The sequence below is a fragment of the Oenanthe melanoleuca genome, chromosome Z (assembly GCF_029582105.1).
Source record: "Oenanthe melanoleuca isolate GR-GAL-2019-014 chromosome Z, OMel1.0, whole genome shotgun sequence".
NCBI classification, from domain to species: domain Eukaryota; kingdom Metazoa; phylum Chordata; class Aves; order Passeriformes; family Muscicapidae; genus Oenanthe; species Oenanthe melanoleuca.
Genome location: NC_079362.1, coordinates 916,125 through 988,213, shown reverse-complemented (window position 1 = coordinate 988,213; position 72,089 = coordinate 916,125). Strand labels below are relative to the sequence as shown.

At 37.2% G+C, this 72,089-nt stretch overlaps 2 protein-coding genes across 3 annotated transcripts in view; one reads left to right on the top strand and one right to left on the bottom strand.

The window, feature by feature from the left end:
- Positions 1-5,234, top strand: part of RGMB (repulsive guidance molecule BMP co-receptor b) — a 14,212-nt gene extending 8,978 nt beyond the window's left edge. Inside the window, exons 3-4 of the mRNA XM_056513002.1 lie at positions 1,723-2,387; positions 2,919-5,234. Coding sequence (XP_056368977.1) covers positions 1,723-2,387; positions 2,919-3,063 — 810 coding nt within the window. The 3' untranslated portion in view covers positions 3,064-5,234. The remainder of the gene's footprint in view (positions 1-1,722; positions 2,388-2,918) is intronic.
- A 10,692-nt stretch (positions 5,235-15,926) lies between these two features.
- Positions 15,927-70,699, bottom strand: CHD1 (chromodomain helicase DNA binding protein 1). Of its 2 annotated transcripts, none has more exons than XM_056512996.1 (37): positions 70,685-70,699; positions 68,178-68,388; positions 51,529-51,733; positions 50,477-50,581; positions 49,061-49,128; positions 47,698-47,847; positions 47,122-47,396; positions 44,758-44,983; positions 43,854-43,954; positions 43,423-43,601; positions 42,245-42,372; positions 41,448-41,664; positions 40,755-40,844; positions 39,672-39,862; positions 38,382-38,570; positions 37,903-38,065; positions 37,328-37,480; positions 36,785-36,856; positions 34,945-35,094; positions 34,240-34,388; positions 33,904-34,000; positions 33,715-33,810; positions 32,592-32,768; positions 32,264-32,424; positions 30,866-30,907; positions 30,022-30,152; positions 29,499-29,637; positions 28,632-28,782; positions 27,510-27,632; positions 27,002-27,139; positions 24,668-24,931; positions 24,132-24,272; positions 21,205-21,383; positions 19,297-19,393; positions 19,019-19,076; positions 17,901-18,111; positions 15,927-17,690 (listed from the first exon to the last, which is right to left on the bottom strand). In XM_056512996.1, exons 2-37 carry the CDS (start codon positions 68,228-68,230, stop codon positions 17,327-17,329), a joined length of 5,433 nt encoding a protein of 1,810 aa, XP_056368971.1. In that variant the 5' UTR covers positions 68,231-68,388; positions 70,685-70,699; the 3' UTR covers positions 15,927-17,326. The 2 variants fall into 2 exon arrangements, with proteins under 2 accessions (XP_056368971.1, XP_056368970.1); XM_056512995.1 differs by lacking the exon at positions 70,685-70,699 and adding an exon at positions 70,169-70,513.
- Between the last annotated feature and the right edge of the window lie 1,390 nt (positions 70,700-72,089).

The following is a 72,089-nucleotide window of genomic DNA, read 5'->3' as shown; positions in this document are numbered from 1 at the left end:
GTCTGTTTCATCCAAAGTGTGTTATGCAAAATAAAACGTCTCTTACTGCATTATGGCCTGGATTATATACCGAAATAACAATCACTTGAGAGATCTCAAGTTTCTCTTCTGTAGGTTGCTGAGCTTGCTTTACAAAGCTGTGAGGTTATCTGTACAGCAACAGGGACATTTGTGCATTTTCTGGATTTTGGGCATTTCAGCTCAGCTGTGGTTTGCAGACTTCACTTTACCAAATTACTTGACTACAGATGGTCTCAAGCTATATAGCTGATAATATCTCATGCCGTATAAGTAATTAATGCAAGAAAAAACAAAAAAACTTTGGAGAAATCAAGTCAGCAATAGTGAGAACTAGTTGACTAGAAGTCAAAATAGAAAGTAGTATCTGTGTTGTGAGACAAACTCTGACAAAACATCAACAACCTGAGATGAGCCAAATATTGAAAATAAATGTTGTGTTGTTTAGGGTATGTCTCCAAGAAATTGTTGCAGTGGGAGGAAGGTGGTGGGAAGACTTGAGTATTATACAAATGGTGTAAAGAGGTGAGGCTGATGACAAAGGCAGAGGTTTTATTCAAATTGTAACTGGCTCTTGATTTAACCTCTCCCTCTTACTGTAAAATAGAGAGACAGAAATAAATGTTGTGTAAAATATAATGGATAACAAACTAATATGTGAGGTTGCTGTGGAACAGATTCTAAGTTTAGCCTTAGTTTAAAAATCTTTTCTGATATGTTTTGAAGTAATGTCAGGCTCTTAGCAGACTACCTAAATCTATACTGTAACTCATTTGATACAGTCAATCAGTGATGAAAATAATAATTAAAATACCTATTTTTGGTGCAGAGTGTCTTTTGACCTTTTCAAGAAGTCATTCCCCTGTAGTCATTCTTCCTTTAAAAGAAGTAGCATGTGTGTTTGTAATATTTAAATGTGAATTCTCATTCAGATTTTTGTTTGAGGAAAAGCTGGTAGACACTCCGAACTTGGTCTGCCATATAACCTAGTTATTCCCTTCAAGTAAGACTGGAGGACTTGCTTTTTCTTTTGTTGTGCCTTACTGCAATAGGTAGAAAGGTTTAAAAGGCTAGTTGTAATCTTTAAAAAAATTAAATTAATTGCTTTATGCTAGTGATTTTGATGTTGAAAGTCACTCACTCTTCAAAGGCACATCTTTAGGTATCTTTCAGTCTTGTTTCTCTGTGGGCACATTTTCTATCACAGTGGACTCGAAGTGTCAAATCTCCCAGTTGCTAGGACTAATGTATCCAGGATACCTAAATTATTATTTGACTGTTCCTTCTTGGTCCTGATTATACCTTTCCCTGATTTTGCATGGTCTCGTTCTGGTTTTGCCGTAGTTGCCAGCATTGTGGGAATTACTCAGTCCTTATGCTTCTCTGTCATTGCAGGATGCATTCCAAAGTATTAAGAAACTGCCAGGCAGGAGGTAGTTGTGATGCCTAAGGAAATATTGAGTGTTTTCCTTTTCTGACCTTGTGGCTACTGCTGTGTGCTAATAGTTTTGCTTCCAGACCCACATAAGAACAAATTTAACATTTGCCATCTGGTAAAATGCTGCTTTAAGCACATGTTCAGGCTGTCACCTGAAGGTGACAGGTAGTGGGCAATTCCAGTTATATTCAGCTACAAAATGGAAAAGGGATTGAGATAATGATTTCTTTCCCTAACTTTGTTGTTTCTTCCCCCCTCCCCCACAGATAACTATTATCTTCAAATCGTACCAAGACTGTACAGATCAGAAAGTATATCAGGCAATGACCGATGACTTGCCTGCAGCTTTTGTTGATGGCACAACAAGTGGAGGAGATGGCAACACCAGGAGCTTGCACATTGTGGAGAAGGTCAGCGGCAAATACATCGAGATGCATGCCAGGTACATCGGGACCACGGTGTTCGTCCGGCAGCTCGGGCGCTACCTGACGCTGGCCATCAGCATGCCCCAGGAGCTGGCCATGGCCTACGGGGAGAGCCAGGACCTGCAGCTGTGCGTGCAAGGCTGCCCTTCCAGCGAGCGCATTGATCAGAGTGGCCACTTGCCTTTGCCTGTCGTGGGAAAGCTGCTTCCCTGGGGTGCTGTGTCTCATCCCCCGTTAGGGTACACACTGGAAACAGCCACCACCAAATGCCACGAGAAGATCCGCGTGAAGGACATTTATTTTTACTCGTGTGTATTCGATCTGCTCACCACTGGCGATGCCAACTTCACAGCTGCTGCTCACAGTGCCTTGCAGGATGTGGAGGCACTGCACCCCAGCAAAGAGCACTGGCATATCTTTCCCAGGAGTGGAGCTGGTGGTGTGGGCAGGGATGGCAAGTTCTTTGTCAGTCTTGGACTTCTGTGCTTGATCCTTGTTGCATATTTGTACGATTTTTTTTTTTAGACTGTAACAAAATTTTGAAATATATATTGTCATAATATATTGAGTAAAGATAAATATATATGTATATACCATGTATATGAAGGGATGTTTTTGTCTTGGAGCATCCACCAGATTGGATGTTAACTGTTTTCATGTATGTCTGGTTCAGTATTCTATGTATCTGTTTGTTTTACAGTTGTTGAAAAGTTTTATAACGTCTCTGCATTGGGACCTGATAAAAAGCACTTTATTTTTTACATATTAAATATATAAGTATGTATCTGAGTAACTGTGTATTACACATGAAATACTCAGTGGTTTGTCTAAGTACTACTTGGTTTAACACTTTTTTTTTTACTGAATTAACTTGTGGGTTTTCCCAAGAGACCTTTAGTTAATGTCAAACGTGTATATTTTGAAGCTAGTGAATGGTCTCTGGAGAGAGTGGAGAGCGCTTAAACTTAGAGGGAACACCTTTTTTTTTTTTTCCTCTTTCTTTTTCTTTTTTTTTTTTGTCTTTCTTTCATTCACAGGCCCTCCAGTTATCTGTGTCATAGAAGGCTACATATTTATATTTTTTCATGCTTGGAAACCCAACAATGTACCAGTCTTTGCAAAATGTTTTCTGTGTGGTTCATCAATATACCAGTAAGTATTTGCGTGTATGTAAAAGAGTGACTGTACAGTATGTAAATATCTTAAATTATTATGATAGAAGAATAGTTGCCCCCCCTCCCGCTGAGGAAAATCAGTAAGGTGGGACGCACAGAAATTGGGGATGTAGACCACGTACTTGGCAGGTAATCTATAAATAAATTCTCAGTTTGTCTCCTAGCCAAATAGGATGGATAGGATATTGGTTAGGAATGTGCTGAATACAGTTGTTATACTTCTTGCAGATGCTTGTTTCCTTCTGCTGTATAAGATGTGTAAATTTATAACCAGCAGCTGCAAACCAGGCCAGTTTATTGAAAGAGATGAGGAAACTAAGATAAGGAACTATTCCCTCAGGATGCCAGTTGTACAGTTCCTTTGTAGTGTTTGCAAAAATACTTGCAAGAACTTTAACACAGGGATCTGTATTACTGCTGCATCCCTCCTGAGAGGCATTATAAAAATCCTCAAGTTACTGGAGAACTCTCAGACCAGAAGAACCCTGGAACAGAAAATTACTTTCTTCAAAACTGAAGAAGAGGTGGTGAAATCTGAATAAATGATACAGAAGAGTCCACAAGATTACAGAAACTTAGTGTAAGGAGATTATCTGCTAAGTATATATGGAGTATTTCAGCTGCAAGGCTGTTCACGCAGCATGAGGTAAATTGAAAGTGCCAAAACTTAAAAGAGGTTATGTCAGATACGTATGAAGAAATACACCTAATAAACCCAATCACAACTGTGAGTATTGCTTCACTAAGCTTGTATTATGGATACAAGTTCAGGTGTGTGAGAAATAATCTTATCTGGAAGATGTATCAGTGAAATGAGTTGTGGAAATTTCTGTAGGTGCAAAAGGAGCTTTAAATATATATATATATATATATATATATATATATATATATATATATGTTTACTGTACACAGAAGGCTGCTGTCATACTTGTAGCAGCTTACTCACAGGTGCCAGTAACACCACAAGCTTTGCAGACAGCTGTGTAATGTGACCATCAGTATTTTAAAACAACAGCCAGTCAGCCATTACTGATGCTATCTGTTGGCTGGCCTTTGTCTTAAGCTACCCTTGGATATTAGTGGCTTACTCAGGAGGGTTTTTTAAGTATCTTCTAGAGCACTCCTAACCATATGCTAACAGAGCTTCTAATAACAGATGGTGATAGTTCCTTGGTAGTTGTGGAATCTCATCACTTCCTTAGTAAGCATGTTGCAGGACTGCAGAGACTGTGTGCCTAATCCTTTATTTTGTGTGTACAGGAGGCTCCTAAACAGGGATATTAGAAAAAGAAATAATAGGCTCAGTTGCATGTCAAACCAAAAATTCTTTTTTTTTTTTTCTTCCTGGAAAACCTATCTGGAAGAAAAATCTGTATTGAGTATCTGTTAAGTGCAACACATCCAAAGAGTACAATTTTTTTGTTCTTGTGGTCCAGTTACAGACCTTCAATATTGCATTTCCTTTCATACTGCTGCTGTGCTGCCAGAAAATAAATCACCAATTATTTATGTTCTTCTACTTTAGCATTATAACTACCATGCATTTGTTTTATGAGTTTTGAGGCTGTGCAAGTGTCTGTTTACTTATATATGCTCCAAAATGAAGCAAGAAATTCTGCAAGCTTTGTACTGCCTAATGAGTTTCATTAGTGGACATGTTTTGAAAAAAAGCCTGGGAGTCTCATGGCTTTCTTCTCTTCTGAGAAGAGACACACAGCACAGTTTAAAATCTTGCATTTGTTTTCTTCCTGTAAGAACAGCTGTGGTCTTTCACACTGAAATGTTCATGCTGTTTAATGATACAAATTCTTTTCTGTCTTTCCTTGTTCCAGCTAGAAGACTGCTAGCTATACAATGTCCAAATAGGACTAGTGACAATTCCCTTTTTTTAGCAGGTATTCTGTGTTTTTTACAAGATAAGCATTCTCTGTATTGTGCTGCTGCTTTTTTTCAACTGTATTCAAGACAAACAGGCATTGTGGGGATCAGTGTTGTCCGTTAGATTTTCAGTTCTCATTAATTACCTTTTTATGGAGAGTAAAATAGCCACAGGTCAAGTACAAGTGTGCAAGTAAGTTTGTGGTGCTGATGTTAGACAGTTGCATCTGATCTGATTCAGAATTCTTTATGTTTGTAACTAAAGTTTGTTGACATTAAAAGCTGCTATTAGTAAATTAATTGTGAACTGTGAGATTGATTGCAGTCTTTTTGCAAGGGTGTATACCAGAACTCCTTAACTAGATATAAAAATATATGTCATATGGGGTGTGCCAATAATTTTTTTATAGGAATTATTTTATGGCAGTTTAAAAGCTTAATTTCCACTTCTGTCTACACTGTAACAATAGAAGAATAGTCCTTTATGAACACAAAAGATGTACTTGATTTCGCATGTGCTGAGGGCTGGATCTACATAAGTTTTGTATGGCTAGTTCATGTGTGAAGTATCTAAATCCAAAACTGAGACACACAGTTAAAGCCCTTTCAGCTTGAACCCAGATACTTCTCTGGGTTCTCTAATTCTCTTCTTAGTCCAGTAAGCCCCCTTAATTTTTTTCTGCTGAGCAGAGTAAATGAAATCAGTCTTGAGGGTTGTACCTGCACCCCAGCCAGAGCCACATGTTGGTCATCTGGTTTACTTGCAGGACCTTTCGGGTAGGTACTTGACTTGCTCATTCATACTTGGCAGGTGGTGGTGGAGTTGTTTACAGTATCGTGGTGGTGAGCATCCTGCTGGAGTTTGGGAGAGGCAAGTTTCAATCCTCTTCTGCCTTGGTCTTTCACATCTTGTGAGATCAATAGCTGGGAGCTTTTATCGAATAAACACTAATGGTGGTGTTACAGGGCGATGGATAGCTTTATCCAGACTCAGGTCCAAAGGTCTTAGGTGCCTCAAAAGAGACTGGAGGCATACTTCAGTGTTTGAGATATTTCACCTAAATTCAGCAAACAAAACCTGTAAGCTGCCTCTGTTGTTGGTGGAGTAAATGGCAGCTTTTTAGATTGGATTGAATTATCTTCTGGAAATACCTATTGCTATTATCCAGGAGAGGAGGAAACAGCTATTTTAAGTAGCTAAAGTCAGATGAAATCAGTCAGATGCCCTGGTGAGTGCATTTTAAATTCCAGCCTAGGTTCATACCCAGGGACATGCAGAGGAACAAGAGCTGCATTTTCTAATTCTAATCTAATTTTAGGCTCTTCTTGGATGTGTCCTTGCTGCCGTTACCATACAAGTGTTTTACAGAAAGCAAAAGAGTTTCAACAGCTGAGGCTGGCAAAACTCTTACATCCCCTGCAGCATATCATTAATGTATTTGACTAGAAGGTAAGAGACTGGTATTTGTTTGAATCCCCACTCCAAACTGTGTGAACAGTTTGTGTAAACAAGGGTTTTGTGCCTACTTGGGTGACTTCAATAGTTACCCTATGGGTTTGCCATTTTTATCTGGCAGTGATGAACAAGTTGCTGTCCTTTCTCAGGAAAAGCATTCTGCTTGGAAGTGTGTGAGACCAGCCTACAAAGAGATTATCGGAATTGAAACCATTCCCACTTTCTAGAGGTGGGGTATGTCAGAGGAATAACTTTCTGTAACACTGTGGAGACATTTCAGTGGTGGTAAACCCTTGTGGTCAGGTCAAGTTGAAAAGTCATGTACATCACAACCTTTCATGCCATTTCTAATCCCTTCTGATCTTTGTAGTGCCAGTGGTTTGGCATGACTTGCCTTCATCTAGTCCTTGTTCCTTCAGGTGCTGCCACTTATCACTCCCTAGCTTGCTTAAATCACCATGAACTCTGTAAAAACAAGTTGATCCTCAGCCATGAGAGAGAATTGTTACCAGAACAGGCTTTTTTGGGGAAGAAAAAAAAGTTACAATGCTTTAACAATCGTGTAAATCCTGTAAAAAGGCCCTAATCATTAAATTGTGCCTTGCACAGTAGTGTTTGGGATTCTTTGGAATGCTACCATTCCAGAATGATTTTTTTTTTTTTTTAAATGTGCATGTAAAAAAGTCAAAGTCTCATCTTCTTGCAAATGAGATTAACTTTTTGTATGTTAAAGAGATCAATAAATAGTCCAGTTGGTAAAAAATAATTTCAGATGTGCCTGTGTCCATGGCAGTCACAGTCTTCTGCCCTTTCTCCGCAACTAGTCGAAGTGCCAAAAAGCACAAAATCCTGCAGAGATGATCCTCTGTGTTTGAGTCCTTGAGAGCTTTCCATAACCAGACCTGTCTGCTCTTTGACAGAAGTGCTAAGAGTTTCTTCTGTCTCAGCAGACCTACAGCTAACTCTTCTAAGACAATGGATTCCTAATTGACTTTCTCTGGATGCGTTGTTTTGTATTTTTACTCCGATCACAAAAGCTGATAATCCTGATGTTGCTGTTTTGCAAACCGAAATGGAAGACCCTTAAAAGTGGAAACACTTTCTACTTCGGGGTTTAGACTCAGATAAAAATTTAACAATTATAAAATTGAAGCCAAATACAGCCATTTCCAAAATTGTGTTAGGATGTTGCTCCTGCATTGAGTGCTGAGAGCACAGTGTGTAGGGAAATCTCTAGTTCTGCACATTTTTGTATTTTGCTCTGAGTTTTTTGTATACTAGCTCGAACACAGCAAGCAGCTGTCAGCAGCTGGAGCATGTTACGTGATCTTCTGAACATTTTTTCCCATACAGTTCTACCAAGAAGGATCCATTTCCAGTCAGAGATGTGAATCAAAAGCAGGTAAGAGGGAGGATGAAATAAGGAGGTTCACTTCAGAAGTGAAAATCTTACCAGCTCTTTCAATATTAAGAAAAGGTCAGTTGTCTGGTAATTATAATGCAAACCTTTAAAATTAGTCTTCTGTGTAATATCTCTGTGGGTAAAAAAATAACAATCAGAACCCTGCAATCTAAAAGGAGTTCATTAGTCTAATGACAAAAAACCCCTCCCAGTTTCAACTTTGCTCAGAGGATAATTAAACTGGCTAGCTGAAGTGTCAGTAGTTAAATGGCAATATATTGGCCTCTGGTGGAGGCTTTAAACCAAGGGCTGCTAACTACAGTGTAATTGTGGACTATTGTATTGTATTATTTAAGCTAGCTGAGGTTACAATTTAAGCACGTTTTTTTAACCACTGATTTTCCCTCAGTGGGGTTCTTTATTACATGTGTATATGGACATAGACAGTCCCCTTGATTTTTAGTTTCCAGGTACAATTTTCTTCCGTACCAGAGCGTTCAGTGGTTTAGAGACCAAGACAATCAGGAATTTCTCTATCTTGCCTTTTCACCTCTGTTGCTTATCCATAGTCAGCATTCAGTATCCCTCTCCTAAAGGGGGAATACAGTTTTTCCATTCTTCATTTATTTCACCCTTACACATAACTTTGAATAGGGATTATTGTGTATCGTCACCTTTGGCTGAAGCTCTGCATCCTTGGATCTCAGACAAGTCCTTTCCTCTGCATGTGACTTCAAAGCTTTGTTTCAAACTCATGGCAGTCACTGATAGCTGCATTTTTCTACAAAGGGACAAAGCAGTGCTTGTCACTTCCTTACACTGATTGTCTTATGCTACCAAGGAGCAGCTGAGTTGAAGTTACTATTTCATCTCTAGGTATCCAGCAGTGCCTTCCCACTCTGCACCCACAGATGTTAGCAAGCAAATTATAAGCATCCTACCAGAAAAATTTCATGCGTGATGTTAACAGAGCCTCGTGTTCTCACTCTTCTTCTCATATTGATTTTCTATCTAGACAGGTTTTCATAATTATTATTGCAAAGTTTCTATTTCTCTATTTCCTTTCTCTACTTCTTCGGTCATAAAAAAATGAGTTACCACTTTGGATCCAAATATCTAATCTCATTTTAATCTCGCTTTCAGGTATGTCTAGAACCTAATTCCTTTGCTCAATTGTGGATCAAAGCAAAACTCATCTCACCTTAAGGGATTGGAACATCTGGCCCTATGGCTGTTTCCTGAGTTGGCCAAGCACTAGAGAAGCCTTATCAGCCTCTCCACAGTACCCCTGTGAAGCAGCACATGTCCTTTATCCTGACCCAGGTCAGGTAGGGTGGTAGGAGATGACCTCTGCCCCTCCACAGGGAGTTCCACTGTCACTTGCAACCTTCCCCAGCTCTTCCTGGGGGGACTCAGGAGCTGCCAGACAGGGGAATGTCCCAGCCCTTCATCTGCTGTTGGGGTACTGAATCTCTTTTGTAGTACAGATGTGCAGGTGGGGCACAACACCCCCAGTCTTTGCCCCCTTCATTTCCCACCTCTGTGCATGCACAGGCTCTGCCTCAAGTGCAGCAGTGGTTCAGGCTGACACAGACAAGCTGACACATCCTCGTTGCTGTCAGGAGAAATGATTAGACAAGGTGAGGCACAGGTTAACAAGACTCACAAGACCGCTCTGGGCTGTAATGAGGATCAGTAAATTGCTGGAAATACTTTACTTTGCTTTTTGTCTGCTTTGCCCTTGTTCATGCCCTCTAAGAGTTTGACAATTCTATCACAGTGTTATCAAAACACATGATGAAAGCTTCACTTTGTTTTATCTACCAGCTGTAACTTCAGTTCTAAAGGTCTTTTCTTAGATTGTACAATGCTTTGCTCTTCTGTTCTTGTCCCTCTTTCTGATGCTGTAAACTTTACCTGAAATATTAATTTCAATCAGTAAAGTACATCAGAAATAGCCATGTTTACACCTTCATATTTGTGCTGTAGTCATTATTTTAAAATCTGATTGTTCTTTCAGTGGGAAAACAAAATAGGGCTCACTTCAGAGTCTGGAAAGACCTGAAGCTAATTATATCAACCATCTAGTTTTCTAAGCTTTAGTTTTGGGATTCATTGCAAGAAGGTTTCTACACTCTGGAGCTCAAAACACAGCTAACGTACATATTTTACATTTGAATTAAGTTTGAGACAAATACACAGACTGTAGGAAGCACAAAAATTTTACTATTCACAAAGTTGAAAATTAATACAAATTATGGTTAATTATTGCATATTTAAAATTAATAAATAATTGAAACTTAACAGTGTTCTGGGAAAAGAAGTCAACCATATTAAAATATTTCAGGGTGCTGTATTCTTTGACATTGCTGACAATTGCTTGCAAGTTTATAGAAATTAGTATTTTTTTACATAATACTGGTCATGCAGACATTTGTAAGTACATTTAACCATAAAAGCATTAAGCTTTCACAGTCATATAAACTTAAAGATGAAACCATGTGGGAAAATTCACAATGCCAGAGGTATATGTCCAAGAAGGAGACATAGGAGTCCTGTAACTTTATTCAAATAAAGGGAGAAACCATGGGGCATTTCCCCTGGAGTCCCTAAAATTGGGAAAGCAGCCACCTTATTATCCTAAAATTCCCAGCCACATCTTTGCAAACTTTAATAATATTTGATTTAATATTTTCTTCCTGGGTCTTCTTTGGTTTTGCAATTATTCAGCGACATCATTTTCTGTCCTTTAGCCATTTCTGGGTCAGAAGGCTTGACTACCACCTTGATTACATGCTGAATGAATTTCACTAAACAGGGTATCATGCACAGTAAAAAAATTAGAGTTGCTATAGCACATAAAAGGAAAAATAGCATTTGTTCAACCCACAGTCCACAAGGTAACCATGAAAACATGTCCCATTACCATCCTTTCCATGTTTGGGCTGGTACATGAGGAAATTGTATTATTTCCTTTCCTACCTGTTTTACTACTTTTCTGTTGTCATACATTTGCAAACAGCAGTTTCAGTCCTTTATCTTTCCCCGAACTCCCTCTTCTTTTGTTGTTAGATAATCTAACGCCATCCCGTGTTTAAATATCACATTCCTCATCTGAGTGGGTTGGTCAGCAAGAAGGTCAAGAGCTGTAGTTCTCTGCTTGGTTATTATTTCAAAGACAGCTTGTAACCTAATTATCTAATTACAATTATAAATGGGTTCTCTGGCACCTGATAATGACTTGTTAGGATTCCAAGTGGCTGGTCCATAGTGCTGTGGCCATTAATCCTTTCCCTGCTTTTGGTGCACCCTCCAGCCAGGGATGTGTCAACTGACTGCTTTTCTCTAGTTAAATCATCATATCCTATGATTCCTAACTGATTTCCCTGAATTTGTGGTAGCAAAAAAAAAACAAAAAAACCCCAACAGTCTAACACAGAATATAGAACATATCCCTGACCAGTCTGGAGTAACTTGGGATAATTACATTGGCCTCAAATCCAAAAATACCCTTTCAAGGCCCACATTCCATTGGCAAAAGGGCCTTCCACCTTTCATCAACAACTGGTGGGTCAAAATACAGATTGTTTCCAGGGCCTAGCAGTACTCCAGCAATAGTTGTCACACTGTAAGAGCCACAGTATTTGCATTTCCAGGCTCCCAAGTGGGAGTTTCCACTTACAGCTACATGCCCAAGCTGTTTGGTTGGGTTTGGACCAGAACTCACTAAAATGAGTTTGAGTTCTGTTCTGGTGTTGCAACTTTCATTGAAAATCAAGGACAACAATATTTTACTAGTAAAATATTCTTGGGGGCAGCTTCAAAAGTGGTGTTCAGAAAACCTGTCCCTCTCTACTGTTTACAGCCTTCAAAATTCCTGCAAAAAGTGTGGTAGGATCACTTTATCTAGTTACCATTAGCGAGCTTAACATGCATTTGATTCCATCTGCCTCAATATTTAGAGCAATCATAAGGAAGGCAACTGGGGGCCCAGCTGTCATCCCAACAATATCCATTTATCCCATTCATCTTACAATGTATTCATTTAATTACAACAAAAATGAGGAAGGCTGCACTGTAAAAGGTAACACATCAGATGAAAGCTCTGTTTTAAAAACTTACCCAGAACATGCTGGAAGGTGATCTGTTATGGCAGCTCACCTCTCTTCAGTCGCTAGCAGAGGCATTTGAAAGGAAGAATACAGTTTTAAAACACCAAACTAGAGACTGTTGTTCTTCGTGTGCTTTTTCTTTTCCATTAAAGCTCATGTTAGATTAAAGCTCCATTAAATCTCTCCCGTGCATGTGTCCCTCCAGCATTATGGTTAATGAATAACTCCAACCTAACTCTTCAGATGTATTTATTTGGAATTTGCCATTACTTACTGAACACTTATAGTCTTGGAAAGTAGTTCTCCGGCCCTGTTTGCTTTCATGACATGAAAATAATGGAGTTAAATCTTACCCTTCCAGATTTTTATAGTTTTGATAGAGTTCTGTGAGGTAGAATTACGATTTTGTATTCTAGATGTTTTGAAACTGACCTCCTGCTGATTGTGTTCTGGATAGAGTATTCACCTGCAGATTTCATTACAAGAAGAATATCATCAACCTTCCCAAGTGAAATTTAGTTAAAATTTAAACTATCAAGTTGTCTCTCATTTTAACAACTTCTGTGCAAGCAGTACCAAAAAGAGATGGAACAGTAAGTTCTGGACAAAAAGACTAAAGGGCATTTAAGGCTGTGCAGCTCTATCAGGCTTTATTATGGATACTCTGTGTCATGGTAGAGTTTTATGTGCTGCTCAGTCGTTGACTGCATTTCACAGTTACAAGACTGGAAGAGAATTATGATCTAGTATGCTTACACAATCACAGCTTTGAAGTGCACTGTGCTCCTTAGTGATTAAAAAGAATGTCAGTGTCATTTGGTCTGTACAACACAGGTAGCCACTTATCAATGCCAGAATTAGGGAATCCCACATCCAGTAGCTAATTTTAAGTGATGAGTGAGATTACTTTCCAAATGCCTCAGTTAATGAGGGGAAAAGACAGTATGCAGCAAATACTAGCTCTGCAAATAAAACACTGTGGAGGTCTAATAGTTCTGCAGTAATAAAAGCTCTCTCATTATTTTCTCTCATGGGATCAGTGTCACATGATTTTCTGCCATGATTTCTGGGTGTTTATTTTCAGAGAAGACTGACTTGCCTGATGAAAAACCTGTGTCAAATAAGTAATATGTAATGTTCTAGTGTGTTATTCAGGCTTCAGCCTCAGTGCTTGAACTCAATATAGATCTAAAGTTTATATGTCAAAACGTCTCAGAAGTCTTGCAGCAGCGATTTCCAAAGTCTTCAAGAAACAGGAGGGTGAAGTTGTGGGGTGGGAATTTGGGGAGTAAAAATAGGTGCACACAATACCAGGTGGGGTTTGGACACTTCAAGTTTGAATAGCAGGCAGCAGAGGGACTTGCAGCACTCTGGGGCACCATTTCCTTCAGTCAGCAGAAGGAAATCTGGCATCCAGAAATACACCCTCACCTGACTCCCAGGCTTCCAGAAAAGCCTTTATTTTTATTAGTGCAAACATGGGATTAACTGTGGTAATGCCTCAATCTCAACAGTAGTTTTTGAATAGGTTTATGAAGATAATTTGAAAAGCAGAATTATTTTGTTTTGCAAGGTTCAGAAATAGTTATTTTCTTTTCAACAGGACAACTGCAATTCTTACATCTTTATGCAAATTAACAATCATCACTAAATTTAGTCTTTTATCCCAAAGCAATTTTTCACTTGCTTTAAAAATACAAAAAAATAAAATAATTACCAATAAATTGGTAGGGCTATGGGTCTGGAAAATACATGCTAGAAATGCTGGGTTTGTATTGGCTATATCCAAATACACCATGGGAGTTTAAGGATAGGTGGGCCAGAAGGTACTTACCATTACTCAGATGTTCTCAACTTATATCTTAAGACAGGTAAATGGAATACAGAGGAAAATAACAAGCCTAAGAAACAAACAATTCCATGAATCTTCCCTTCATTCTGCTCCTGTCAGCATCCCACACAACTATATTTCTTAGCACTGTTCCAGACTGTTTCACAATAAAAGCCTCAGCATAACATTTTAAGAACAAAACTGAAATTTCAGGTGCAGCCACACTAGTTTGTGGGAAGAATGAAGACAAAGTGACACTACATACCTGTCCCAACACAGTTCAGTAAAACAAACCTTGTTTGGTACAAATGGATAACTCATACCAGGTATTACTGATTTTAACATTATTTACTACTCTCTGACAGAAACAATAAATTGTCTACATTGATTTCTGTGTAATTTCTAAGCAATGGTGAGGTAATTTCCTACCAAAAAGAGCCATTGTCACTCAGCACAACACTAGGCTTAACACTGGAGATGGAAACAGCTCCTTAAAACTGCTTTGCTACCAGAGTACTTCCCTGGGATTTTATATTTTAAGTGGAGCCTCGCAGCTACACAATTAGAGCTGTAAAACTGATAAGATACATTTGTGGATACCAAACTATCACACAGGGACAAAACAAGCCAATCAAACTTCCAAAGGGCATCCAAGATATTTATCCTAGGCAGTTGGTGTCTCAGAGGGACATCAGGGCACACTCCTGTCATGTTACCACCGTAGGAACTGCCATCCTTCAGGGCTTGGTGCCTGAGTCTTTTCCAAGTCCTACTGATTGTGGTGAAACCAGCAACCAACAACTCTCAGAAACCAGTCTGGATGCTGCTCAGACACCATCACATGGAGGATCAAAATGGAGGAAAACACAGAGCAACTGTGAGCAGGTAAATGATAACATCACCACCCTTAACAACTAAGAGCAACTAGAATATGCATTTCTCTGTCCTTAAAACTTTAAGAGCAGCAATACAGTTTTTAATCAGCTTTTTCGTATTTAACAACAGTCTGCTCTTTTTTGGGTAGTGCTGGGAATGGCAGACCAGAAATATGGAACAGGATTAAGATGGAAGTCTTAGACTTCCATGCAGGGTAGACAGAATGCCTAGGTCTCTATTAAAAGCCATATGAGGATTTCTTTTGCAGTCCTCAGAATTCTTACTTCCCAAAATCTTTAACAGGCAGGCAACATTAGTACCCAACGTTCAGAACTGGACACTCCTTGAAGACTTTTCATTACAAATAAGCAAAAGAAGGATCAAATCTTCATTTAGACTGAATGATAAATGGCTTATTTGCAGAGGATGTGGGATTGAAAAGTAAGAAACACCAGAACAGGCCTTACCAGCAATGAAGGTAATTTCAAACACTTAAAACATAACAGAAACCAGAGGGGGAAAAAAAATTAAACTATTGCAAATGTGATTTATGTACCTGTAAACATGACTGAATAAGTTAGTTACAAAGCATAACTGGACTAATTCCCAAAGACCCACATCATCAAAGCCACCAAGTATATCAGAGACCTGAGGTACCTTTGGTAGAAATGTACAGACCAAGCACGACACGTGAGGCCACAGTGCTGGATCACAGCCACACACGTGGAGAACCAGGCACATGGGAACACCCTGCCTGTGCTCCAGGATGCACCTGGGTGCTTCCCAGCCAGGAAGAATTGTGTCCGTGGCTGGAGATGCTTCTAGGTTTCCACCCTTGCTAGTGAAATGTGCATGGTACACATGAACAGCCTTATCAGACTCTGCTGCCTAAAAACTGTTCAACAATCAAGCTGGAAAGCAGAACCACTGAAACCCCTCAGATCCTGTGAAGATGAAAAGTTAAGAAACAAAGCAGTACTAATTAAGCAACTCTCAGCCTATACTAAATGAGCTTAATACTTAATGTGCAGCAACTGTGCCTATAGAAAGATCCTCAGAGATACTCTGTGGACAGACTGTGGTTCTATGGTAATGCTTTAATATAATCCTGCTTAACTGGAAAAAATACTCCACATTGCAGGAGCAGAGAAAAACTGGAGGAGCAGATGTAGCTCCTGCCACAAGATGCCAGGCTAAGTACCTTCTCTATTTATCACAAGGATTAAAATTCTGTACTTCTAATGTTTTTATGGTAAACCTGGGGAAAAGTAACACTACATAGAAAAACACAGCAGAAAACTACAAGACCCACATGTCCTTTTAGTTTAAATTTAATTTTTCAGATAGAAGTTATCTATGTACAATCAGTGTGCATTGTAACAATTCTGTCAATAAAGTCATAATTCATATCTTCTAAAATATTAACTACCTGCATAGCACATTTGACATTATTGCCCATGTTGAAGAGGGAACATATGAATTTACAATTAATTTTGATTGATTTGGATACTGAAGTGTTCAGGTATTTTACACACTTCCTTTAAAACCAATGCACCTGAAAAGCTTTCCAGAGCACAGTTTAGCTGGATATTTCTTACCATTTCATTACAAACAATCACAACACCAACAGTTTAATACGGAAAAAAGACCCCCCCCAAAAAAAACACACCCAAAACCCCCCAAACAAACCAACCAACCAACCAACTAGCAAAAAACCCAAAAAAACACCAAAAATCCCCCACACAAACCCCACCAACCCAAACCATAAAAAAATCCATAAAACAAAACAAAAAAATAAACCAAAACAAAACAAAAAAACCAACAAAAACAACCACAAAACCACAAACTAAAACATGTATTTAAAGTATCCAAAAAAGGGAGCACTAAATGGAATAAAGTTCCCTTTCCCCATTTTTACATTCTGAGCAGTGACTCCATCAAAATCTTTTATTGAAACATGTAAGTACACTGATTTTGTTTCATAATTGTGACAAGATGTCCTGAGTTGGTGGGGAAAGGAACAGTCAAAAAAAGCCTGAGGGGGCAAAAAGCTCATTTAATAAATTTACAACAATTTACAGCCATTTGTTTGTGTTTCGCTTTTTTTTATTATTATTTGTTTGTTTGTTTTGTAAAAAGGCATTGTAACTGATCACAAACAGGACAAATCCTGGCTATTTTACAGTTATAGGTACAGAATTTAAATATTCAAGCTTGTGATGAAAAGCGGCAAGGTGGTCGCAGTGTACAATGTAAACAAGTAGCTTTGGAAAGTGAACAAAGTCCTTGAGAGTTCTTTACTAAGAAAAAAAAAAAATATTTTCCCCATTCCCTCCTGAAATATGAGCACAGGTCAGTGTTTAAAAGTTCGTTTACAAACATAACTTAAAACATTATCAGCCTCAAACCACTTTGACATGAAGAGTGTCATAGTAAGATCCAGTCTGAAATGGGCAGTGTTGAGGTCCCTGTAAAAGTAAACATCTTCCATTTCTTAAAAAAACGTGCCACAGCATTTGCAGCACAGTGCAGCATAAACTTTAAATACAAAAATATTTTTCTTCTGTTGGGATAATAGACCTTGCATCCTGGAAAGAAGTAACAATACTGCTACCGATAGAATATCCCGTCTGTATCTTTCAAGTCATGTAAGGCAATTACTGTGTTAATTTACTGTATATGGCTAAAAGAAGGTCCAGAAAATATCAGTCTTTGTTATGTTTTCCGGCTACTCCATGTATGTTCAGGTGTACTTTTGTGATCTGATGAATGTTCAAATGGAGATCTGTGACCAAGGGGAGATCTTGATCCATAAGGAGACCTCTGATCCAGTGGTGACCTTGGGCCACTACCTGAAGCTCTGTGGTCCATTTGCCAGTCTGAGTGGTACCTGTAATCTCTGGGAGATTTATGGTGGCTGTACTCGGAAGAGGAACGGTGATCCGGATGTATCCTGTGGTCTGAGTGGGAACGGTGATCCGAATGAACCCGGCTGTCTTTCAGACTCCCTTCCAGGCTTGACCTGTGGTCTCTGCTCCTGTAGTCATCTAACTTTCTGTGTTTACTATCACTGTAGTATCTAAAAAATAAGAACTTATTTGTATTAGATTCACTGGTAACACATCAAGAGCCACAATTATGTAAAATTGTGACAGAACTGCATCAGAGAAAGATCACTACTGCAATTTTGTGTTAATCAGAAAAAATTGTTTGGTGCTTCCTAACAAGCATAACTAGAAAAACACAGAGGGAATTCTGACCAGACTTCAAAATTGCTCAAGAAACTCACCTGCTCTCTTGTTTGTAGTGATCCCAGTCCCTGTGATCTTTTCCATTGCTGAAGGCTGAATAGGGCCTTTTCCTGGAGTCACTTTTCTTGTAAGCATCTCCCTGATGCCTGTCTTTATGATGATCATGGTATTGTGACAGATGTCTATCAGAGGAGTAGCTATCCCTGCTACTGTCATCATGGTTTGTATTCTCCTTCAGTCTTTCCACATCTGTTTAATAAAGGAGAGGTGAAAAGGAAGTATGGTAACATCTTCACTTAATTCAAACAACACTTCTACCCATCAGCTGCAAACCAGTATGAAAGGGATATCATTTAAAAGAAACAATATCTAAATAGATGAAAATCAAATGCACTAATGCCAGTGAACAGAAGAAAACCTCAGAATTAAGACAAAAGCAAGCTACAATATAGATGTGTAGGACTTGGAAACTGAAATTCTTAACTTCTCCAATCAGTCTATGAAGCTCAGTGTCCAAATGAGCAGGGAGTAGACGACACCTTCAGTAGAGCAATTTAGGTAGACTGGCAGCAACTTCCTCTCTAAGAAGGAGTGGACTCAGTATGAGCAGCAGTTTTAATGATACACCTTGTTAGCAAAAGAATTTCAGTGGTGATTGTTGATTTTAAGTCCATGACAATATACTTGAAGGCTCAGTAACACAAGATTAAAAAAAGCACTACATACAAAAAGGGGAGTGTGGGAACACCTGGGAAAAAAACAAATAGTCAGTGTTATTGACAACAATAAAGACAGCCCCTCTAACTAATGACAGACTGTGACTGACTAATAAACTGCTTTCTTACACCATAATGATACTGCAACAGCTACAAAGTCACAGAATTTCCGAGTTTACAGGTTTTAAGTAGACCTCTTGCCTTGTCCAAAATTTAACACAAAAATTGTTTCTTAATTTTTTTAAATGATGCTCAAATAACCTGGTATGTACCAGCTTCACTCTGCACTCTGCTGGATTTCACCAGCAAATCAGTGAAGCTTTTCAAATTAGCTTCTGTGGTACTTAACTGTGAGGAAACAGACCCAGAAGACATGTGAAATGCAATAAACATGAAAACTTAAGGTATTTAACACAAGAATATACTTAAAAGTTACTTACCTGGATTTCTAATTACATGTGTATTCACATTGCTGCTAATATTCTGATCGTTGTGTTGCTAAAAAAGACAAGTACATTGGTAAATGCACTTATTAGGAAATCCCAAAGCTCATTTGAATACATTGGAAAAATACCCTAACAAGAGAGGCTACTATACTGCAAACACAAATACTAGCTGGAAATGTATTTCCATGTTCTTTATAATCCTTTATATCTAGTAAAAGTTATAATAATTACAATATATATTTGTGTATTTTGAAAGGATGTAAAAATATTACCTGAGATTCTTGACGTTTTTTGATTGCATGTTTATACAATTTGTGCAGCTTTCTGGCATCAAATTCTGTAAACTTAGAGACAAAAATCCACAAATTTCTGAGGAAGAAGAAAAGAGAAGCTGTAATTACTCTTTAAATTTCTTTTCCCTGTAGAAGAACATGGATTTGACTGAAATTATTTGAACACTGCTGAGTAAATCTGAAATGCTATATAATCTACATAGTATTGCTACTTGCACAACAAATGTTATACAGCTGTAAATAAAACATTTATAAGATTGATTCCATTAACAATTTTTCACTTATTAATATTTATCATAAGTACTTCAGAGTGTGAAGAGCATGGACAGTAATACTAATAAGAATTCTGTTAAATTTTTTTTAAATGTTTATTAAAAACATAGCTATCAGTTTATATTTATCTTCTAATTTTTATTTTTTAATTCTGAGCATTTACCAGTCTGTAAATAAAAAATTTAAGTATGTCGAGGAAGTAAAAATTCTTTCCAACTTGAAATCTCTTAGAGCATTAAGACACTTGACCAGCAAAACTTACTGTATTAAACTATCAGCAAGAGAAGTTTTCCACAGACTTTGGAAGTCTGGTCAAGTCTTTTGAAACCAAGTAAGAACTGTGAAAGAGAATGGAAGTCTCAGGATAATAAATCTCTGCCTAAGCTGTGCTTGAAGGAACCAAAGAAGAACAAATTAAATCTTTTGCTGTCAAGACGCCAAAATTCTGAAGAAAACTTTTCCTTCCATGATTATAGGTAAAGTTTTTTTAACAGATACTGATTTTTTGAAGTGAAATCTGCAGGTGGCATACTTAGAAGAGTCTACAGAATAACACTGTACAAAAATGTTTGAAGTGTGGAGGTTCAGGAAGCAAAAGCATGTTCCTTCACTGTGATTATTTAAACATGGTAATTTCTGTCCAGAAGTTTGTGTAAGTAAGCAACCAGTCAATGGTGTGTCTAATGAGACCATTCTAACTTAATATAATCTACACTACTTATCAAATGTACCCGAAATATCTATTTTATTTATCTACACATGATATCATAGCATTATTATGAATAACAGCTCTATTACTCTGCTTAAAATAATTATAAATGTACCAAAATGGAAGACATGAATCTTGTTTTTGTATCTCTCTAGTATTTTCAAGTAAAGGAAGTAAAATCAGCAGAAGCCCATTATACTGACAGAATTCAGCAAGAAAATGCAACATTTAAGAATTGGATATATATAATCACAGGATATATTTTCAATCATAAAGATATTAAGTGAACATTCTGAAAATGTAAGTCAAATTGCATTAAGAACTTATCAAAGAAATATAAGATTTTTTCTTAGTTCTTTTTATATTGTCACCTGATATAGCTGCAAAATCTTCCCTCACTTTTGAAGTGCATCTGATTACATTATGATAAATACTTTTATCAAGTCGTAGTTATTACATAATACGTAATATAATTTTAGAGTACATTTAAAAAAGAATTCTACAACTTTGAATCATACATTCAACACAATTTTAGAACTGCATGTTTTCAACAGGAATTATTAAAAAAACTGAAATGGCCTGAAGTTGAAAAACCAGATCTTTAAAGGTAAGAAAGGTTTTGACTAAACACAGTGGTACACTGTGACCAGTACCCAGCATTTGCTGTCAGTGTTAAGCAGAGAGAAGTCTTCACCCTCTGGACAAAATACAGGGTTCTGCATCAATGTCTAAAGTCAATCCATTACAGGTCATAACAATGTAAAATCACCTCTTTATAGAGCCCTATTTAAAACAGCAGAAAGATATAAGAAAGGGGGAATAATAAATAACTAAACCCCATTCTTCTCAATGGAATCAATTGTAGATTTCCCTTTTCCAAGTAAAACCTGAGAAAAATAACTCACTTTCTCCACTGTTTAATTTGTTCAGGATTTGTGTACTCCTTTAGACATTCAGTAATATGATCCCCAATTTTGATAAGACACTGTCTAGTATGTTCCAGCTGTTCTCTTTCAGAAAGGCCCTTCTCTGGTCGATCCAGCTGTTTCAATGCTGCCTTGACAGGTCTCATTCTTTCCTTGCACTGCAAAATGGAAAAAATTCAAAAGATTGATTTATTCTAAAGCATAACCCACCTTTTACTGTGATATATAACCACAGGTAAAGACAATATTGTTAGAAGTCAAATGAAACATAAGACTTCCTCACAGATCTTAAAAATGTTTTACATGTTTCCTTTGGAATATTATCAATCCAATCAGAAATTAATTTCTCTATGAAAGCATTAGATTGTATAAGATACATATATCAAGGTGTAGAAGGTGCTAATGTGTATGTCTCAAACACAAGATAGCTGTGGGTTACAGGCTACATTTTTTTCTGTTCAAAACCCACTGCTCTGGGCTTATAGTGCAGGTCAGGGACTAACATACTGATTTTCATTCCAAGTATGTAATTTACTAATAAAACTTTGTAAGCTTTTGCAGATCCTCTCACTTTTATTGTTCCTTTCTCTCTCAAGCACCGAGAATCTAGAGTGATGCTTTCCCCTTAAGGGTGGGACACCACACTAGGATCCGAGAAAGCACTAGTTTAATATACAGGATTTCTGAGGAAAAGGACTTACTTGTATTTTACAATTAAAATTTTGAGACAAGCATGTAGAACAAGACTTATCCTTTTTATAGCACCTGCAAAGCTATACAAACTTAATGTCAAAATTAAATATGAGTGTTCAGTACATTTCCAACGTTTTTTCAAAACTTTCTGCAACCACTGCACTTGGCATTCAACAAAGGATGAAAATTACTTCACTGAGCACATTTTAAACCTCCCTCCTATGCAGATACTAGCAGAAGTTATGCTACCTAGAAGAAAGCTAATTTGGGTGTAACACCATAAAGGTTGGAAACAACCTCCAAGACCATTAAACCCAACCTTTGACTGAACATCACTATCCCCATCAAGTCTCACATCCAGTTGTTCTATCAAACACTTCCAGGCATAGTGACTCTATCTCCTACCTGAGCAGGCTGTTCAGTGCTTAACCACTCTTTCACTGATGAAATCTTTCCTTATATCCAACATAAACCTCCCCTGAAACAACCGGGGGCTGCCTCTCCTTGTACTCTCAGTGGTTCCCTGGGAACAGACCTGACCCCCATCTGGTACAACCTGCTATCAGGCAGCTGTAGAGAGTGGTAAAGTCTCCCCTCAACCTCCTTTGGGCTCAAAAACCCCAGCTTCCTCAGCCACTCCTCATAACATTTGTGCTCCAGGACCCTTCCCTTCTCTGGACTCACTCCAGCACCAAAATGTCATTTCTGAACTGAGGGGCCCAGAACTGAACACAGCACTCGAGATGTGGCCACAGAAATGCCTAGACTAGCCACAGATAAAGGTCGTGCATTTTTGAATTTTCATATTTTGAATCCAATGTTTTAATAATAAATCCACATAAATCCAGTTGGCCTGGTTTAAATTGCAGACACTTGCTTACTCATGCACTGAAATCCAACAGCATGGAAAACATGCATATCATCCTCCTTGTCACCATGGGCAATCCATCAGTTAAGCCTGAACAACATTTCCATTTGAAAGTGCAGTTAAATACGTTATATTAGACTGCACCTGACCATGGCATAATGATAAACACCAATCATCTCCTTCCCCCATTCTTCCCCACTACACGCTACCAAACCTAGAAAAACCAAACAAATACCTGGAATGGAATGAAATGGAATATCACCATTACCAGGTATGCATCTAGGGACAACTCAGAAAAACTGGGGAAGCTGTTCCATTGCTGTCTCATGCCACTAAGTAATTAAGCATTTGGTTTATATATTGCAATTACCATGGATTAAAGTAGCTTTTTAAAAGACTGCTTATAGAGTGCAATTCTTAAATAGAGAAGAGATCAGAAACATATAAATGCACATAGAAATCAAATTATTTTCTGTCATTAGCCACACAGACATATTCATTTGAATCACTCAAGGCCTATGCTAAAACACACGTGAGTTATTTGGATTGTTTAGAATAAATCCATGGACAGTAACTGCCACATTCATGAGAATACTACTGGCATTGTCACAGCCAGCACCCACAAACACCTGGCTGGCAAAAACACATCTGTTGAAATGTGAATGACAAAACAACCACAGCTGTTCAAAGTAACTCTCTTATACTTTTCCAGAGGCCTCAGACAATCTACAAAACTTCATATAAATTGTGCATACGCATTTTTTTTAAATGTTAATTCTATTTTTGTAAGCAGTAAGGATTAAACACAGTTCTTTTGGTGTCAGAGACATTACCTCAGCAATATATTTCTAAGTGCTTTAGCATTGTTCCTTCCTGTGTTTACTAACTAAAGTCTCCTATACTTCAGAAGGTAATTGCTGAAACCAAGTTTTTCTTGCTATCTTACAAAGAAGAAAAGCATATATGATATGGTGAAGTCAAGGACTCCATCAATTCCAACTACATTCATTCACATCTGCTCTTTAAGAAGCAGGATATGCACGTGATTCTTGAGGATAAATCTTTATAGAGTTTATATTCTTAACCTATAAATCCTACAAATTATTGGATACATTGTTCTATTATCCTGCATAAATACTGCAAAAAGTCAAAATACAACTGCTAGAACTAAGTCAAAAATTATTTCAGTACACTGTCAATAGCATTTGTAGATGTGAGACTCAGCACATCAGATGTGAGACCTGAGTCACTGTGCCAAGTAACAGTATTCAATATCAAGCATATCAGCAATTGTCCTAATTTAGACTATTAAGTATACACACTAATTTATCAGAAGGGGACTTACCACACTAAAAGTTTTCTGATCTAGTTCTTCAGATTCTTCTGATATAGGAACTGGTTCACTAGATGCAGTAATATGAACTGGAGTATCCAGCAATGGAATTCTTTTAGTTTTTTCCTTATTTTCTGATTTTATTTCATTTAACTAAGAACAAGATACAAAAATATTTAAGTACATTTTATTTTGGTTCTGCAATTATAACATATGACAATCCCCATAACTACTTCAATGTATAAGAATAAAATCTATGCTGACATTCAATGACAGTATATTTTACTTGCTCTGTGAAATGGAAAACAGAAAGGAAGAATTTTTGCACACACTCAGTCCAATTAAGAGATATATCATTGAAGATGAACTTCCTCATTTCAAATGCCTGTCCTTTTGGTTTCAGGTAGTAAAAATAAAGCTTCAAATGGCATAAAAGACTTCAATGAAATGACAACTGATCAGATCCAAAATACTTTTTCATCTCAAAATCATTCATATAAACCTGGTGGCCTTCTCTAGCACTATGTAAGACAAGTAAACCTAGTTACCTTCTCTTCCTTTACTTCTTTTTCTTTCTGTGTGGATTCTTTTACTTTGTTTTCTCTCTTTTCTTTAATATCCTTTTCTTTTAATTCTTTCTTATCCTCTTTTTCTTTTTTCTCCCTTTTCAAATCCCTCTTATTTTCCTTTTCTTTTGTCTCTCTTTTTTCTTCAGCTTCCTTCTTTATACCAGTATCTGGCTCAGGCTTTTCTTCATTTTCTTTCTCTGCTTTAAATTTTTTATGCGGATGTTTCATTGAAACAATCTCATCCTGCAATACGCAAGCATATATGTCACGTCAGACTGGGTTCCTACCTATAGCAAATTTTGCAACTATCAGATTAAAACACTTTTTATCTGTGCATTTTTTATTCTGGATGTAGATTTATCAAATCACCTCGCAAACAGAACTGAATGCAGTTGGCAAAGAAATATGAGAGGTATGCCCTCACTTCCTTGATGTGACAAAGCAAGGTAGACTTGGTAGAGGCAGTAGGTATGAGAAATTGTATCCATTCAACTTGGAATAAACTTTGAATTTAGTCCCTTTTAAAGGTTGCTAGACTGAAGAATTGAAATCTAAAAGAAAGTATGGTCTTGCAAAACTGACCTGAGCAGTCAGGACAGTCAAGTGATGGGAGATGTTGGAAGACCTCTGATCTAATTAGCTTTGCCCCAACCCCATTTAACTGTTCGGAGGTGAACTCACTGCTCTTTATAATATTCACTGAGAAGGTCTGAGATGGAAATTAATATCCTTTCAGGCACAAAAAAAAATATAAAGTATTATTATACCACAGGTGGAAGAATCATTATCATGTTTGAATTTATTGGAACATACCAGAAAAGCACATACAGGAACTGCTTATCTGTTGCATAAAAACAGATGAAATACTGTCTAGTATTTAAATTGAACAAGTTACTTAGAAGAGGTATGAAGTTATCAGCCCAAACCAGGGCTGTGTTTTAGTGTTTAGGTATCATGGAAAATTTCTAGCAAAAATCCCATGACTTAAAAACTTTCCTGATAATTCTAGCAGTAAAATAGTTAAATTTTAAGTACTGCACAGAGTATGGAATCTACTTAAAGCCAGTTGTGCAAGACAGTTGTAGTTTACAGTCCAGTTTTCAGAAATGCAGTTGTTATTCAGTGTCCAAAAGTACTGAAGTGATGAGTACCTGTTCTTAAAAGAGAGGACAGCATTCTAGGCAGTTTCTCAAAACCTAGTTAAGTCAATCAACTGACTGAAGTGTCTTCACTTTTGAGTGGAGATGAAGACTAACACTCATTTTTAAAGCAGCCTGAACAATTAATTTGCTTAGTTAGAGTTCTGTTGTCACCATTAATTTACTGGGAATTGTGACAACATTTACAGGTCTTAGTCTTACATTCCAAGCAAATTATTGTAACTATAAACACAAGGCAGTCTACACTGAATTTTTTTTTGCTGGCTTTGTATTTTATTCTTCATAGTAAAATTTAAATACATACACTGAAAGAGTGGTTAAAAACTACTATTTTTTCATAGATTTATCACGGTTTTTCTAATGATAATTTTAACTACGTATTTCCGTAAGTATTTTTAATTTTAGAACAAGTAGACAATTACAATGGCTTGTAGCTGTTTGCTTTAAACCAAGCAGAGAGTATTTTAACGATACATATAGAATTCCAGTGACTTATTTCAAATGCTTTCAAATTAGCTGTGGCATGACCCTAAATTTAATCAAAATTTTTATGTCTAGTGATTTTGCAACGTGATAAACAACAAAAATAAAAAGGCACAACAAAAGCATAATACTAAGATTAATAGCCAGAAGTAAAAAAAACCAACATGGTTAAATAGTTTTTCTGAAAAATGACAGCCATGATGTATACAAACTTTCATATGCAAGCCTTGAAATATAATTTTTTATGCTCCTCACTCTAATCAAGCTTGATAATATTTTTCTAGCCTCAATAAAACACCCTTTACCTTAAGAATCATCAGTAGTTGTAAGAAATGAGCAAAACCCCAGTAGTTTTACAACTGTGATTTGCACTTCTAGCAAATACAGTGCTAATGCCTTTAAAAATGTTGAAACTGAGCAGAATCACTAGTAACTAGACCATAATATTTTTATAACAATTTGAAAAACTCATAATTTATTAGTTTATCATTAAATTGAAATAGACAGAGTTTTCTATGCGCTTGTAGTGGTGCAACATCGATTGCCATAGTGGCCATGGCAAAAGGATGACTTCCAGGTGTTCTAATTTTACTAAGCTGAGGAGAAGATAAAATACAAATTGGTACTAACAGGAAGAACTGAATAGACATCTTTATGGTGTGAAACATACCTTGTTATTCTCATCATCATCTTCATCTGATTTTTCTGAGGGCTGTGGTGAAGAATCACTTTTTATTTCTTCTTTTAATTTTGCAGCCTTTAGCACCTTATTCTTCTTAGTTCTTGTTTTCCTCCTCTTTGAATTGCCCTGAATACAAATTGGTCTATTTAATCATGTCAACTGACAAGCATCTTTGCACTATATTTCCAAAATAAGATTTGGTTTTACATCAAAAAGAGGATTCCTTTTATTTTACTTATTGCCACTAATGATCACCACTTCACTCAGGACTGGAGACAGAGCTTAGTGCAACAGTAGAGAATACACACAAATAATAAGGGAATAATACAACATGAATCTTGCAATTAATATCCTGAGTTCATCTTATGTATTACGATTAGCAATAGAGTAATACTACACAAACAAAAAGTGCAGAACTAATAAATCAGAAAGGATCAGGTGACATGCCCATAAGCATATTGTTTTACCTTATTAATGAATGCCACATTTTACTTACAGCTCCAGCAAGCCTTTGTGCTTCCTTCCTCGCAAGGTCTTTATTCAGTAATTTAATGAGGTAGTCTGCACGGGTCTGTAACTGCTTTGCCTGGGGTTTCTTATCTGGATCATCCGGCAAAATCTAAGGAGAAAATGGTAGCATCAAAGTTTTGAGTACAGATTATCAACTTTAGATGTTAGCCTGGAGTGCACGGAACAGAAAAAGCTGTGCAAAAGGACACAGTAAACAATCCACTCCAACTGTACCTATACCTAGTAAATATGTTAGAATGTTTAAAGCAAACGAGAATTTCTCCCAGGTTTTCACTTCTCTCCAACGAAACCAATGCAAGCAACCAATGCAGAGTCTTGTAAATCTCCTTACAGTTTAAAACCAAGTCAAGAAACCAGCCTCAGATTTCTGTCTCCACTCCGGTATTTCATCTAAGAAATTCCAGGCACCTGTACCAGTCAGTCACAGAAACTCCTGACTCTGACTCATTCATCTTCTAAATGCAGCTGCCAAGAATACATATACGTGGTTTCAAAAGCCAGACAAATTAATGAAAGGCAGAAGTAGGAATCATTAAACAAATTCGGACACAAACCTGGCTGCTCAAATCCCAAAGCTACAGGTTGTTGGCACTGTCACAAAGTTTACTTCACCCCAGGCTTTTCCTCAGTATCTGCTGCTCACTATTGCTAAGAAGCTATTGCACTAATTCTAGTACAGCTACTCTCAATGTAGTGGAAGACAGCTCCAACTGAAGAACCTGGGGATTAAGCGGGGATGGAGAAACTAAATTAAATCTCTAGAAAAACCTCCCTTCTCAAGAGATCAAGAACACAAAGTTAACAAAACCAGAATATCAGAGATAAAGAAGGTAAAGACTGAAAAAAAATCAAATTACACAGTGCCAACCACGTGAGAATATCAAAACACAACTGCAAGACCATGCTTCAAAATACTCAAGACCCCCAAATCTAGTAATATACCACAAGAAGAATATGAATTATGTATGAAGTACAACTGACGTTTCTGCAATTTCCTTTATCATAAAGCAAGCTCCTTCAGTAACATTACCTAGCAGCATCAATACCTAAGCAAATAGTCCTTGATAGACTACTATAGATGACATACCTTCTGTGTCAAACTGAGATCAGGATCCATTTTTATCATTTCCCAGCTGCCATAACCATATTCATAGATGCCTATTAACAAATTGGAATCATCTTCCTTACCCCAATCTATATCAAAATGAGCAGCCTTAGTGTGGCATGGGATAACATATCTAGAAGAAATATATTAGAAAGACAAATAAATGATTTTTACATCTGAAACTTAGCAAGGGGGAAGGGAACATATTAAAGGTATTATAACTGGATTTATTTTCTCTGCTAAGACGCTGGTAAATTAAAAAAATTAATCCAAATATTTATCACAATATTTTTCTTATTTCTATAAAACAGTTCTTGAAATCAGCACTGGAATATGTCCTAAAGCTGATTAGGACCAAAATATGAAGAACAAGTATCTGTCTGTACCATGAGCTGTGTGACAGAATTAGCTACCCATGAATAAAAGCAAAAATCATCAACCAAGTGTTCTAAGTGGATCATTTAGGAACTGCAGTACACAAGGTGGCAATTTTAGAGGGTAGGAAAAACTACTGCTGCACTTTGATACTCCTCTCAAGAAGAAATTACATATTTAGCTCCTCAGCAAGCTTGAATTCTAGTCCTAATTATTATTAGTAACTGAACACAGTTGATAGCAAATACAACTGGCAAGTTAATGTTGTTACTGGCTTCTGTGGCAAAGGAAGGAAAAACAAAGTACGAGTGTGGAGGAGATTACCACTGCCAGTTCTTAAAGGGACTTAAAGTTCTTAGAGGGACAATGCTTTAAATAGTGTTGAGTCAAAGCTGCAGGAAAAAAAAAAGCGCTAGTAAGACTTGGTAAGTTTTCTGCATTACTATTCCCTTTAAAATATGCAAAAAACAGTACCTTTTTCTTTCTTCTGGATCTGAAGGAATGGATTTGTGCAATGGTGCCAACTCTTCTTCATGAGAGATGACTAACTTTGCATTTACTTGCACTCCTGAGATTCGGAATGTTGGGCCTTTAACCTTCCCAAGTCTACCTCCTTAAAATAAGTAACAAAGCTATTAAAATATTTATCTTTACAAATAACATCAGAAAAATGTAAATAAATCAGTTTTATTACATCACCTTCTCTTGGCCCAATGCTTGAATTAAATGCTTCAAAATTGAAAAGCCCCTACATAACAGGAGTACCTCTAAATTTCACAGCAAAGCAAAATACTACTGCATTTTTCAGTAGTAAGTCACACAAAGAAAGAGAAAAAGGTCATGTTACTGTAACACTGTTTTTTTTAAATCATCCAGTACACACACCAACATTTTTGTATTTCTCAACAAAACCGTTTTCTGTTATGATCACAGTGCAAGAGTAACTCATTCTTCCTGACATTTTTCACTGTCCCCTCAAGCCCCTTAAATACGGTACCTGCTCTTTCTTGTCCAGCTGAATTGTCTTTTAAGGCTTTAATGCACCCATTATGTACAAGCTCTCCCAAACGTCTGAGATCTGTCTCTGATTTATCAACCAGCTCAGCATCTCTAGCTACAGCATCTAACCTGTAATAATAGAAAAATACTCATTTTTGTAACTCTGAAAATTTGGCAGTTACAAATGATTCTTTCAGACTCCAAAATAAAAGAAATTATCACAAAATGTACCAGTCATCTGTTGTTTCTATTTGGTGCACAATTTTGATCCAAGAAAAAAAACCCAAATTATTTAGGTCTGACGACAATGAAACAAGTACTGTAAAGAACCCTAACCAGCCTAGTGTTAAGTTACTGCACATTTCTTTAGAAAAGAAAATGAATCATTAACATATGTCTATCAAATTATCATGTGCACTACAAATATTTCTAAGTATTAATACTTCTAAGGATGGGAAGTTTTTCTAAAAACAGGAAAAAATGAAAGAAGCTTAAAAAGGACAACTGACAATATGTAAAATGCAAAACTAACTTTGACAGTCAGAGTGAATAAATTGATGGGCTTTCAACAGGCTTATCAAACATGTTAAGTGAATGATTATCACCAATGAAGATTAAACAAGTCAGCAGATAACTATAAAGGAAACATTCCTCCAGATGGCAAGGTCTGTTGTATGGCTGTCTGCACATACACGATACACAAAGAAATGGAAGGTACTACATTAAAGTCACACTATATTCATGATGAATTTCCCTTACTGACTAAAGTTACATGGTACATTCTAATTTTTATAAAAAAGAGATTCCAAGTTTCCACACAAATAATAATCAAACAACTTTACCTCTCCAGAGGGCCACCAAATTTCTTGTAACTCTTGATAAACCTAGTAACAGAAAATAATTTTGTCATTTAAATATATGCTTAACAAACAACATTTGTTTTAAAGTTGTACTGACATGATTGTTCAACTTAGTATAACGCTATGTGGACAACAGGGGAAAAACAGGTAGACAGAGTATAGCAGCTTCATATATTCAGATAGCTCAAATAAAATCAGTTTTATGGGTTTAAGAACGGTTATAAATAAAACAATAGAAGATATAATTTATTTCAGAAATTACTTTATTAATTTCACAAGACTGAGGATTCCGCAGCTATAGGTATCTAAAAATTAAAACTGAATATGGATTTACAGTAAATGAAGATTTCAGACATCATGTTATGTGTAGTCACACAGTAATTAAAAAGAGCAATCTCCAAAGGGTATTTGGAAGATTCTGGAAAATGACATGAAGAATACTCTCTGTTGAAATATCTAAGCAATGGAAAGAAACCGGAGATACTTGGAAGAGAAAGGAAATTAAATACAAATTAAAAAACAAATAAATAAATTTTAAAAAAGAAGACAGAAAACTTCCTCAACAACAAAATTGCTTGTGTAAGCACAAGAATAGCCTTGAAAAAAGTACCAATTTGCCTCATTGCTAGATGAGATAGAAAGCCAAAAATTATCTTTGAAGTTATTCCTCTAAAAAAATGCTCAGAAAACTTTACAACATTTTAGAGAAACATGCATACTTAAATTTCAGAAGCAAAACAGCTTCTGAATTTCACAAACCCAAAAATGTGAACCGAAATAATTCCTCCTCCTCCTACCAAAACAATACTTCATCAAATATTTAGCATATACAGAAAGGACCAATAATAGTACAAGTTTCAAATAGGATTTTATATCTTAGTTTTAAAAAAGCAGGATATAACAATTAAATTCTAGTGCCAAGAAGTTTAAAAAGAAAACAAAATCCAATCAATTTTTTTCATTTGTCACCAAATAGATGTAACATATTCTTTCAGCACTGCAGGTTTTAGATATTTTGGTGGAAAGCAGATTACTTTGCTTTTTTTGTTTCTTTTTAAAGAAAAGTTTGACCCTTGTAAAATCACTGTCAGTAAACATCCAGTGAAATTACTGCCTTCATAAGCTGCAGGAACTGAAAATTTAAACCAATCATGAATGTTTTTCAAACCTAATTTTATATCCCATTAAAATGGGTTCAAATTCTTGCTGTACCAGTTCACTACATCAGCACCACAAGGTAAAAACATTAAATGACTAGAATAAAAAGATTTCAGACAACCTCAGGAAAAACAGATTACCAGCTGTAGTTTCAAGACGAATAATAATATTATTAATAAAAATAACAGTAATTTCTTGTCCCTTTAAATATGTGTATCTTACCGCCTTATCTCTGCATCACTAAATCCTTTAATATTTTCTCGAGGAATAGTTCGTGGTCTTCCACGTTTTTTTGGCCTTTTTCTTTCTGAGATGGAGTCACTATCAGATCCAGAGTATCTTCTACTCCTACTGCGCCTCCCTTCACTGCCATTGAAGCTAACCTGGAATTCCAGAACAAGCAAGCCATGTAAGTAACAAATATAACCAAGTTTTACCTGCTCTATTTAAAAAATGTGTTCAGAAAAGGAAAAAAAAAACCAAACCCCAAAGGCAACAAACTACACCAAAAGCAACACAAAACTACAGTTCAGTCAGAACCAAGAAACACCTGTTTTGCACAGTTTCTCATCCTTGGAAGCATGTATATTTCTTCAAGTTCTTTTTGTCTTTCCTCCTCTTCTATTCTTCGCCTCTGGACCTCTGGAATGATTTCTTCCCAATTTCTTGAATTTCTTTCTGGTTCCAACTCAATATCATCTTCATCCATATTGGAGAAGTTGGCCACCTTGTATATCAAAACATATATATTTTCATCAAGTCAATACATGGCACAATTTTTGAAAGACTAATAAACTACTGTTTTAAGAAAACAAAGTTAACAAATGCCATATTTTATGCATTTATACGTATAATATTTGCATATTTAACCTATTTATATATATGCTATTGTTATACTGTATATAAGATATATATAAAATTTATAAATACAAAATGTTTCATGAAACAGTCTCTCCTGAAAGTACTTTTATTAGTTTAGGAAAGACAGACTCCTTTCAGTCTGGGCTAAGACAAGAAAAAATTAGACTCATGCCTCTCTCACAGCTGTATGATTGTTGTTTAACTTCCTTCAAAATAGGCTAACAACATTTAAATATCTGATTTAATGTGAAACTATAGTAATATAAAACTAACCAAACATTAATACCATGCAGATATCAAAATATGTTGTGAATGAGTGATTAGCAGGACAGCTATTTAATAATCTCCTTAACTAAACAAATTTATCATGCTCTGCCTTTTTTTTGGGCACACATAATATGTTTAACTGATAACACTTAAAAATACCTGGCATTCCAAGTTTACTTTGGGGCTAAAAGCAACTTGGAGAAATGATCAGCTAAGAAACACAAAGAATATATTGCATTTAATGATACTATAGCTGCTTAATAACAAAGACAGTAAATAAAACACAGAATTAAAATTCTAATGATTAACACATCCATAAATACATCTCTTTTTATTATGAAAATACATGATATATTTTTATTTGTTTATACTGATGGTAAGATATCTTGTATAGGCAGAAAAACATTTTTACTAGGAAGTGATATAGAGTTGACTTACTGAGGCATGTATCTCAGAAGAATGAAGAGACAGATACATAGAAGAGACACAGTACTGTTTAAAAGGGGAAGTATAATTATGGCAGGAAGGAGGGAACGGAGCCATACCTTGAACTGCGAAAGCAACTCATCCCCTACAGTTAATGGACCTGGCTCATTTTCCCGAGTTTCAGCCCTCTTCAGTATTTCATCTATATCCATTTCCTAAGGATAAAAAAAAAAAGTTTCTCTTTACAATTAAATAATACATACATATTTTTGGCTGTTTTATCTACCGAGTCCAGAAACATTACTTACTTGAGGCTCCTGTTCTTCCCCTTCCGGTTCTTTAAAAAGTTCCTCAGCACCAAACTTCAAAATTGCAGACAACTCCTCCTTATTAAAGGGTGTTGAGCTGAAATAAATGGTGTTTCAGGAAAAACATTTTAACTTATTAACTTGGAAAAGTTCTCTATCATCATGAAACAATTAAGCTTTCTTTTTACTCTTAAATATAAACTTTTCATATATTTGACATACGTATTTAATACACAAATAAAAATTTACAAAGATTTTGTATCTTATGTTTTGCCTTTTATTTACAAGTGAAATATTCTTTAGGGTAAGTTGGTATAGAAACAAACACAAAGGTACCTTGAAGGAGTAGAGCCTGTATGTAACACAGTTTTCCCTGTAGTGTCCATTCTCTGAATTACTAAATGATCTAACACCATCTTTTTCTTGGCTCGTTCAAGAATATCTTCTTCTACTGATCCTTTTGTGACTAGTCGATAAATATTAACCTATGTGTATTTAAAAATTAAAAGTTTAAAAGTAGAAACTCAGTCTTCATTACATAACTTCTTAATTTTTTTCATGGGTTTCAAATATTAAATACTAGTTTAATCACATTACCAGTCTTTACAGAAATGTTTTTAAAAACCCAAATAAATAGTCCTAGACCTTTCTTTATAAACTTTAATGACTTGGCACAGGCATGGCCAGACTGTATGCCTTCTGTACAAAAGAAACAAACCCGTTGAGAACTAGCATACTTAAGCATCAGGGATATACCTGATGCAACAGTTATTTTTAGAATGACATTATACCGATGAATGTAAGACAGGCAAGTCCACAACTCTTCTCCCTCTCCCACCCAAATACCACAGCTGCCATATTATTTCCTCCTGTATGACAACTTAGGAAAAAAGAAATGAGCATTACTAATGTTTCTGGACATATACACAAAGTATTAGTTATTCTCAAAAATACATGAGGACTGAATGGTGCAGGCAGAGAGTGGACAGCTGATGTACATAACTGTCCTTTAGGTCTGGAGCTTAAACTGAGTGTGTTTACCTGTTTCTTCTGTCCAATTCTATGTGCTCTAGCCTGTGCTTGAAGATCATTCTGTGGATTCCAGTCAGAATCAAATATAACCACAGTATCAGCAGATGCCAAGTTGATACCTAATCCTCCAGCTCTGGTAGACAGTAAAAAGCAGAAGTCCTGAAATCATAAAGTAGGAAATTGTTTTATATACAACTCTTGTAATATTCCTAAAGGAAGCAATATACTTTATGCAGTGTGTGGTGTGGACTATAAAATCATATACTACTGAATCTGTAATTGCTCTATGCTTAAAGCTTCTTTAAATATAAAGCAAACACTGACTACCAATTTCTTTCTTCACACTACTTACTTCTCAACAGTTTAAAGGAAGCAGTATCCTACAAGAGGATCACTGAGCAAGACATCCTAACAAAACCAGACTAGCCAAAAAATACCAAATCTTACTGTCAAAGCCTTTAATGTTAGAAAAACCCTCTCCCACCCTCCCTGCCCCAAGCCTGGGAAGACTAATAGAGCAGGGAAAGCACTTGAGCCTACATATAACTGATGAAGAGAGAGGCAAAAATCTTCTGCCAAGTTTAATGCTGTTCATCATATTCATAAACAATATGAAAACGGGTAAGCAGCAAGGAGAAAACACCCTGTAGGCAATACTAAATTATTGAATCAGTCTTTTATAACTATGAAAGACTGTAGAAGGATATTGACACGCGCAAAAAACTGACATTTGAAATCAAAGCTAAAATAAAGAAGTTAAAAAACCCCAAACAAGCCAAATTTTCAGTACAGTTACCAGAAACAGTAACTTATTACAATAAGGAGAGTCCTGAAAATTGTGTTAAAGATTTCCACGTAGCCTTTACTTTAGTAATACAAAAATTCTAAAAAATCCCCTCCAAAATATTATTAAATTTTAGGAAATTAAAAAAAAAACCCTGAGAGCATTGTTTTTCTTGCTGCACAAATGCAGAGTTTGCCTCAATTTTAGAAATGCATGGTTTAAATTATTTTTCATTTTAAAACATGCACAGTGTAACTGCTAAGATTACAGAAAATGTCAACAATGCCTATGAGAGAAATTTAAAAGAGAGTTTGCTTTTTTATTAAACATGCAGTTTGGTCCTTCTCCCTCCACAAAGCAGAAGCAAGCTCAGTAGCAACTAACAAAGGCTATCTTCAAATACCAATGAAACCAAACAAAGTGAACTCCAAAATCAACCTCCCCTGCCCCCATATCTGACAGTGCAGGACAAAATATTTAAACCAATCCCAAGGTATGAAATTACTTGCATAACAGGAGTGCTAAATAAGGTACAAATATTCCAGTTCAGAATCTAAAGAATTGTAACAGATGCCTACATACCCACAGGCTGCTCATAAAGAATTAGTGATTAGAACTAGAAATCCTTATTTTACTATTTCTTCCATGGCATGTAACAGGGCAACAAATGTAGATAACAGGAATCATATTTGAAACAAGTAAAATGATTGTTTGTGCAAGAATATGTTAATTTTTTCCTTTTATTGCCAAAGGCTTTTTGGGTATTAACTGCTGCAGTTCAGCATTCTTGTAAACATTAAACTTTATACAGGAACAAAGCTGGGGTTAATATTCTGCAGCATTTATACAGCAATCAGCTACCATTTTCCTAATTTATGGTTTCTACTTAACCTCTTCTGAAAAGAAATTATATTATATAAACCTTATACTCTAGGCAGCAGCAATGACTTTCCAGCCTTATTGATATACTCCTCACTTTTTTCAGCCCTCCTTTTTTGTGCTGTATCTTTTTGTAAAGACATTGAAAAAATAAAACATGTTCCTCAGGAAAAAAAAACACTATACCTCTGATCCTTCTGCATTAAAATGATCCAGTGCTTGTTTCCTCAATTCCCCTTTTATTGATCCATCAAGTCTCTAGAGAGATTGAGAACTACAGTTAAAAAGTAATTTTTATACTGTGTTGAATATCAAAGCAACTTCAATTGTTATGTGAAGGGAAAAAAGTAAACAAACAGCTCACATAATTTTTAATCATCTGTTTCACTTCAAAATAACATCCATCAAAGAGCCAGTCTCTTTCTAGAAAAAGAAGACATTTTCTTCCATGCTTTTTTAATCACAGTGGTAAAGGTCACAGAATCACAAACAAAGCTGAAAGGGACTGCTGAGGGTCATCTTGTCTAAATCCCCTACTCAGGCAAGGACAGCTAAAGCATGCTGCCCAAGGTCACGTCCAAGTAGCTTTTGGACCTCAACAAGAGACAGAAATTTCATAACCTCTGGACAATCTGTTCCAGTGCTTTGACTCCCTCACAGCAAAGAAAAAGATTTTTTTTAAATTCAAGATCAAAGCCTCTTAGCTGCTCCTACCAGCAAGTTTCTTACCTGAAATGGGAATTGACGATATTTCAGATATTCTGCCAGGATGTCCAGCATCCTTACCATCTGTGAGAAAATCAGGACTCTGTTGCCACGTTCTCGCAGACGAATCAGTAGCTTGTCAAGAAGGATTAGTTTCCCACTGCTACGAATTAAATGCTACAGAAACCAAGAAACATACATTGCAAAATAAATTAATCTCAACACTAATACACACTGGGGTATGCTGAACATTCTTCTGAGGTTTAATTTTGTTTCTATTACTGTGGGCAGAAAAACAAAGGGCAAATTCTGACATTCCTGAAGAATATTACAGTTTAAAACACCCATACAATAACATGTAATTAAAACTGGGCATATTTATTTACTCAATTCTCTGTCAATTATTCAGTTCCAATTAAGAATCAAGAAGTACTTCACTGTAAAAACCCAAGATGCACATTTTGTGGAAAATCTGTTTTTCCTTAATACACCTCAAGAAGAACAAATGAACGGCCAAGGCACCATAGAATTCTGTGAAAACTACAGTCGTAAAACCTCTTTTCATTTTTATTTTTTTTTTAATTAAAAAGTGACATTACCTGTAAGGCCTCCTGTTTATTATAGAATTCATTATCATCTGGTGGTTTAATGAGGTAGCAATGGTTGCAACACTTCTTGAGTTCCATCATGATGTTCAAAAAGCCTGAGGTACTGCCTTTTGAACCTTTGCTAAGGGCTTTATAATTCCTGGTTAAAATCCATCTATGAAATAAGACACACAATATTAGTAATTTCTAACAATATGTGGAAGTAAAACAGATGTAAGCTGTCAAAATATGAACAAGCTAAAGAAAAAAAGCATCTCCCAAAAGAGTATATACCAATATGCCAAACAAAAGAAACTATATGAATAGACATAAGAGCAATGTAATTCCTCAGCCCTTGCTTCACAGAATTTATTGCTGTGAAACCCTATAGAAGCCTCAATGTCTATACAGTATAAAAACACTGTAATTCAGTAAATTGTACATAAGACATCTCACTTAAACAGCAGAATATACAAAGAGCTGGTACATACTTGTAGTATTGCTTCTGCAACGCGCTCATTTCCATCCTCAGAATTTGCTCAACTTTAGCAGGTAAAGACTTTTCTACATCTTTTTTAACTCTTCTCAGCAGAAATGGTTCAAGTTCTTTGTGAAGACTTGCATAACCATACTCTCTCCCTTTGCCATGCTCCTCTTCAAAATCTTCCCATGAGGAGAACCTTCAACATAATAAAAGGATAAGCACAAAATAGCTACATACTGTGAACACCCTGATGAAGAAAAGTTCAGGAAGAAAGGTAACACAGACACAGAATATGTATACATATAACACAAAAACACACATACATTCAGAATTCTTCCCCACTCCCTTCTGTTTTATCCAATTTCTGAATTCTCATCTCCCAAGAAATCCCAGATATTGTGCCTGTAAATAGAAGAATGGAATTTTCCAAAAATGTCTACAGAATGAAAACCTCTGATTCCACAAGGGAAATGCAAAGTTTTTCTTTTTCTGCAAGGACTTGTCTAGATTGTTGAAGAAAATTCCATTATTATATTTTATCAAGATGGCATAAAAAGCCTAGACAGCCATCTCTTGCCTTGTCTAGAGGGTGTGCAAGAGAACAAAAATATACTTTAAATGTGCCTCGCAGCTTGTATGGTCTAGCTGATGTGTAGCTATTATCTGATAACTTGAAGGATGGAGTTTATGATCAAACAAATGAATAATGGCTTCCCAACCTCACTGGCTTTGCTTGTAATGTTCTGAGGAAGTCAGTATAGTCCATTGCTCGAAATGAACAGAGCTATGGTGTTTGGGATTTACAAGATGTCAGACAGGAACATGTCCTTTCACACATGAGCTCTAGCTCACTTAGGTTTAAACAAGCCAGTACAAAATCAGGTCAATTTAATAAGCTTACCATATGCAAAACATATGGGAAAACCACCTATCTGACTGAATTACAGGATATTTGGCTTCCTGACACAAATTTGTTTTTATTAATAGTACTAACACAAGAAACATTTCATTCTTCTTCCCTCATAGCAGATCTACATGATTTTTCTCCCAGGCTAAGACAAAGCTTTTTTTCAAGGTTCTACCCCATACATCAATCCAGCACTTTTGCACACTGCTATAATAGGAGAAGGTGACATTTGCTACCAGCATTACTTACCTAAAGCAGCATGAAAAGATATACACATGTACTTTATGTAGGATATTTAAGCTGTCTTTCAATACAATTCCCTACTTCTACTGATTCTCACATCACTATGCTACTATGCTGTAAGAGACTTGACAAAAAACTCTTTCTTACTTTTCTGGCATGATGAAGTGCAGTAAAGACCAAAGCTCTTTGAGAGAGTTTTGCAGAGGGGTTCCAGTAATAAGAAGACGATGGTTAGACTTAAAGTCTATTAATGTTTTGTACAGAAGAGAGTCGTCATTTTTCAAACGATGAGCTTCGTCAACTCCTATGAACGCCCAATTGAGACCACCAAGGAATGACTTGGAAAAGAAATGGAGAAGGGGGAAAATATTACTCAAATTAACACATTTCATGATTTCCCACATTATATAATCCAAATAACTTCCAATTACTTCTTGTAAAAGAAGTAATACACCCAATAATGATAAAGGAAATCACTTCTTGGTTATTTTAATAAAATAAACAGCTATTTGTTTTTAGTACTAATTATGGTTTTTACATTTGCCAGGTTCAATGAAAAGCTGTGTAGTCATCCTTAGAAAGCATAAATTAAGTTTATTATTTTAAAAAACGCGCAGAAGTCTGACCCACCTTTTTTTACATGGTAGGAAAAAAACTAAACTATTTTTGACTTCTTCCCATACAAACAAATGAAGTAAACAAAGTCAAGTGCTTCTTGAGTACCTGTATCAATTTCCACATACTGTTAGAAGCATTAACTATATGTCTGTGTGCTATCACTACTGAGACAGTATTAATACATGTACACATACTACTGTATGCAACATCACAGAAAAACTATATGGGACTTCCTAGCTTTGTATCATATTTGGTACTAAGGGCTGGGTTCTCTTTCAGTTCCTTGATGGTGGTCTGCAAATATGAGAGGAGATAATTACAGTAATGATACTCTCAAGCAAACTGAAAAAAACTAAGTGTTACCCACCTCAAACAATGGGAAAAGGCTGAAAGCCTCACCACACATACATAAAATCCAGAAGTGCTTAAAATAAGAAAATCCCCCCCAGGAAACAGAAACCAAAATCATAAACTACACACTGTCGTACTTTCAAAAGCAAAAACTTTCAGACTCTGCATAAATGTGTTCAGCCATAAATCAAATACATGCAAGTCTAAAGGTAATTCTATATTACGGAAATTATTTTTGTCTCCCAACAGAGGGACAATTACCTTATCCTTTAGCAAAATTTCATATGTTGTTAAGAGTATGTTAAATTTCAATCGCTTGGTCTGTGGATGCATCCATTCATGAGTTCTTATCTACAAAAAGAAACAAGTAAACTATAAGCTGCAGGAAAAAGGTCCTGCTGACTGGAATCAATTTAAATACTGCAACACGTAGATATTTAATATCACAAAATAATAAGATAATGAAATGGACAACACACACACACATATATATATATAACATTTATATAAAAATGCATACATAGTCATATTAATATCTACACATTTTATACATAAATATATACAAATATATATGCATACTATATACATATAAACATATATAACATACAAGAACTTTTCACTCTAATGGGTAAGATTACTAATATTAACAAACCAAAAACCTTTCAGGAAATAAAATAAGATCGTGACTGACTTTCTTACATAGTTTTACTATATCCACCTAAATAATCACTTGGCAGAGGATAGCTAATTTTCAAATGCAAGACCACATTTTTATCTCTGTTCACTACTATGCAGAAAGGAAATTTCTCACATACATCTACACAAGATCAAAATCCAAGCTTCAGCAAATATTTGCTCAGTCCCAACCAAAATATTTAATATAAGCAGATGACAATAATATGAAGTATGTCTTGTTTATGTACAAGACTTTCCAAGACAAGGAGAAATACTCACCATATTTCTACTAGTTATGTCTCCTAAGTAAACTACAGCATTCATCTGAGGAGCCCAGGTTTGAATTTCTCTTTGCCAAGATGTCAAGGTAGAAAGCGGCACAACCAACAAGAAAGGCCCATACAGTTGGTGCTCGTGAAACAGATAATTTAGAAAAGAAATAGTTTGTATTGTTTTACCCAGACCCATTTCATCTGCGAGAATACAGCTATTCCCTCTAAAAAAAAAAAAAAAACAAAACAAAGGGGAGGTATGGAGATGGGGAAGGTGTGGATAAAAAGAAATTATTATATTTTGAGCATAAAACCCACTCATAAAAGTTTTCAAGATTTTACTACTATACATTTTGAAGAAATTTATTTACATTGTTTTTCCATAAAAAGATTTCCAATCCCTCCTACCCCCTTAAATCAGCAAAAAGGTTGCAAGTAGTCCTTCTGAGTCTAATTTTAAAAATTTAACACTAATGCTGACATTCTGGAAATGTTTGGGTTTTCTCATTTTACTGTTTCAGGTTTGTTGGTTGTTTTAAAAATATGACTTACTCCATTGAAACGAAAAGCAAAGTAATGACCCATCTTAGCTGTTTTTTTGTTGATAAAGACCATAGATGGCTAATATTCGTAGTACGAGATACTACTAGAGCAAAACCATTCTCTTCAGACCTCTACTGTGAGCTTACAGTATGAAAGTCTCCAACTTAAAAAAATAAAACACCCAGCAGAAAAAAAATTCAATACTTTGCAAATGCTTGTAATTTACAAACAAACAAATTTGAGAGTTTTGAGACTACTTACTTGCACCATGAGTGAGCAAGCCAATTCAACCCATTTAACTGATAATCTCTTAACTCTAAACTTTCTTGTCCTCCAATGTAAGATGGTTGCTTCTTTAGTGCAACAAACCGTGGCCTTTGTTTTAGAACCTGTGAAAAGCAAATTGATCATCAGTCAGATGATCATCATCAGATTAAACTGTATCTGATAGAAATTACCAAGAGATCTTCCCATAGAAAAGTAACAGGAGGTATTTAGGTCATCAACTCTAGATTTTATCCATCAATGTAAGCAAGGCCATATAAGAACAGCAAGTCATTTGGAAGCTGAAGCAAGTTTGATTGCTAACCTAAACATCACAACATGAGTGACATTAACTCACTGCAATTTTTCTTTTAAAAGAAACTACAACACTAAATTTCTGAATACTAGCATTTCTGAATGCTAGTAAAAATACAGTGCACTGGCATCTACAAAACCTACTCTCAGTAGTGCTATTGTCCATACATCCTACTATCCATCATAATTGGTATGTTGAAAAAACTTCAAAAAATTCAAAATATGCATTTGATCTGTGGATTAAAAAAAAAAAAAAAAAAAAGCACATTTTTATTATTGCAACTGGTGCGGTAGCTTGAACTTGGCCAGGAGCCAAGCTACCACCCAACTGCTTACTTCCTATTCTAGAGGGACAAGAGAGAGAAATGAGAAGCTAGAAGTGAGAAAAAAACTACAGGTCAAAATAAGGAATCTACTGGGTGAAGAAAAAGACCCACCCAATCAAAAAAAAAAAAAAACCACATAGGAAAAAAACCTACAAGTAACAGAATGTGAGTCACACATCAATTCACCACCAAACGGATGACCAAGAACTCTCTAGGCAACAGGCAGCCCCTGCTCAGCCCCCTCAATTTATTGTTGAGTAAGACATTATATGGCATCAAGCACCTTTTTGGTCAGCTGGGGTTCAGCTGTAACTGGCATGTTCCCTCCAAGCCTACTTATGCAGAGGATAACACAAGAGGACACAGAAGGCACTTGTGCAAGTGCTGTTCAGCAACATCCAATATGTGTTACCAAAACTGTTTAGGTCACAAATCTAAAGCACACATTGTAGAGGCTGCTATGAAGGAACTTAACCCTATCCCAGTCAGACCCAGTACAACTGATTATAAACCCACTGTGAATTACCTACTCACCTTGCAGTCTTTAAAGGGAGTGGTCTTGGATTGATTTCTGCTGAAGTACTCATCAATGCGTGCCTGAAACTTTTTGGCAATGAGAGCTCCATCTTCCCAGCTACATTCAGAATAAGGCAGACCCTGCCACTTACAGTAGTAGTCTGGATAACCAGCAGCTGATTTCTGATTTGAATGAGCTGCAAAAATGCACCAGAAATCTGGTCAGCATTTTACTTTTGTGCTGTAGGAAAACATTGATTTTAGGTAATAATACAGCAGTAGCTAGACGCACACAGACAGCCGGACAGCTCTTTTCTTTACCTGAAGTTTTGTTTTGGATTAAAAAGTTTGTGGTATCAATATTTTGCATTTCTTAACTACAAATACAAGAGCACTGATAATATAGAGAATCCCTGACATCGATTTCTGCCCACAAGTTTGTAACATACCAATTATTCTTTCCACTATCTGGTATTGTTTATGTAGATCATCTGTAAGCTCCTGCTGGCAGTTGTAATATTCCACATCTTCTGGGGAAGCATTTTTCAGCCTGAAGGGGGAATTAATTTACGACACTTATTACACCATACAGTTCTAAAATTAAGAAAATTCAGCAACTCTATAGCTCTGAATGTAATCATCCCATGAATCTTGCCTGGAAAGCTTTTTTGAAGGAACAACTTAAAAGTCCCTACTACAAAATGCCTGCATCTGGCCCAAGTATAATGAATGACTGAAAATACTTATTGCTGAAAATAACTGCTTGACCAGTAAAACTGGTAGCTGCAGTAGCTGTGTCTCTAGATACAGGTTATTCTTTACAGGTTATTTTCATGGAATAGTAGTCAGGGTGGCTCACTCTGTAAGAATCCATCTAATGTTCAGCAGCTAAAAATCAATTCACTGGTTATATTAAACATACTAATAAAACTGGACAAAGAGGTGACTTTAAAATGTATACATTTCTTCATGTTTTTATTCTCAAGCTTCAACGTCAGGTTTCAGCAAAGAAAACTGAATTCTTCAAAGTAACCTGAAATGGCTAAAGCACCAAGAAAACACTGATCCTTGCAGCAATTCCTGAAGAACTCCAATCTAAGTATAATGGAAAACTTACTAAAATCTACAATTTTTTATTCATTTTTAAACAGTACCTATCATGTTAAAACTCCATTTATACCACACACACACACACACACCCCCCAGATTCAAAGGATACTGGATATATTAAACGGGCTTTGGCTTTCAAAGTTTTTGCACAGACACTCAAAGTTATGTTCTCAAAACCAGGCAACAGGTCTCAGAAACAGAACACCTACAGTGTTCCAAAATAAGTATCATAAAAAGATTCACCATCGCTTTGTCTCCTGATCCTTTTTCTTGTAATTGTCCAGTTTCTTCATTCCTTTAACATTTTGTTGCTTCAGTGTTTCCTCAGTTTCCCAAGTGTTATGGATGTGTGACCAACCTTTCCATTTAATAAGATACTGTATTTCTGCTGGCTCCTTTGATTTTTCAAACCCAGCATTTGGGTCACCATCTGCCTCAACTGCATATATTGTAGTTGCAGCACCTGTGGCTGAGAAAGAAACCACATCATATGCCTTGAGTAAGTGTGCATTGTCTTAAGTTACCCAGTTAGAAATGTAGAAAAATAATTGGTGGTAATTTCAGAGGAGCATATACTTGACTAGTGTCTACTGCACTCATGTCATTAGTATTATTTGAAAGATTATGATGTAGATATAATAACACATGCACAAGTAGTCAAGAGAATCAAAAAGGCAACTAAAACTTCTACACCTAACCTGCATTTTTCCTCATGAGATTTTTATTTGTATTCTAGGTTTTTAAAGCAGCCACTAGGTAATGCTCCACACTAACACTGCTTGTCATCTTCTGTTACACTATTCTTATCTCTGAGCATAAAAAAGATAACTGATGTTATGTCTGATCAGCCTCAAGACATGAAAAACCTACTAACAGGGACACTGTAAATATCCTTATTCTTAAATAAGTTTGTTGCTTGTCCTGTCTCTGTTACTACATGAGGTAAAAATTATAAAGTACAGATTAAGTACAGACTATATTGTAACTGCAGCACACTAGCAGTAGGAAACAGGCTCATTTTGATGAGGACAGGTTACAGAATAACAGAACATTCTGAGCTGTGAGGGACCCACAAGGATCATGGAGTCTGACTCTTAAGCCTGTATGGGGATCAGACCCATAACTCTGGCTTTATTAGCATCCAGCTCTAACAAAGTGATCTAATACCAGTGGTGCTGGTAAGAAAATGAGACCAGCGCTGCTGGTGCAGATAAAGTCACAGAGAGGCAATGCCAAAAAGCAACAATGTCATCTGGGCAGGAAGAATGAAAGAAGCTTAGCTCCCAAGGCTTTGACCACAGCAGTAACACTGGGGTACAGGATAGCATGGGAGAGACAACTGGAGAGAAAGAAGAGTACAAGCTCTGAGAATGTCAATAAATTTAGACACTAGGGGTAACTAAAGGAGAAACGTGTCCCTGAAGTGCAAGGGGTTCAGCATTTGGGTGGGGTTTTTCCTTGTGTTTGTTTTTTTAATTAAGAGTCCTAAGATGGGAGAACTGGTTACTTGAAGTTCACACTAACTGCAAAAGAAGAAATAGAAACCTCGTTTTTTAAAAATGGAAAAAGAAAGACCCCAGACTCTGGGGCCCCCACCATAAGAAGGCTGTGGGCTTGCTGGAGTACATCCAGAGGAGGCCACCAAGATGGTAAGAGGGCTAGAACACTTACGGTATGAAAACAGGCTGAGTGTTGGGGGTGTTACAGCAGGAGATGAGAAGGCTCTGGGGAGATCTTACAGCACACCTCCTAGTACTTAAAGAAGGCTGTAAGAAGGGTGAAGAGGGACTTTATACAAGAGCACATAGTAGTAGGACAAGGGGTAATGACTTGAAACTGAAGGACAGTACGTTTAGATTAGGTATTAGGGAGAATTCCTTGCTATGAGAGGGGTGAGGCACCATAACTGGTTGCCCAGTTGCACCCAGAGAAGCTGTTATTTGCCATGCTTGGAAGTAAGTGTTCAAAGGGCCAGGTCGGATGGGACTTCAACCAAACTGCTGTAGTGGAATCTACACCTGCAAATGGCAGAGGAGCTAGAATTAGCTAGTCTTTAAGGTCCCTTCCAACCAAAACCATTCTATCAGTCTATGATTTTAACTTGCAGTCTCAAATACAAAGCACCATTCTTCACACCATTGCAATCCTAGATGCGTTTTTAGTAGCCACCCCACACATTGTTCTGTATTTGTACTGCAGTAACTGAAATCATAATTTCAGTGGTTCAGCCATGCCAACACTGTCTTCCAGTGTTCAGACTCCTAGTCAGCTCTCCCATGTAGTCTACTTTGTCTACTGCATTGTACATAATTTGAACTGATCAAGTACCGCTGAACTTTACAATGTCACACTAACATGGTGTGCATTATGCAATACAGAGCTATCTGCCACCCAACCTTTATTTTCTACCTAGGTATGCAATTTTTCCGTATTTTATTCTGCAATACTTAGATGGGAATAGCAGCATTCTTATGAATATGAAAGATGAAACAGTATGACTTCTTTGTAACTTTAAAACTACTGTTCTTTAACATATATCTGAGAATACACACTGAAGCTGGACCATAATTTTAACAAGGATCTTAAAAATACTTTAAAAAAAAATACCTCCTTTACGGCCAACTCGACTATCCATAAATTTCTCTATTGTTTCAAATTCATCTTCTTCAGGTTGTGGAACATCTTCTCCACAAACTTCTAGCAAATCATCAGAATCCGTCTTGGTTTCTTCAGCTTCTTTGTAACTAATGTTGACAGTTGCCTGGCGACGAGATCCCCTCTTATCATAATCATCATCATCCTCCTCCTCATCATCATCCTCTGATGAATCAAGTTGCCTCTTTTTTGGTCCTGCACTCTTTTTCCCACTTTTTGGCTTAATTCTTGAAGACAATAATGTATGACACAACAGTGATGGTTCAACAGCACAACAATAAATCTTCTGCATTGTTTTCTGAATACATGTATTTAATGAATGTTCAACCACTCTGCTTTCACTTAAAGCAGGCAGAAAAAGTATTCACTAGAAAGCATTAATGTATTATCATATTATACATATCTTTCTTAAAAAGTACTTTTTTTTCTCAGTAAGTATTACTGTTTTAATTTGCATGTATAGGAGTAGTAAATACTCAATTGCTTTTAAGAAATAGTACCCGAGAATTCAAATGCCCAACTTTTTACCTGGTTGGAGGCTTCCGGCTTTTGACCTTGTTTTTTGGCTCATAGTCCGATTCACTCTCTTCACAGCTGCTTTTCTCCCTGTCTTCCTCCGATTCAGAATCTGAACCAGTTCCTGATACTGACCCTGATCCTGACATTTGCCAGTCTTCACTGTATAGGATGAAAGACAAAACAGTAATTTCATGGTGTTGCATTTCTTAGAACAGTTATCCATGAGGCATCTGCTGTAATTTCAAGACTATTCACAGAAATAAAAATCTTGTAACAGTTATTTATATATATAGTTGATGAAACAAAGTTGTCTTCTGTGAATACTAGTGAATAAATAAGAAAATTCCCAATGGCACCAAAGGGATTTGGACTAAGTTTTCTGTTCTACAGTGGTAGATTTAAAACCTAAAATAACAAAAATCTGGATTTCTATATAAATTTCAGCACGAAGAAATGAGTTAACATGACATTAAGAAAACAAAGCACTTAACAAGTCTACCTGGAAAGATACATTTTCATCAGAAGTTAGACATGTTCAAATTACAAAGTCCTGTTATATTGCATTCTGGAGAGCCCCATACTGTCTAAAGCCTATGGTCACAGTGGCCCACGTGAAGAATCAGCTACTTTAGCACAAGAATTGAAAAATAACAGAAGTAGATTTGAAAAACACAGAAAAACCTGAACTGCAGCAACTGGTCAGCGGCACTGGCTCCCAAAAGCTCCCACTAACTCTCACACCACTACTTCACAGCCAGGCAAGTTACTATGAGTATAATGAGTACTTGTGACTGAGGATTCTCTGGTTTCTGCTTAACTGAGATTTTTTACTACATGACAGGAAAGATGATGTACAGTATCTTGATTCAAACTCTGACCCTATACAGGAAAATTCAATCTTAATAGCTTAATTAACAATTTAATAAAGTTATTTAATATCAAAACTATAATAACTTTTAAACAAGGAAAGGAAAAGAAAAAAAAAAAAAAAAGCCACTCCACAAAAATCCAAAAGAAAAGCCATCTTTTAACTTGAATTTGCTTTGAGACAACCTATTTAAGTAGTTTCCCACCTTCACAAAAATTTTTATGTACGGCCTCATACTCAAAAGTTAACTGTAACAAAGCATTTTAGAAATAAAGGCACTGATGAATGTTTTCAAACAATATTGCAGACTCTTTTGCTGAGAAACTAATGTGATAGAAATGTTCATTTGAGAGTTTTATTTTAAAATTACAAAATTGAAAATGAAAGATCAAGACAAATTGAAAAGAGAACTTAAGCATTTCAAGAGTGAGGAAATCAAGCTTAGTTACAAGCATCTGTCTTTATGATAAAAAATGCGTGCTATTACTTAGGAAAATATCTTACTCTTTATGTTTTTTCTTCTTGGTTTCACTAGATGAGTCATCTGCTGAATCTTCACTACTTGAGGAGTCCTGCATGGGAAAGAAATAAAACAAAGTCAATTCATTTTTACAAAAAGAATTAAGTACTTCTAACAAGTAGATTTTTAAAAGATACATCAGTTACCACTTTCAAATTGGAGGCATATTATTCATATTTTACCCTCTTCATGCCTTGCAATTTAGCTGTTAGAATACTGCTATTGTTTTTTCATTTATCCATCTATGAACACACTGTGCCAACACCACTCTGGAGAATACTACATAAAAGCTCCATCTTAAAAAAAGCCCCATCTTAAAAAATCAACATTGTGCCTACATAAAAAGAGTCATGGTATAAGCTGCTCCACATTAATCAAGATAATTGATTAATTAAAATTGATTAATTAAAATCCGTAATTGATTAATTAAAATCCGTAAAAATCCAAGTGAAATCTCCTACCCTCAAAAGCTTTTTCACCTTCCATATTTGTTCACATTAACACACCAGTTTAAGAAAATTTTGAGAACAGCATGTCCCTTCTTTCTTGACAATAGAAGAAAAAACAAGAACCCTCTTAAAGTTAGATTTTCTTAAGGCCACTATCATTGTCTTAAACTTAGATTAGGATAACTTTTATCCTGAAAAGTATCTTTCTGGAAAAGAGTGCTTAACAGCCATAAATTAACATTTTAATGATACATGATTAAGTTTTCTGTTTAAAAAACGAGTGGCTAAATCAGACAAAAACAGAAATCCAACCAAATTAGTGTGACTACATGGCAAAGTCTTTGCAATACAGGACAAAACCACTTTTTTACAAATAACTTACATTTCATAGTTGTGATTAGTGCTCTTAAAAGATGTTTCTACTACAAAAAGTCAACATTTCATTAGCCTATGATTCAGGTTTTGCAATACCCAGAATACAGGCCTCATTCTTAAAATACAAGAATGCTCCTGTAGAAATAATTACAAGACTTGTAAAAACTAGTTCTCTACTTCATATGGAATTTCTGAAAACTATAGCAGACATCTTTTACAAAAACACATTGAAAAAATATTTTAGCACTTTTATTTTTCTTTACAAAACTCAAGAAACGAGAAATACAATCTAAGTCAGTACTCTGTGGCTTGAAAATTTTGTCCCAGACAACACAGAATAGCTACCTAAAAGCAGCACAGAATCAAGACTGCTGTAATTTTAGGACCACTCACTTGAAAAGAAGTAACCAGAGATATCTTTACTTCTGTATAAAAATATCAGTTATTTGAATGTTAATTTTATACACTAACCCCAGCCTTCTATGCACACTCAGAATATAAATTTGCTCCATTTAATTTTATTGGAATGTGTAAGACAATAAGACAGGCATGTGTACATTTCGAAAATTACATCACCTCTTCTGAAACACTGTCTGATGAGGCTGCCTTTTGTTGTTGTTGCTGCTTCTTGAGCACTGCTGATCTTTGCACAGCAAGTATACTTGGACTAGACTTCCAATACTGAGGAATAGAGATGCAAGAATCAGTCAAACATACTGAAAGTCTCTAGTTTACAGCATATTTCTTCTTCCTAAGTAGCATCCTAACCTTATCTGTTAAAAAATTTCACTGCAAAACACTGCATTAACTAACAATATCAGACAGCTTTTTAAAGTCATAAGATTTCTACAAAACAGAATATTATATGCTAATCACCAGGATAATTACTGCAACACATCTAACCATAGTTGTGTAGGTAATTGTTAAAGCAAAACTTTATAAAGTACATTTCTAAATTCACACAGATAAATTCTTTCAGATTGCTTAACTGCTATGATTTTGGTTCATACAGTAGTAATTAAGTACATGGAGAAAAAAATAACAGAATCCTTAACAGTCTTCAGTTCTTGGTGTGACTGATCTACAACTATCTTCATAAATATGGTACACCATTCCATAAACATGGAAGAGTGCAGGTAATTCTGGCTCACTGGATTAAAGAGATTTCTCAGCACCACTTTTTCCTGCATTTAGCCAACTTATTGATAAAGAAAGTTAACTGCATGTAAGCTTGAAATTTTAAGACAATTATTAATTGATAAAATGAAACCAAGCATTAGAGAAACAATGTAAAAACAGAATTCAGGAATAATATTATGCGTATCTTTCTCTTCCATAAATTCTAGTTAATTAGGGAATTCTTCTGTGTGATGAAATTTAGGTAGGCTTTTAAACCAAAATACTTTAAAATGTGAGAATTTGAAAGGCAAATGTTTAAAACTTGCCCAATGTTTAAGGCAGCAAAGTATCTGCCTTCACTAATCAAGTTAAAATCTAATTAGGAACACTTCATTACCTCTTTTTATTTTTTGAATGAGCATTCACTGCTCTTGAAAATAACTTTAAAAAATTTTTTTAGTATTTCCTTGCCACCTCCACCAAAGGATTCATTTATGTATCTTGTTTACCTCAGATCCGTCAACTTTCGGTGGTTTAGACTGAATTTGTTTCTTCTCTCTGGATGTGTCAGACTCTGATTCTGATTGAGAGCCTGACTCTGAACCAGAGTCAGAGTCACTGCTGCCTGACTGGCTGCTGCTTCCATCACTGCTGCTTCCAGAGCTTGAACCAGATCCAGAAGCTGATGCTGACCCAGAATCGTCATCTGATCGGCTGCAATGACAAGTTACTAGATATTACAAAACTGCCAAAGTAACAGGATTAAAAGAAAAAAAAGTCACCTTAGCTTTACCTATAACTCAACTGTTAAGTTAGACCAGACAAATGGTTAGCATACAAATGGAGGCAGTCAACTAAATGTGTTGAATAAAGCTAAAAATAAACAGGGAATAAAAATTCAAAGTGTAATTAGATACTCTGTGTGAAGCCAAAAGAAAGATAAAACAAACCATCCAAATTAATACAGCAGTGTCACACAGGGAAATTAAAAGCAGTAGAAATGCTTTGCAGCCAGACAAACTGTTGAGCTTCACTCCCTTAAAAATCCCTGCTTAGCTCCATTAAATGCCATATTGCCTAACGGTTTAGTCTGCTTCACAAAAGGCTATCCAATATTGTTTTCAATCTTCATAAATCAGTGGTAGTCCTTAAAACAAAACTAAAAGCTACACAGACTGTGCTCTTCTGTTAGTAGCACACCATTTTCCCATGCAGACAACTCTGAATTTGTCAGAGGTGGTATGACTCGTGCTAAAGCAGTTTCCTTGGCATACACATGAGCTGTCTAAATTATTTCATCAATATATTCATTTTACACCAGATAATTACCACATAATTAGCACACAAATTAATTAAAGATACTTATTTTACAACCATTCAAAAACTTTACCAAAAAAGCGTTTTTTTTCTAGAACAACTGCACGGAGCAGATGAGTTTGAAACTTTGGTAAATTCCTCACTAGATTAATATTATATTTCAAAGATATCATAAGAAAGACACACCACATAGCAAAATAATTTCAAATTATGTACACACTGACACAAAAAAAACCGAGTAAACATGAAGCCAGAACTGAAAATGTTAAAGCCAAAACTGTATCAAAGTCCAGCTGATCTCTGCCAGCACAATTCATCTGGCTGACAGTCAGCTGGAGGTGAGGTGGGGGAAGAGAGAAGATTCATCATCTGCCCTTGTATATACTTAACTATTTCAGAACTGCAAAACAAAGCAAAATCACACCTCTGCTTTTCTAGCCACCAACAAAACTGTGCCAGCAAAGAAGAAATGAAGATACTCATTAACAGATCCCTGGAGAGTGCAACTCCATCAGCCATCTGCACCCAGGAACCATGAAATAAAGAGGGGCAAAGTGAACATGGTGACGTTTCCTTGCTCTGAAGGGCAAGATGTGGAGAAATTTGTTCCTGCTGGGCTCCTTACACTTGCTGAGAGGAAAACTGAGAAACAACAAGCCTGCTCTGAAATTTCCAATTTCTTTCATCAAAGTCTTGCTTTAGGCATCATGCTATAACACTAACCTCACTTGCCCAAAATGCAAATTGCAAAATATGACACTACAATATATAACCAGAGGATAAATAACACCAGAAATTAACGGCACTCTGCAATTGTCTTCTTAAGAGATTTTCATTGTAATAATTTTTGCACACAAATATTGCCTTACCTTAAATAAAGGTGAATCGCACCTTTATAAAACAACCATATTTCTCAGCAAAGCAAAGTGTCATTAAGTACATGTCAGGGGGACTTACAGAAGGCAGCACTAACTGTAAATGAAAATATACAGAAGAGAGCACGGAGAGACACAAGTAAATACCAGCCAAAGTTCCAGTCATAAAAAGTTACTAAAAATATGTAAATCCTACAGAACCTTGAAGGAGGGGAATCAAATACCTTCATGCAGGACAAGGCTTGCTCAAAGAAGACAGCAATAACTGGATTACCAAATCAAAAATTTATGCAAAACACTAAGCCATATGGATGGTAATGAAGTTAGCTTTCCATACAGCCATAAAATAGTTCACACATACTAATACAGTGCTAACCATGGGTCCAACTGCATACAGAGACAAAGGCAACCAAAACAAAGTGCCTGTTTTCTAAGGTAACATGGGGAAACTAACACTGGAATAAGACATTTTGGTCAACTTACTAATATTGTAAGAAACATCTAAACCAGAAGAGAATTGTGGAGAGAACAGAAAAGATGAAAAAAAATTAATTTACTTAGATAAGTCAGCAAGAATTACACTGATTACATAGAATCACAGAATCATCAAGACTGGAAGAGACCCTCGAGATTATCCAGTGAACCCAGCACTACCAGTCTAACTCCTGAACCACATCACCCAACACCAGACCAAATGCCGCTTGGGACATTCCCAGGGATAAACAATTGATAGGAAGTTTTAAGTTGTTTGATGTTCTTCACAGGAATTGGCTGTAAGTTCAAAACCAAAGGGACTAAAAAAGGGAAAATAAAAGTGTAGTAGATAATTTGTTGTAGAGCTGGATGCAAAACAAACCCAGCTAATGCCAAATCGTATTATTTACTAAGAGATCAGCTATCATCTAAGGTCTCTATTAAAAAATACCACATGACAACATGTGGATATTGATGCAGATCATACAGCATTCAAAGAAAAAACACAGTCTCCTTATGTTGCCAGCTCTTGTCAAAGTTGAGTCCGGTAATGAATTCCCATTAGGCTTATGAGAAGGACTGGCAAAAGAAGAGCTATTCCATAAACCCTGTTTCTCAAAATAAATTAGCCTAATTTGGAGAAGAGCAGCCTAATACAACTCAACGACATCCCAACTTACAGTAACATCTGACAATGAGTAAAAAACTCAGCCACATTACTAATGAATGCAAGACCACAAAACAAACCTGCACACAGAAGTAAAAGGAACGGGGAGAGAAATTAGTGAAATTACAGGAAGAAAAAACAAATAATAAAATCTACCACAATTAATTTAGACCTGCCCTAATGATGCCATGCATGAAAAACAATGTAGTATCCCTACCAGATATTAACATATGGTACAAAGAACAGAAAAAAAATAGTCATATGAAATTCAAAGATTATAGCATCAATAATACTAATCTTTCTTATTCCACAGTGTCGAATTGGAACAAGGAAACAGGAAAAGACAAACTGAGTAGCCCTAAGTAATAGGGTAACAGCAACAACTTGCTGAAACATTTATCAAAGCTCAGTAATCTATGTCAGTTTACATACATGCATGCATAAAACATTTGAAATTAACTCATAAAAAGCACTACAGGAGTTCAAACACACAAGGCTAGTCTATGTTGGGAAGAGCTTATTTCTACTATAATTATCCAAATTAATGCAGTTGCATGAAACTTGTGTGAATTACAAGTTCTGCCTGTGCACCACATACTCCCAGATATCTTCACGGAGCTCCAGTTCATATAAAAAAAATAGGTAAGAATATCAAACAGGCCTTCATTTCTACTGAATAGCAAAAATTTTCCCTGTTGACTTGCCACAGGACAAGTAATTGACAGGCTCTGAGGGTTATCAAAGCAATGTTTCTTTTATCATGTACTTTCATACATTGTTTCAACATGAACCTTGGAGGCAGGAACTCTACAAAGACAGCACTGTAACTCAGAAACCTAAAGCTCTTGTTTGCAAAGGAGGTAGAAAGTCAAATAATAAATAAGCTCTGCATAAAGACAAATTGTAGATTTTTAAAACAGCACAAATAAGCAGAACTGCATGAGGTATATCACCTACAAATCCCCAACAGCTGCATCAGTCCATACATCAAAGGACTTTCTCTCCCTCTAGAGAAATATGAAGGACTTGAACCAGCAGTAGTAGTGATGGGGCACATAAAGCAAAAAACACACCTATAGAAAGAACTACAGGTTTAGGGCTCAGTTTTCAGTGTGTAAAGTATTTTCAATATTAGAAAGAAAATGAATATTTTTCTTTCTATCTTATAAGTCAAAGATCCAAAAGAGAGCATGTTTATGCCGAGATCAAAATATTACACACTTCTGGATGCATACTGTCCCTTTGCTTTTCCTATACTTAAAAAAAATTTTAAATATTTGTCTAGCACTTCCAATGATAATATTTTGTGTAACACAGCAGTTTCAAGAAAACATTTTTGTATCAACACAACAACAATAAAAAATGCTCTATTATCTAATAGGACTAGCTATCTATTCAAACAGAAATTGAATAAAAATTTTCAGCCTAAGAATTAGTTCTTAATTAGCTCTAAAGCTCTGTATCTATAAGGCAGACGAAAAGAATAGAGTTGATTATCAACTGTTTTTTTTTTGTTTCTTCACATATCTCACGCAAAGCAGTTTTAGACAAAAATCGTATCCAACTAATGATCCCCTTTGGATATAAAGGAGCACCTTTCTTGTTTTTTACAAAACAACTGTAAGAAAGCAGCAGCAATGAAATAAAAGCACAGACCTGTGTAACTTTTTCTAAAAATTAAGAAGTCCACCAAAATATGCAAAGATGTAGTTGGGAAAAGAGGAGAACAGCTATGTAAAGAGGAGAATAAAGAATGAAGTTTCCTCTAACAACAAATGGAAAAGTGAAATGTATTTGTGGCATTTTCTAGCCATGTCTCTTAAGTAATGTCCGTAACGAAAAAATGGTGCACCGAAAATGAAGTCCTACTGAAAACCCAATGCAGCAGCAGTTTTCTTTTTCCTTTACTGTATCATATCAATTTAACACAGAGACCAACAATTTCTAGCACTTTGCCTCTGAACACGTAACATTGCTGGGACATTATCTGTACTTTTTATTTCTGTTTCACATGCAGTGCTGACCTAAACAAAACTGAACAATTAGTTGTTGCTTCACATTATCACATGAGCCAGTGACCCTGCCTCGGGACTAACTGAGAAACTAGCTCTTAAAGGAAGCCTTCCTAGTGATAAAGACAATCCATACTTCAAACTGATGCAGGCAATGCCTGGATTTACCTAAAGGGTTTATCATGCTCTAAGGAGCCAGCCTTTTAGCTACAGTATTTGCCCTAAGGTGTTCTTTGGAAGAAAAACAGCTTCCCCCTCCCCCAGACTCACCACACTTCTCTGATGAGACAAAATTGTCACGTGAAGACAAGGTGTACAGGACAACTTGTGGGAGTATATAAAAAACATATTGGAACTGATATTTAGATTTGTTTTTATTTAAAACAAACAAACAAAACCAGAAAACCCCACCCAAACCCAAAACAAAGTAACAACCCATGAAATAGGAAGGAAGGAATCCAGGGGGAAAGGAAGGGGGAAAGGAAGGGGGAAAGGAAGGGGGAAAGGAAGGGGGAAAGGAAGGGGGAAAGGAAGGGGGAAAGGAAGGGGGAAAGGAAACCCCAAGCCACTAATTCAACTCTACAAACATTCAAGTATTTAAGACAAGGTTTGACACTTGCAAGCTCCCTCAGCCCCTATGTCTGATGGCCCAGTGTCACACAAGGCAGCTGAGGGGCCCTGGGGGAAGCATGTGCTCCACAACCCAGACGGGTCCCAGCGCTGAGATCATTCCTTCTGTGTGCAGTGAGACAGAACACAGTTTGTCTCTGCCTGATTAGGTGGATTCATGGATAGCATTACTTAAGTTTTAATCAAACTAACCCTTATAAAATGGACAAGTAGTTTAAAAAGTCTTGTAAGGAAGCAATGGACTGAAGGTACTGTGAGTGCCTGTGGAAAGAAAATGGCAGCGCTTCTTCTTCTCGTCTACATTACAAGCTCTTCATAAGCCACACTCCAAGGCAACAGAAAATGACAATTTAATGACACCTGACAAGAAGTTGGATTAAAAAAAAATTCAGTTATCAAGACTATTCAAAATATTACTTACCAATGTTAACCATTACTCGTACCCTAAATTTGTATCATGTATTGAGGTATCAGCCTATGGTAGCATGAAACCATCAAAATTAAAATTAGCAAGACATCTGAAAACTAACTATCCAGAACACAAAGATAATCCTTCATTTTTTCCAGCAATGTTTCAAATAATGCAATAATAGTCAATCTTGTACTTTAAAAAATGTCCCTTAATTTAATAATATATGGTTAGCAGCCTGCTCTGAGGTTATCTTACCTAAGATCAAGGAGAAAAAAACCTACATGCCATCAGAGAATTGACTTTTTGTTGCTTAAAAATAGCTAAAATAATGCATGGAAAACCACAGTAACAAACTGAAGCACATTTCTTTGTCAGCAAACACTGCAGAAAAACACATAGAAAACATTTCTGAACATTTGACGAAACAAGTATTAGAACAAATTACCCATTTCAGGAGGTTTGTCCTATGATTGGATGAAAGTACAGATGCTTCTAACATGACCCAGATTCGAGACTTTCAACAACAAGGTACACAAAAAGTTACTTTTCCTAAGTCACTAAAGGAAAACGATTAGAAAAGTCATTTTATCAACAGTAAACTACTTCTTTAATTAAAAAAGAAAAAAAAAAGTTTTATGAAAAAAAGAATGCAAGTATAACTAAGTGGTTGCTTTGACTGGAATAAAAACCAGAGTCTAGTAGGGGTAGTAAGAGATTGAAGTACAAAATAAATTCATCCACTCCATCAACAATAGGCAAGCTATTACAGCAAAGAATCTGGAGCTAGAAGAATGCAGGAAGTCAATGATGATCTTAATTTTATGAAAACAAGTCCATTAAATAGTGAAATATCTATAATACTTTGCAACAAGACAGGAAATGAACATAAAAATATATTTATACCGTAAGAGGTAAAACTGCTAAGTGCTAAAATGCTAAGAAGCATTGTTGACCAGGAATATTAGTTTTTGGTGAGCTCTGAGGGTGTTGATTGTTTTAAAAAGAAGAGTGCTTCAAATATATTGACCATTTCTGTGGAAACAATCTGTTACCAGTAGTAGGCTACCTAGCAGGTATTTTAAAAAAAGACCAAGAGACTTTATGTATCCCTTCCAAGTGAAGGTGACATTTCAAATGTGAAAAAGCAACTGCTTTACCTAAGAAATTCATGCCATAGAGACAGCATTTTGAAAATAGGTGTTTGGAAAAGTTTCCATCATTATGTCATCACTAAAACCAATGTATGTCACCAAAAAAAAGCTATTGTATCTATACACATTAAAAGTTGGGAGATAATTTCCAGCCTTTAAAAAAATCTTTTTAAAAGTTTCACTAGGTTTTGAACTCATTTATTAAAGACATGAAAACTGCAATCCCTTCAGATTAATATGCATAAAATGATTGACAGGGTAGTTGGAAATTTACTAGACAAAAGTTAAGAAAAAACTTTGCATAATTAGCTGATGAGATTGAAAAAATAGTACTATGACTTAGTAAGTGCAGTAAACAATGCACTTCTTCCATCTGAAGCCACATATCTCTGCTAGGTATCTTCTTCAAAAGTGCTAGTCATTAAAATAAGGTACCAAAATAAACTTAAAAAAGAACTATACCTTCAAAACACTGTGTCACAAAATGTTGAACCAAGATATTACTACACAAGGATATTCTTAATATATCTTTAGTAAGTGTTAAAAGGGTTCTTTTACCAATAAAATCCTACATTTTCAAATATTATATATTTATCTCACACTTTTAAATTTTCTGTTTCTTGTATATACCTTACAAGGCAGATTCTAGTACGAGTATTATTACATGCACAGGCTTCACAAATTAACGAGATATACATTGAGATGCATGGTGAAATATTGACAGAAGTGCATAAATAACAATTTTGAAGACCACGGCATTAAGGGATTAAAAAAAAGGTAATGGAAAGATGTCCTCCTTTCTCCTTAACCAAGACATATTAAGCAAGCCTTGCTTATTAAAAATTGAACATCAATCTGTAATCCCTTTTGCAAAATTAACTATGACCCTCTTCCACAGAAGTAATTCAGATTAAATCCTAGTATTCTAAATGCTAAACTTAAGAGTAAAAACTGAATTACTTAAGAAAAGCTATATACATTTACACACACTTATTCAAGGAGAGAATTTATATCTGTCATCTCCTCATAGTAAAAGGGGAATGCAGAAACAAGAAACACAGAACTGCAAAATCTCTCTTTAACTGCTCCTACCTTTGCTCTGAGTTACAGAAATATTTACACAATTCATACTGGGAACAGTATGCACTATCATACTTTGAAAACACATTCAGTCCTCACCAATACATTCACCTATTGGTGAGACTATACAAAAATAACTTTTTCTGACATTGATATTGCCACCCTCTCCAATGTCCCCTATGGTGTCAGTACCATCTACAGAGAGAAGACAGAGCTTTTTAAAACAGTCTTATAAACACTCTAAAGCACTGATGAAGATGTGGAAAAAACAAGCAGAAATGATCAGGCAGCATTTACTGAGACTGATGTCCTGAAACTAAAGCATAAATCACATAGAATCTAGGAGAAAACCCTAAACTAAACCGATTTCAAATGAAAAAAGGTGTCTTTGGTATTATTCAGTTTAGCACATCTGCTACATGGTGCAATGCTTTCTCTCCTTTTCCCTAGTACATGGTACTGCGAATGTGACTAATAAAACAGACGACAGCCTAGAGAACTCAAAGCACACAGCAGTGTGTACCAGCACCACTGCAAATCTAGAGCCCATTTACCAGTTTTTGAAATGCCAATTGTTAGAGTTTTTGAAGGTCACAAGAAAATATATACAGAAGTTTCAGACAGGTTCTCAGTAGCTCAGCTGATATTTTCTTCATCTGCTGAAATGGGACACCCCACAGCCAGCTATAACAAGGCAAAAAATAATCAGCTGGAGAGAGGTTTTCAGATCATGAAGACAAGTAATCTCTTATTTTAACATCTCAAATCAAATGATAAGTAAGAATATTTCACACTGTGCTAAAATTTGACTTTTAAAATCATTGCTACAGTAAGGACAAAAAACCTGTCTGATAGAAAGGCACTTTACTTGCATTACAGAAACAGAACCTAAGCTCTCAATAAATGTATTAAAACACAGGGAGAGAACAGAGTGAGGCAGTCATAATATCTGGTTGCTTTCTTTTCCATGTTTGCCTATGGGATTCTTTTACCTTTGCTTGCATTTTTCGAGGCATAGTCTATAAGCAATTTATTTCCAAGCCAAAGAACTTTAAGTGCCAGCTGATATAGTTTAACTAGTCACTAATCTGACTAACTTTCCTTGCAGCAAGTAATGGCCGTATAGTGCAAAGCAGCACCACTGTCTTTTACAAAATTAATCACCTGAACGGACATCACAAATTACTGAGATTCTGGTATCATATCTCTAGGGGGAGGATGCAAGGAACATTATGTATTTCCTCAAACACTGACTGGAATACTTGCACAGTTAGCTGTCTAAAGCTATCACACAAATGGTGCGCCAGGAACAAGGCTTCTGGTTCCCTCTCTTAAGAGCTCCTCTTACAGAAAAAGATTTGCCAAGTGTGTTATTTCTTGACAATTCTTCTTCCTACACAACCTAGGGTCTTTGTTTAAGTTGCTGCATTGGAAACAGCTCAGGAAAGCAAAGAGGTTGATACCTTACCCACACTCCTGTAGCTACTTAAGGTGGAATAGAACAGATGCCCTAGATACAACTTTTCTTTTGCCTGTGCATCTACATTTTTTTTCTACCAAAAAAAAAAAAAAAAAAAAAAAAAAAAAAGCCTGATTAAAACTGGTAACTGAAAGAAAACTCCACTATTTTTAGGCAGCACAAACTAGGATCTCCTTCTGTCTCCCTCAGCCTTTCCAAAATCAGTCAAGATGGTCTCTCTACAAGACAGTGAAGAGCTGAAACCTACATTTTTCATTCAAGTCTCCTGGCAGAACAGTCACATTACCTAACATAATCAGAGCAACTATCAGAGTAACAGACTTCATTCTCAGTTAACTGAGAATATTTATTGTGAATCTGTGTTTGTCAAATTCACCCTACTTTACCATGTCACATTAGGTCTATCCCTTCCTTGTTCTGGTCTTCTACTGTTGACCTCTTCTAACCAATTTTACTTTATTGTCCAACTTGCCTTCTTCCCAGATGACTGGGATTCCAAGAAGTCAAATGGCTCCAGAAATTATAAACACTATTAAGACCAGAACAGGAAGTGCAGATGCAAACAGGGCAAAGCAAGTTAAGCTACATAACAGAGGAGTTAACATAATAGATACAGTAATACAGTAATAACATCTGCTAAGATTAACCACTGAAGACCATTTATGCTTTTAGGAACTTAACTCCATCAATCAAAACAAAATTTAAGTCCATCTTGTGTCACATAAGCCTTCTTCCTTCCTCCACCTCCAAGCAAATTACATGCATTACTTACTTTTTAAAAGGTAATATGAAAATGTCATTACGTGTTTAAAGGTGCCCCTGAATAAGAAAACTTACATTGCATTCACTTTGCTCAACTGAAATAGAAAAAACAAACACTCAAGAACTCAACTACCCCTCTCCAAACTAAACAAAGACAGTAGTATAAAAGACTGTGCAGAACAGTGGACCCACATAAAGATATGGAAAATACAAACAAGCATGATGGATAAAAGCACTAATGATGATCTCCTTGGTACTGCTGAAGTGAGACTATTTCTTTACTGTGCAAAAAAACCCAAGTACCAATGAAAAATTCAGCAGTCAGCAGTAACTTCCAGTAGCAGGCCAAAAGTACACAGTGAAAATTAACAGCAGGTCTCAGGACGGAAGTTCTACATGAAAATTAGTTTCATGTATGTTGACAAACTGTGGTGTAAGTCCAGAAAGAGCACTTTGCAGGACAGGCACTTAAGAAACCTCCTACCTCTAGCCCTTGATAGTTCCATCTGTAAAGTAGCACATGTCAAATTTGATTTGGTATGGAACTCAGACACACTAAAGGAATTTGCGGCGTTTTTTATGAACACTGTCTCTGGGTACCTCCTACAGGTTCACAAATCTATGCCTGAATGCAGTATTTATTTGCAACTCTTCAAAAGAAAAGCAACATAGATTAGAGAAGGTACCAAAGCAGGTAACAGATTAAAACAAATGTAACTTTTTTTTCCAGCTCCCCCAAATAAATACCTATGTAATGAAACTGGGGAATGCTTTGCAGAAATGATGGCTTAAAGCAAGTATCCTGCTACAGAGGCATTACTCTAGTTGTCACAGGCTTAAGTTCAGCTTCACTAACTTATTCTTTAAAACAAGGTGCTCGTGAGAGGATCATACAATAAGAAACTAGAAATACAAATCCTAAAATGGGAAGCTAAACAGGTCACGTTGCAAAAGAACTGACAGAAAATGTAGACTACTGTCTAGGATAATAACTGATCCAAGAATAGCTAATTTAACACTACTGATTTCAAGTGCATTCATTAGATGACATTAACTTACTGATCTTCAGTTTCAAGGCTAGCAAGACAGAGAGTCACAATTTCAGCAAACACATTAAAAAAGAAAGAGATTACTATCCGCAGAATCTTTGAAACGTATCTGAGATGACAATGGACTGTCTCTGCTGATTGGTTGTTGGGTTTTTTTAAACAAGCTGAAGGAAGAAAAGCATTAGAATATGAAGAACCCATTCAAAATGTGCAGAAGTAACAGATACTAAATGCCAAACTTGTAAAATAGCAAGTAAGTTTCTACAAGCAAATGCTACACAAATAGTAATCTTTTCTAGTTTTATTTTTTCAAGAAATCTTAATTATTTAACTTAATTATAATGCATAAAGCAGGTTCATCTTATTTATCACTGCCAGTAAAGAACAGAGGGCACAAAGGATATAATGTTCAATCTGCCAAATGTTACTTCCTGTCCTCAGTTATTACAGACTATGAACTCAATTGAGTTTTCCTGGTATGGGCTAACACATTGTGTTTCCTGTCCTGCAGACTAATTATCTGTAAACAAAGCAATGTTATCAAAATTAAACCAATTACCTACCAACTTCCATGAACCTATGAAGTACATTGCCAGTCTTTATTTGAAAGATGCAAGTCACACATCTTAAGACTACAGAGAAGCTCCAGGAACCAGTGACAGGCAGGAGGTATCAGTGACTACCCAGGGCTCTACTACTTTGTTGTGTAATCTGAGCAACCGTCAGCACGCAGCTGGATCTAGCAGCAACACAATGTCTGCACCAGAAGCTCCTTAGAGACCACCAGCAAAAAAGTATTAAATGGAATTTTAAAAAAAACAGAAACAGCTGAAGCCAGCTGAGGGACCACATCTAGACAGGCCTGAGGTATACACTGCCAATATCACAAAACTTCACTTTGTCTTGAGGAACATGAAAAGCTTGCATAGCCTAAAATCTTGAAATTCTCAAAATCGAGGAATTTAATATAAAATATGTGATACTGGTATGTGGCATCCAGTCGGGTTAGACAAAAAAATGGCGATAAAGAGCAGGAGCTGCAAAAACAAACTGAAGATCATATGCAGATCAAGAGCCAGACCATGAATTTTTAATTTTTCCTTTTAGTTGGAAAGGTTTCTAGGAAAAAAATACTTGGGTTTGGATACATGTCCTATGGGAGCTCTTCCAAAAAGAAGTAAAAAGATGCTTTAAACCTGAATTTGGACACCTTATCATGCTTTAGTATGCTTAATTCTGTACGAGATTATACCTGATAAAATAATAATGTGTAAATTAAAGGGAAAAATACTGCAAAGAGCTTGCTTTATCCACTAGCTGTTTACAGTACATGCTACCAACAGTTTTCTTTACCATTCAGGTACTTCTGTTGATCTGCAAATTCAATTCCTCTGCATTAAGTAGGTATCTGAATATATACGGTTTTATGTATATGCTCTCTTGCTATATATATATATATGTGTGTGTATACACACATTTTTACTAATATTATCTATTAAACTCCTACTAAAAAGAAGCCAGTGAATGCAAGCAATTCTGCAAATATGCTTGGTCAATTTCTATTTTAACTGCCACTTAGATTTCAGGAAAGCTAGAACCTAAAGCCATGGCTTTCAATTAATCATTTTTACTTTCTATGGAGGGTTGCATTTATATAGTAAATTGAAGCTTGTTGACCAAGTTTTTACTCTTTACTTAATTATGTGGCCCACACACTATGCAATCCACAAAACAAATTAAACCCACTGAAATTACTATCAAAACATCAACTTTCAAGTGTGTCAAGACTTGTAAAAGTCTTTGGTGTAAGCAGCTGCTTCCTGCTTACTGCAAAAATGGCCAGCTACCTTCCACTCAAGCTTTTTAGCTAGGAAAGGAAGGTATGCTCAAGTCCTCTATACCTTGTTCTGCAGAAACACATAACAGCAAAGAGATGGGAAATCAGATTGTTATTCAAATAGTGCCAGCATTTCATTGCTGCAGTCCCTGTTCTACCTGGCACTTGCAGTTCAGGTACAACTGCCCTTCCCAGCTGATTAAGCTTCCTTATTACTATGTAACTTGAATGTATATATTCATGTTGAAGATCGTACACCAAACTGAATGCTGTCAAGAACACTATACAAAGATGCACCGCTTGAGTAAGCTCGTTAGTATACTGCTAATAATTCTCTGTGCCTACATTCACTTGCTGTCCAGATGAACAGTATCTGTGATATTTTACCCTGAGCTGTTTAAAAACATTATGGAATAGTTATATCAAATAAACAACAAGCTGGAAAGTAGATGCCACTGTGATTACTGGACAGAAGTTGGAACACCAACCACCAAGACTAGTTAACAACTAGTTAACTAGTTCACAATAATTTCCATCATGCTCAGGTCTCGTACTGATTTAGAGCTTCAGAGCTGGCTGAAATAAGCAAGCAAAGTACAAATGATGAGGCCAAGCACACTGTTCTGTAGCAAAACAGAACTTCAGGACCAACACTTGCAGCCAGGGGAAGTTTTTTAGTGATTTAGAAGACAGATAAACAGATGAACACTGGAAAGGTATGAAACAGTGTGGCAAAAAAAAAAAAAAATCACCTTCACAGCTATACACAGTGAATAAAGGACAGCTACAAACACAGTGTATCAAGTCAAAAGCCTACGATCAGTCCCTTCTCCAGCACTCCTACTGCTGAGACTACTACAAGCTTTCCACAACTTTTTCAAGCCATGTTGTTTCCGTAAAACACCACGTGCTGGTGTATTTTGGTACATCCAGCCACGACCCACTGCTTAACTTCCTGAAGTAATGATAGTGGCTCCACTACATCAGGCTGTATTTATTATCACTCCAGAATGACAGCACAATGGAAGTTGACACCATACACTAAAGGCAAGTGAACTGCTTTACTACTCTTGTAAAGTATCAAATTGCAAACTGACACAAATTTTGGGACTTCTAGTTAACACCAATGCTGCTGCTTAGATTATAACTTTCTTAGATTATCTCTTCTTTTTTCCTACTAATATTTGCATTTGATCTTATTTGCAATTTACTCTCAGCAATAGCTCTCAATTGCTTTCTTCACTTATTTCATTTCTACTTCTACCATTCTGAACAGAATGGGATCACTATAAGCTTAATAAATATATTCTGTTGCCGATTTCTACGTCCATTCTCTAAAATTCACATTTCCAGATCTGAAGGATAATTACAGCAACATTTCCCAGGTTAATTACAGTTAATTATCTGTCTACAGCTGCCTCTTGCTAAGGTACTTCAATTCAGAGTGAAAATCATCTAGAATACTGGAAACCTACAAATTAAAGTAAAAAACCACTCAGCTATAATGCCAAAGTAAGTCATATAAAAATACTCTGCATAATTTTAACAATGGAAGTAGGTTACACAGAAGAGGGTTCCATCATTCAAAATGGCAAGTTTTCTTGCTTTACTTACACGAACAACCTTCTGATAATGACCATGAAAAGAAACTTTCTAAGCCTGCCTGTGAATTAGACTATGGGGTTATCAACACTTGCTTGGATTTTAAATTTTTTGTGAGTTTTAAGATCTACTCAGCAGGACATTTAAGATGAAGAACAAAGTCTCACTTTACAGGCAAATAAGAAGTTTTGAATACTGTGCATTCTTCTGATAATTATTTTTCATTAAATTCATGGGAACTTTATGACATATAATTGTTTTAGTCTTATGAACTGCTACCTCTTTAAAATAATGTAGAAATACAGATATTTAAGGGCAATCACAGTTCAATACAAAATAGTTTCTCCATAGACCTTTAGCCAGGCGGCCTCTTTCAAGCAGTAAGAAAATTCACACACTAACTTGTCCCAGGTAGGTTCATGTTTGTTGGAAGCTTTTGTTATGCCTTTTTTTTTTTTTTTTTTTTTAAAGTAACAAGCAATATTTTGTCCCAGAATAGACTTCAAACTTGTTTGTTAACTGTAACAGTGTCAACCTTAAGGAAGCAGAAATCTCCAAAAATTACCATGTGTTAGAGTTTACAAATTATTCACAAAATTGAAAATCTACAGTCTTTCTAGGACACTTCTGTGTATAATAGGATGCTTGATATAAAAATACACAAGAATTATAAAAGTCTCTTTGCTTTCACTGTTCATAAATTTCCTTGTGATTTTGCACCCAGGGTCACCTAAACAATTCTCTCTTCCTGTCTTCCCAGTCCATCATACACTGTAGAAGTCTGACAGCCAGCACATGTAGCTGATTAGCTGGCAATTATATGTTCTTCTTGCATTTCTTCTCTTGAGGCAATAATTCAGATCTCTCTCCACCCAACTGGAAGTTTCATAGTCTGCAGAATACAGTTTTCTTTATGGCCCTCTGACTGAGAGAATTAGCTAACCAGTCCAACAGGCTGTAATCTGACAGGATGAGGGGCAGAAAAACAGCACAGTCATAAACCACTTAGAGGAGAAGTCTAATGCTCACTTTTTACTGCTAAGTTGATTTTTAAACCTCTAGGTTTATATTTCCAGTTTAAGAAATCCAAACTTTGTAGCACACAGGGGCTTTTTGAACTTGTAACTGTTCTAGTAAGTGAACCTAATTCCACCCCTACAAACTGGCTGTCACTGCATGGAGGCAAGGACATTCTAATCAGGCTCTTCCAAATGTTAACATTCGGCACTTGATAGAAGACTGTAATTTGACATTAGAGGACTGATTTTAAGTTTCTTTTTAGTTAAGAACATGGCTGGAAAACAGTCCTTCCACTTCCAAAAACAAATACAAAGTTAACACTTTCAGCTCTACTAGTCTGACAGCTAGAATGACAGAATCAGAAAGTATTTCATATCAAAACACTGAAGTGAACCACTGCCCCTTTAAAGACAGCCTAATTAGGGTTTTATACAACATACAGTATGCACGTGTGCCTTTACAGAAAACAGCTTTAACATTTTAATTCAATGTTTTTGATACTTCAAGTACCTTTTTTCCTCAAGAGAGGTATTATTCTGCTGGATGCCTACATGGCTTTAATGCTACTTCATCTTTAGTATGTAGGGCACATACACAATCACTTCCCTTCTTAGCTGAAATGATGAAAATGTAACAAGCAGATTAAGAACCTGCAAGAAAGCAAAGCCAGTCTTCCTATGATCTGCCTGCTAGCCACCACATTTCAGCATTCAGTTCACATATAAATTGGTTTTAGTAAAAAAAAAAGAAAATACACAGCCAAGAATAACTGAAATAAGCAAGTGCTTACCTTGACTCTCCACTACTGTTTCTTACACTTTCTTCATCACTGTGCCCATTCATTGTAAATATTAAAAAGTTTGAAAAAAATAAATAAAAGTCCACTCAAGTTACAAGGTGGATATCAGGAATCCACTTCTTGCTACTCTGTATGTTTTCCAGACGCTGTATGTGTTTGCTTGAGTGTTCTCAGCGGGTATTCAAGTTTTCTCCCAAAATACCTAAAATAGGAAAGGAAAACATTAACACTATTTTGAAGTACGCCTGCAACTAAAGACATACCAAAAATAAACTGTGTTTTTTTCTGCTAAACATGAAAGGGGGCATGTTTGATGTCTGTAACTCAAATATAGCACTTTTTGTGTGTTACCTGTTCATGGCTGATCATTTTATCACCATTTTCCTTTTCTGAGGGGAAAAAAAAGAATTTCCCTGCTGTCTCAGAAAACAACAAAAAATAATGTCCAGAGAACAACAGGTCTTCATACCGGAAGATCTAAATAAAGTACACAAAACGCAGGGAAAACCTGTCTTGCTTTTTGTTTGACTGCAACAGGGTCTCAGCACACACTTCTGTTTGCCATTATGTTTCTTTATGCAACTTTTCATGGGCAGTGCTACAAAGATGGCAATTTCTGCTGAACTACTAGCTGAAGAACAGGAAAAATTACAGAAATTACATTTTCTTTAGTACTGCAAGGTGAGAAATGTTTACTGCATAGTAATAGATAGTGCCTCTCTGCACTATACATTGCTTCTTAACTTTGGGCATAGTATTGAATTCAGGAACGAAACAGATCTAAATATTAAAGAAAAAATGCCTACTTGAAGAGGTAGGTAAATAATAATGTTCTGCTTAGTAAAATGTATTTCATGCACAAAAACATAGGTGAAGCATTTCCAGGAACACACGTAATGCTATGCACTTACAGCTGTGGGCAGGAGTAGGAAGATAAAAGACTGTACTGTTTAACACGAACTCACACTAAATCAAACCAGCAAGATCCCAGAGATGGAATGATCGTTATTCCATATACATCTGCCTCCCAGGCCAGATCACCAGAGTCAGTATTCAACGCAGCCAGAGAAAGTTTAGGCTCACTGTAAACGGGCCGGAACTATAACCTCGGTGATAATCAGATCAACTTGCGCCCTCACAGACTTAGCGGTGCGAAGGCGATTAGGGTCTTGCCCGCCCCGGGGCGCTCCCCAAGAACAAGCCACAGCCCAACCTCGAGCCCATCGAGGCGCTGTCGAGGGAACTCTCGCTCCGGGGCGGGCGCTGCCCTGCGCTCCGGCCCGCGAACAATGGGGATGAGGGACGGCAGCGCGATCAGAAGGAGCCCCGCAGCCACGGCGGGGCCGCTAAGCGCGACCGGGGACCCGGCGGGGGAGGAGGGGCGCGCCGGGCCATCCCGCGCCGGCACGAACCGCCGCGCCTCTGGCACCCGGAAAACACCGCGGGCGGCTGCAAAAGTTTCTCTCCGCCGCCCGCCCTCTGCTCTGGGCCGGCCCGATCCCGACTCTCGTCCTCTGCCGCCCGCGCCATTCTGTTGCTGCTCGCCCACAAGGGAGCGCGGGCAGGGCCGCCCGCCCGCTCCGCTATCGGCGCGGCCTGCACGGGCGCCGCTCTCTGGCAGCGCTTCCAAGGCCACCGCCGCCGCCCTCCACGATCGCTTCCCCCGGCGCCCCCCACGGCCCGGAGCGGAGCCGCGGCCGCTCGCGGGCCGCCCGGGCGGCTCCGCACTGGCTCCCCCCGCAGGAGCGAACGGGAGCAGCTCGACCGCGCTGCCCACCTCGGCCCCGGAGAATCCCTCCCTCTCTGCGCGGAGAACAGGGAGCGGGCCCGAGGAGCCAGCCCGGCGCCGGGCATCCACCCCCCTCGCCACCGGCAGCGGGGCCGCATTTCCTCCGCACCGCCCGCCCCCCCCTCTGGCTTTTCATCTCCGGCAGCTGCACAGCTCCCGGCCGGCGAAGGGAGCCATGGCGGCCTCTGCCTACCTGCGTGCGTGGGGCCCGGCCGGCCCGGCCCTGCCCGGGCCCCCCCCACGGCCAGAGGCCTCGCTGCGCCCCGCGGGACGTGCTGCTGCTCGTACCGCAGCCCCGGGTCGCGGGCGGCTCCCGCGGCCAGAGCGGGGCCTGGGCGGCCGCCGCTGCTTTCACCGGCTCCGCGCTGCCCGCGCCGCGGGCTCGCTCGCTGTGGCGCCCGAACAATGGGGTCCGGACCACGCTGGGAGGGGCGCAGGGAGAACCGGAGTGGGCGCCGCTCCGCTCCGCCGCCGCCGACTCCTAAGTGCTGCCGACCGCCGCCATCACGCCGCCGCTCCGCGCAGCCTCCCCCTCCCGCGGTCGGATGGAAACCCCGGGCGTGATGTCAGCCCTGCGCCCTGGGACCGACCGGCAGCGGGAGGAGGAGCCTCGGGCGGGGGCGGCGAGCGGCGGCGGCGCCGCCGGGCCTCGCACAGGGCGGCGGGGCCGGCAGCCGGCGGCTCGGCCGCAGCTCCCATCCGCCCTTACCTCCTTTCTGTCCAGCGCTGGGTGCGCTCCCGCGCCGATGTGCGGGCGCAGGGCGCTGCCCGAGGGACGCCATGAGCTGAGCGCCGCGGCGCAGGGGTTTTGTTTGCGGTTTTCGGTGTAAAAATCACGGCCCGATGACAAACGTAGCCGCGTTTTTCACTCCACGCAGTCCCAAGCGGTGCTGGGGCGTGCTTGGGGAAGTTTGGACTCTTCCCCTGGCAGGGAAATGACCTCCCTCCTTGAGTGCAAATGTCTACGCCCGGTCTTGTGCCCGCTCCTTGCATGGTTTAAAAAGATGCACGGTCATTATTGAAAAAAATCGAACAACCAACCCAGAGAAAAACAACACGCAAAAAAAAGTAATATAATCTGTGTGTCCAAATGCTTCCGGAGTGGCAAAGGAAAGTAGGAGCTGAGTGCGAGTGTGCTGTAAGCAGCACAACACCTTGGAAAGCGGGGGCAGCTTACCTGCCTCCTTCCCGGTGGAAGCACACCGGCGCTGGAAGGCCCTGCCACTCTGCCACGGGACTGTGGGGACATTGCTGACTGACGTCTGGCTCCACACCTTTCAACACCTTGCAAGGGTGAAAGACGTCAGGTCAGGAGGAAAACAATTAAGGTAAATTTAAAAGAAAAACAACCTAACCCCTTCCTGTGGGGAGGTTAGTTGTTCAGCCATCCCTAGGGGTACAGCGCTCTATCACATATCCCACCTTCCTTCTTTTCCCCTTCTTTTATATACTGAGCGTGGTGCCATGTGGTCTGAAACATCCCTGTGGTCACTTGGGCTCAGCTATCCTGGCTGTGTCCCCTTCCACTTCCTTGTGCACATCCAGCCTCCTCCCTGGTGGTGTGGGATGAGGAGCAGGAAAAGCATTGACTCTATGTAAGCCCTGATCAGCAGTAATTAAAACATACTTGTTTTATCAACACTGTTTCCAGCACAAATCCAAAACTTAGCCCCATTCCAGCTATTGTGAAGAAAACCAGTTTTATCCCAGCCAAAACTAGCACACCTACATGTTTAGTAGTATTTTACTTAATAATCTTCTTGGCTTCTTCAGTTTTCTTTACCTAGACTTGTTTAGTAGAGTTCCTCAGCTCTCAGGCTTGGAATTCCCTTTTGAAGGTATGTTTTCATAATAGTTTAAATAACTGGAGTTAGAGCTGCTGTGATACAAACCTCATCAGCTATGAGAGCCAAAAACTAGCCAGTTAACTGTCTGAACTTGGTCACCACGCAGCTGCACATGCAGTGATCCCTGAGCAGTGTCACAGTAGCAGCATTTGTTATTTAGACTGCTTAAAAATTGCTAAAACAGTGAGTGTCTGGAGATCTTTCTCCACATCCACAGGAGAGAAGGACTTTTCTTCCATGTCAGAACTTCTTTGTATTGCATCTTTA

Excerpts from the sequence above, each read along its gene's own strand:
- CHD1 (XM_056512996.1), bottom strand. The coding sequence starts at position 68,230 with ATGAATGGGCACAGTGATGAAGAAAGTGTAAGAAACAGTAGTGGAGAG. Across the intron at positions 50,582-51,528 it reads CGAAAGTTGACGGATCTGAG|TATTGGAAGTCTAGTCCAAG; the intron begins GTAAACAAGATA and ends TCTATTCCTCAG. Across the intron at positions 32,769-33,714 it reads AGTTGCTTTCGCAGTTCAAG|GTGGCCAACTTCTCCAATAT; the intron begins GTATGGCTCCGT and ends TTGATATACAAG.